The sequence below is a fragment of the Sinohyriopsis cumingii genome, chromosome 12, assembly GCF_028554795.1.
Source record: "Sinohyriopsis cumingii isolate HCF-2022 chromosome 12, ASM2855479v2, whole genome shotgun sequence".
Taxonomy (NCBI): domain Eukaryota; kingdom Metazoa; phylum Mollusca; class Bivalvia; order Unionida; family Unionidae; genus Sinohyriopsis; species Sinohyriopsis cumingii.
Window position 1 is genome coordinate 7,511,248 of NC_142972.1, and position 72,089 is coordinate 7,583,336.

Genomic DNA, 72,089 nt, shown 5'->3' on the forward strand with positions numbered 1-72,089 from the left:
TGCTGGCTAAGACTTTGTCCATTTTTTTGTGTGGATTGGTGTGTTAATAAGGCACCCACTCTTGGAAGAGGCTACTCTTTTTCTCTTGGGGTATTTTCTTGGATTGCAAGGCTTTGCGTGTGCGGCCAGCAATAGGTGTCGAAGAGGAGGATGTCTGAGCGGGGGATATCGGTTCTTGTTTCACTTCTGTCTTCACTTCTGTCTTCACTTTCTTTTTCTCTTGTGAGGAAGAAGGGGTGGCCATCATCTTTTTAATCCATCCAATTCTGGAGGTAGGTGGTGTAGTTAACTTGCGTACTTTTTCTGGTGGAGTTTGAAACCCTTCTTCTTCTTCTTCTTTTCCTTTTTCTGTCTTGGTCACGGGTACTGGTGGTACTGGTACTGGTACTGGTGATGGTGCTGGACTTTTCATCAAGGTCTTAAAATCTTTCAAAGTGGGTAGAGCTGTTTCGTCTAAAGCTTTCTGGTGAAAGAGTTGCAGTCGTTGCAAGAGTTGACCGTACTTTTGCGATTTTTCTGTTTCGGACAAATCTTGGCGATCCATCAAGGACTGCAATTCGTGTTGTAACTGGGACATCTCGCTCAAATTGGGATTGGGAGGTAAATGCGGGGTGCGTTGTTCTTGCCACCGATGGTATTCCATCCATCGTTTGTAAGGCACTAAAGCTAGTTTTCGTCCTTCCATGGGGTTGTCAGGGGTGAATTCTGAGATCTTGGGACTTCCGAAGGCCTTTTTATCTTGCTCCCATCAGTCCTCCCAACATGGTTCCCAATACTCCTTTCAGTATGGGGCCTAACAAGAGAGGTAAAATGCCTCCACGTTGGACCAACATCTTCTTTTTTTGACGAATGGGAATTTTCTTTTGAACCATTTTCCGAAGAACGTGACGATGTTTGCCTAAGCATTGTTTCTGGTGTTTGGACAAAGGGATCGTGCCTTTCAAAACGTTCAAACAACATTCGCACACGGTATCGATGACCTCTTTGGAGGCCGTTTGAATGAGTTTTTTTCGTAGGGGTGGAGAAGCTTTGGACAGGACAGATAACAGGTCCCCATGTTTGGCTAAACGTGGTGGTAGTCCTTTTCTTTTCTTTCCTTGGGGTTTTCTGGAGGGTGACATCTTTGAGTCTTTAGGAGCACCTAAAAACACTGATACCCTACTCGGTCACAGGCCTTTTTTATACTGGAACGCGTCGCCACTGATTGTCTTTACGTTTTATCAGTTTGAGGACAGGCATGACACGTCGTGCAGGGGTACGTAACGGACTAAATCGAGCCAGTTCTTGTTTGGACAAATCCAGTAAACTTTGTAACATGCCCGATCTTTCTTGGACTTTGATTTTGGGAGAAGGTACTTTGTGAGCAGCAGCCACTGCCGCTAAATTGGAAGGTCCTGCCACTGGGGAAATTCTTTTGGGGGTCATCAACGGAGAAGTTCTTGGTGTGATCAACGTCTCCAAGTACTCTTCAGTTCCTGGTGACATCAACGGAGAAGTGGACAAACGTGAGGCTACCGGAGACGCTGTGGCAGGTCGTGGCTTGCGAGTGTAAGGTTGCGTCCTGGCCGAAGTGCCTCTCTTGCGACTAGTTTTCTTCTTCTTCTGTGGTCTTTTCTTTTTCTGGGGACTTTTTCTCTGTTTCTTTTTCTGGGGGCTTCTTTTCTTTTTCCGGGGTGATGGTGGTGGTGTCTGGTAAGAGGAGGGTCCTGCCACTGGAGAAGTTCTTCTTGGGGACCTGGTCTTTTTCTTTTTCTTCTTGGGGCTTCGTTGAACTTTTGTCTTAGGGATAACTTTGGGGGCATTAGGATCCCATCTTAAGAGTGAGCGAATGATGACCCCTCCTAGAGTACCGCTCCCTCCAGGTTTCAAAATGATTTGTTTTTTGGTTTGAGTGTCGATGCGGGGATCGGCCAGTTGGACCAAAGCGACTTTGTTTCGATCGAAAAAGCGTTGGGTTTGATGAGGAATCTGAATGATTCCTTGGAGTAATTGACGTGCCGTCACCGTGAACCATCGTAAGACTTCTTTGAGACTAGCTTCTAAGACACGAGCTCGTGTTTGTGGATCTTTTTCTCGACTGATGCCATACAAGGCACGAATCAATTTGACGGGAAGATGCGACTGAAGGGACGTCATGTTCACACTGTGTGAGACAGACGAAAAAGGGTGTGAGGTTTTTATAGATTTTTTTCATGGGGAGTGAAATGAAGTCGAGGACGGAGATGTGTACAGGACAGGCCCTCCGTCTTGGCACCAGTGGTGAAACAAGTGGGTACGAAATCGCAAATCCTCGGGAGTCGTAGGTTTCAAATCGACGAGTAAATAGGCGTGTGAAGTTTGAGTGGCATCGTCGTACGCCTGAGTCAGCCAAGGCGTTCCTAACTGTTTGGCTAAGACTTGCACTTGCGATTTATCTCGAGGGCTTTTAAACAAGACCACGTAATGCGCATTGAGACTGATGGTGCGATGGGCTTTACTTTGTTGAAACAAATTTTGGGTGATGTAAACGACACTGGCATTACGGTGATGCCCTTTGCGCGTGAACCACAGTTTAATTTCTTCTTCGTCTTCTCCTAACATGTCGTCGAAAATGACCAAATGGGTTAGACGGGAGTCAGAGACGATGCCATCGTCTTCTTTAGGAATGCCTTCCACAAACACGATGGAATCGCCTTGACTTTCTCGCAAGAGGTTGTACGCCGATTGCCACTCTTTGTAACACCACACGATCCTTTGAGGGGGCCGATCGATGAAATGATGTTTATGTTCGATCAAACGTTTGACGAATTCGGTTTTGCCAGAACCGCTAGGTCCAGCAATGAGCATGTTAAAGGGATGGCGAAGATACAAAGCCTCCCAACTGGCACGATCTAAGTGTTCGTCGATGACTTTGACAGTAGAGGAAGAGGGAGCAGAGACAGTAGAGGTAGCCATGGTGTGAGAAATGTCACTTGTGACACGAAAAACAAACAAGACAAGAGTTTATATACTTTTTTCAGAACACGTTTATTGAATGTTGTTTTTCAAACATGAATACGAAAGACAAAAATACATAAAAGCCAAAGGCTTAAGTACAAGAATAAAAGGCACATGATAACGATGAATGTGGAATAAACACAAGTGTCTGTACAACAACCACATGTTTTGGGTAATGTTCTAACCAGTTCAACAGGGGGTAAGGTCACACAAGTGTCCTCCCGAAAGGGTCTTTCAGGCCTGTCCACGACAGTCCTGTCCTGGGTGACGGGTTCTTCTGGCACCGTCACTAACACGGAATGAAAAGTAACTTTTTTCCTTGAACAACTCTCGTGCATACTGGGCCACTTCTTGGGTCCAAGCCTCAAAACCCCATTCTTTCCAGGCACGGACATCTGTCCAATGGGGATGTAAGTCACAAGCTACACACACATCGTCATACACGTCTTGGGTAGCTAAAAGTTGACGAATCTTTTTTTCCTGTTGAGGTCGAGAAGTATCCAGATGAAATCGCAAGGCTTTGAGCAAAAGGAGTTTTTCGTGACCATTTAAGGCCATGGAGGTGGTAAGTACTGATCGTAAAGAGTCCACAAAGAATCGGCTGGTAAACGAAATCCCAGAAAACAAGTCACTAAGACACACACCACTTGTCGTCCCAAATTGAATGGATAAAGTTCTTGTAATAATCGATGGTAATGATCCACGGTTTGAATATGGTCATTGAGTTCCTTCCACGGAATCTGTTGGATGACATACGACATAAGTCGTGGCATAACTGCCTGTTTTTATAGTCTCTTTGTTTCGAAAAGAATACACGTACTTTCTAGCCAGTGATCTTCGTTCTCCAGTGGGGAATGTAAATCTTGCATACTGTAACCGAAACGTCAAAGTTCGATTAGAAGTTTCCTCTTCCGCTAAGTAGATTCCACGTAAAATATGTTGGTAATCCTTTACCTCGTCTTCCTCAATGGGTTGCTCTAGGTGAATCTCGAAGTAACCAAAATGATCAACACGTGAATCATCGGGGGCCTGGAAGTATTGAACAAGGTCTGACCACTGAAACAATTTCTGACGAATCAGTTCTCTTATACCCTTCAGGTACCAGTGGTTAAAGATCTGGTGACGTAACGGATGCAATTGTTCTTTACGTTTCACTTGTATTTTGACCAGCTCTCGGTAAATGCGTTCTCTCAACTCCACAGGCAAAGCACGAATGTTCTCTTGTAAAGTATCCATGAATAGGTCATACTAAATCCTCTTTGGTCTGACACAAGAAATGTACTCTTTGCACAAACATGGTTTCACTTCAGTGTCGAATTTAAATCGTTGAGTCACTAATCTACACATTACAATTCGTTCAGAAGTTTCCTCTTTCACCAAGTTGACATTGTTTTTAAGATGTTGGTAATTCGTTAACTCTTCCTCTGGAATTCGATGCAGTACGTTTACAATGATGTAACTACAATCGTCCATACCAAACCAATCCTTTTTAAAACTAGAGGATCGTTGATCAATGTCTGTCCGATGGAACACTTTCAATTGAATCAATCCTTGTATAGCCTTCAGGTACCAGTGGTTCAAACACCGGTGACGTAACGGATGCAATTGTTCTTTACGTTTCACTTGTATTTTGACCAGCTCTCGATAAATACGTTCTCTCAACTCCACAGGCAAAGCACGAATGTTCTCTTGTAAAGTATCCATGAACAGATTATTATGGTAAGAAGTTACTTCAATGTCTCGGTCCCACTAAAGGTAAGTAATGACAATTCGGTGACCATCGAGCATGTTCTACGTAGGCCGAATCTTGCGGTTCCCAGTGGTGAAGTGACACACCGCAACTGAAGCACTTGACTTTATCTCCTTCGCCCAAGTAGAAAAATCCGGCTCTGGCTAATTCTTCGGGGGTCGGTCCTCCCAGATACTTTGGCCATTTTCCTTTGAACGATTGAAGACGATTTTCAAAGTCGCAGTATTCGGACAAACGCACAGGAAACGAATATTCGTTTTTCACAGGTTCGTTTCGATGAGGGTTGGGTGACAGGAACAGGAGTTTGCTCAGGGCTGGATGACATCCGTAGGGGGGTAGACGTGAAGGTCGACATTCCCCTTTAAACCCGGTAAAATGTCTAAGAGGACGAGCGGCATCGCTTTCGCATCCCTCAGGTTTGACACGCACAGCATCACTTTCCATGACAGGGGTAGTGAGAACAAAGTTCCCATGATGCTTTACGGCATCGCTCAGGTCACAACGTACAGCATCGGTCCCATCGCAAGGCTCACAATCGCACTCGTCTGCAAACTCCGTTACGCAATTACAATGGTAACCACATGGACAATCGCAGTTTCCTTCCGGACATTTTCCGTCGCAATGCATGGGTCTTATCCATCCAGTATTAGTCACACTAGAGGAAGATACAACTTTTTTACAATCCCCAAACTGGAACGATGTCTTTTTCAAAGTATTCATCTTGTTCGCTCGGTCTTGGTAGTCACAATGAACTATCGATCTTGACCATAGCCCCCTTTTTATACTAGTCGCAATGCAGTCTCCAGCTTGTACATCTTTCCTTTTTTACGCTTTTTATGTCTTGTTCTGGAAGGTACCGTCTCTAAGGTACCGTCAACATTGTACCGTAGTGTGATGGGTGGAAAGGCCATAGAAAGGTAAGGGCAGTGCGGAGACCATCGAGTATGTTCCAGAATAGCTGAATCTTTATAGATACATAGATCCATTCGTAACTTCAGTCCGCAAGCAAAACACTGTACCTCGTATCCCAATCCTGACTCAGGTCCCAAGTAGACAAATCCTGTTCTAGCTAAAACATGCGAAGAAGGTAATCCTTCCCTATCCGTAGGCCATTTCTGAAACGTGTCCAATCGACGGGCACAATCGCAATAGTCAGGTAAGAAGAATGGAAAATGGTAGGGTTTGAACTTGGAGTTCTCATCGGGTTTCTCACTCGATTCTTGCTGTGGCGAAGTCATCTTTCTGGTGGGGTAACTATCCTCTTACAACCAATGTTTTATACCAACGTGTCCATACGGTAAGGTGAAATGATTGGGAAATCGAACTCGCTTCTGGTACACGATTTGATAGACTTTTTCCAAGGGTCGACTGACGATGTGGTGAGTGGGTAAACGTACAATCTTGTTCGGTTGATAGGTGGTCACTTTAAAGTTTCCATCCTCTCCCGATTGCAAGGCTTCTTTCAATACCCCAAAATTGACCACTCGACTGGTACGATAATTCAGAGTTAGTCCTTTCACTTTGCACATCGTGTGCACTTCTCCTTGTTTGTCCCGGTATTCGTAGCCGTAATTTTTGGGACCGCCACTGACGAAACTTAGAATCTTGTCGTCGGGATGCTCGTCTGTCCAGGCTCCTAAACAGTCTCCTTCGATGTTAGGGTGATGTTGAATCGGGTGATGGATGTAAATGCAACTGTCCGTGTCAAAGTACAGGACGCGTTCTTCTAACAGTTCTAAAGCTTCGTACAATTTTAAGCGAGCATGGGCTGTCACGTAAGCCGCAATGATGACATTTCCAAAAGGGTCGTCTTGCACAAAGTCCAGATCTTCTTCGTAATTGACCAAGATCAAATTCTCTCGAACGACGTCCACGTGTTTCATGTATTTGGTTTTGTCGTGAATCATCTGGAAGTAGCGGGAAGGTTCTGTCAAATATTCCGTCTTGGGTAAACACGGTCGTTGTGCCATTTTACCCCACAAGCAATTTAACATCACTTTGGCAAACGATCTCCTGCCTTCGTTTTTCTCGATGTGGTCTAAAGTGATGCCTTCTTGTTCGTAGTATTTCTCTTTGAATTGTATTTGGTCTTCGGGAGTGTGACACCAGGAAGGATAGCCGCTGGCTTCTTGCTTCAGTTTCAAAAAGGCATCCACGTAGTCTGCGAAAATGCCTTTCTGAGTAGGGTCGCCCTTGTGGTATTGTTGTGTCTTGGGAAAGTGGCAAATTTCGTACACTTCTAACAGTTGGTATCCCATGTCCAAAGCTTTGAACAATTCTACGCTGACCCAGGTTCCCGTCAAGGCCCGTTCTTCCTGGCTGTGCTGACAAGGTTGATCTTGGTTGCACGTTTCGGCACAAGTACGGCACAAGGGAAACATCAATTTGCCTTGACAATGGTGAGGTAAGACGGGATGGTATAGGTTCGTGGGAGGCAAAACTTTACACTTGATCAAGCCTTCGTATTGTCGAATGTTTTTCAGGTCGATGTGTTCCGTGAACAATTGCGGGTGCCCTACAGGAAAGCGACAATATTTGCACACGTAGGGATACAGCGAACACACGTCCAAGTATTTGATTTCTTCTCCTTTCTCTTCGTCGGCTTGGTACAGCAAACAGGTGGCATTGGTCCTTCCTCCGTACAAACTATCCCTCGGGTTCAGCGGGTCCATGAACTGGTAACTTTCCACGAGGCGTTTAAACTCGGGATCGGTTTTCATACGGTGATCGTACTCGTGTTCCCACATTTCCACCACTTGGTATCCTTGCTGTTCTAACTTTAGGCGTCGCTGACAAGTGTCCTGGTACAAGTCTTCCATGGTTCGTTGCAAAAACTGATTTTTAGTGCTACGATCAGGGTAACAGACGGGACATCCGTGAAATAAGCAACCGTTAAACTCGTACACGATCTTGGGGTTTTCTAAGTCCCAGCCATCGACCGAATACGTTCCGATGGTCTTTTCGCCCCCTCCGTTGCGGGCATGCTGAATCCACTTGTCTTCCTTGTCGCACAAGTAATGTAACCAACGTAGGGCTTTGACCGAGTATTGACGTTTGACAAAGTGGGTCGTTTGAGGGCTGATGACAGCCACGGTGTTTTCAGGCATGAATCGTTGTCGATACACTAAGGAACACGCTTTGGCAATGGTGCAAGCTTCTTTCAAAGGATCGACCCCTCCGTGTTCCATGAACAGTTCTCGAAATTTTCCACAGCAACGCCGTAAAATGTCCACGTCGGAACGACAATACTTTAGCATTTCTTCCTGAAAGTCGAAAGGGTCCGAGGCGTGAGCCTGGTACCAAGCGTAGAAAGCTTCTCGTTGTTCGGTACGCATGTTGTCGGGGTCGTAATAGTGAGCCTCTGGTAAATGGGGTAGAACGGCGTGTTGATTGGCTTCCGTATTGAAAAAGTGTGGAAAGTACCCTTTAGCCATTTCTGTCATTCCAAACGTTTTAGGCATTCGACTCAAAGGCATGGCCAAATAGCTCATCGAATCTTTAAACTGCACTTGTCCCACTTGCATGAAAATGATTTTGGCTCCGTTCAAAGTCACTTTAGGACGCTCGGTGCCTTGTTCCGTATAGTATCTGAGAAGAAACTGTCCATCGTATCCGGAGAAATTGTGAGCCATCACCGTGGCATGACGATGACAATCTCCGTAACGTTCGATGTCCTCTTGGCTCCACGTCTTGTCGACGGGGTCTAAGACCCATTGGGCAAAATCGGCTAACGTGTTCGGTCCCCGAAAGATTTTTTCACGCCCTCCAGGAATTTTGCTGCGGTGAGGGCAATAACTGAAGATAGGTTCTTGAATACACTTCTCGCACGCTCGATGAGCCACGCAGAAATTAGGAATGTGAATGCCAGTCTCCTGCATGCATTCGAAATCGAAAAAGATGAAATTGCCTTTCTTCTTGTGACCGTCCTCTTTCTCTGGTGGGGGTTGGTATTTTTGCACGTAACATTGGTGTTCCAAGTCCACGATGTGGTGACAAATGAGACATTTTTTCTTTCCTGAACATACGTGTGCCTTGACACTATTGGTACGTATGCCTTGTCCACACGCGGGGCACAATCTCAGCAGTTGACAAGCGCATTTCTTCTGTGAACCTTGCGTCTTCAAATGTTGTTGGTAACAGGTAGGGCTGACAAACGTGCGCAGACAAGTTGAACAAGGCACTGGTCCTTCGCTCAGACAGGGTGAAGAGGCCAAACATCCTGTGCATTTCGATCCACAATGCTTGTGTTGCTCTCGATTGTTATAACCATGGTCACATTTCTCACAGTAATAACTGTATCCCAGGAATCCAGTGATAGTGGTAATGGTATCGAAATGGTCATCGTGATAATAGACATGAATGTATTTTCCGTCCTTAAAGTCTTGCCCTCGAAACAATAGAGGTCCGCGCACTTCTTGAGGGTGCACTTTCAAGGTGTATCGTGGAGCTAGGACATCTTGCAATTTTTGCATCTCAGGAATGCCGCAGGGTGTGTCTTTGGGCAGTCCGGCTTGTTGTAACAGGAGTTCTGCTTCATTTCGTTGTTTGGCTCGGTCGGAACGTTGAATAGTATCCCAGGTTCTTTTCCATTCTACCGTGTCGTTCTTGTTGGCATAGGTTCGTCCCACCACGATGGCACGGGCTAAGCACATCTGGTCATGAAGGTTGTCAATTCGGACGAGACTTGTTTTGGTGTTGCGAAGGTAGTCCACCAATAACATCTTTTTGCGTCCTGTCCCTTGAGGAGGAGAGACGTGGGTCATGTCCAGTGTGGCTTTACCATCGGTGATGTCAAACTGATCATTAGATTGTTGTACGTGTTGAATCTTGTCCATGACTTTGGAAGCAGTCAATTCTGCAGGGGTGCTAAACTCGATCCAAACAGGGGATTTCAAACCGTCGTGTTGTATGGAAAGTCTCAAGCGATCGTCTTCTTTGGGTTGACATTGTCGCTTGAGTGCGGTGAGCAAAGAATCCCACACCTCGGTGATGAACACTTCTGCTTTCTCTAACGGTACTTCAGCCTTGAAATCTTTAAACTTCACCGTGTATTTGTAAGCCGTGGTTCTAAATTTTCTAGAGGAGCGCTTTTCGGTCTCTCGAATGGAATAGTACTTTTCAGGGTTGACAAAGGGTGATGGACTTGGTTTAGAGGTTTCAAATTCTGGTTCACTCATGTCCTCTTCAAAATCACTGGCATGAATTTGTGCCAAGATTTCAGCCCTGGTACGAGGCGATAGATCACGTTTCTGCCTCTTACTTCTTTCTTCTTCTTTCTTCTCGAATGAATGGGATCGTTTCATCTTGAAAGCAAAAAGTCAAATGACTCAAGTTCAAACACCATAAGCTACTTTATAGTCATAGCAGACCAGCGTATATAAAAGGGTGTGTGTCTTGTCCTTTCACTATTCATTTCACTCTCAAGCCGAGCACAACGATGGAAGAGACTAACCAGATGGAACGTTTCGTCAGAGCTTTGCGAGGGGTCATTAGAAAATTCTCTTCAGACCAGCCTACGGACTACTCTCCTTCCTTTAGAGATAAAAGTCAAGATACTTGCTATATCTGTCAGAAGAAAGGGCATTGGTCTTCAGAGTGTCCAGACCGTCAAAAACGAACAAAAACAGGGACTAAAAAAGACAAAAGTCAAGATACCTGTTATTATTGTCAAGAAAAAGGACATTGGTCTCCAGATTGCCCAAAAAAGAAACAAGAGGAGTCAGAAGAAAAGAGGGATTCTTCAGAAGAAGAGAGGGATTCTTCAGAGAAAGAAGAGGAAGAAAAAAGACAATTCTGTTTACAAGAGGCAAAGAAAGAGGAGAAGAAAAAAAGAAGAAGGGAAGAAAATGAGGAAAAGACGGTGAAAAAATTCAAAAAGCAGAGAGACTAAACAAGGAGAAAAGAAGAAGTGAATGAACTTTTTTATTAAAGTGTTGTGTTATAAATTGTGAATTGGATTGTAAAAAATGGAGAAAAGAATAAATGAATGATATAAGGTAAGTGTCTTTGAGTTGTGATTTTAAAATAAGAAGCTACACTCACGCACTCATACACAGACACGTACTAAAAGGGTAACATGGGTGAGTTTTTTTGAGTTATTGGCAAATTGAAATTGTATTTCTTTTCGAGAAATGTGGGTGGCCCTGAAAAGGGCCTTTTTTTCATGGTGTAGGGGTGAGTTTAAGCAATCAATTTTAACTGCCTTATGCCTTTGCCACGGCCAAGGCCTACTTCTGGACTGCGTAATGTTGATGATGATAATGATTGGGTTGAAATCACTAAGGGTGGTACGGTAGGCTTAGTCACAGGGTTGACATGTTTGGCTCGGGAAGGTCGTATTCTCTTCGGTCGTGATAAAGAAGTCTGATACATTTGTTTCAGACTTCTTAACTCCGCTAAAATGTCCAACAGTACCGTGACCGTTTGATTTTCACCCTCTTGTTTCTTTGCTGCTACTTCTTCTTGCTGTTGTTGCTGTTGTTTTTTTCTTACCTCTTCTTCTTGTTGCTGTTGCTGTAGGAGAAAAGCCTGTTCCGCTTCCTTTTGTCGTTGTATAAATTTCTCCAATTCTTCTTTCTGTCTCTGTCTAAAATTCTCCACTTGCGGTAATGAAGAAAGTAACGAAGGTTCCGGAACAAATTCTTGCGAGGAGAGAAAATCTACAAAATCCCAATTCACCTCTTCTGAAAGTAAGTCCGGGTTCCCTTGGGCAGTCTCCCCTGCTGGTGCACCCCACTGGATCGTTTTCTGAGTTTCCGTCATGTTGAATCACTGTCGCATAGATTGACTGCACACAAGCGCTAGCGAATCTATATTGACTACGTGACGTCACAGACTGCTCTCTTCGGATTGGATGCGAGCTGACTGAATTCTGTAACGCGTGTTAGGATTGGTAAATGAACTCAATCCGTTTCAATCCTTCCTCCGCCTATAAATAAGCGCCGTTCAATGCATTGATTCACCTGTTCTCGTCGCTTCAAGATGTGGACTACAGTTGAGTCATCCACCCTTGTGTCTTCCATGATGTTTCGGACAGACTTGCTCATGTATGTCCGATCGAAGTGGACCGTTGTCCACAGGACAAACACCAGCCTGTGGATACGTAGGATCTACGTCGAAAGACAAGGATGCCTGAAAAGAGTGCTGATGTACGGACCAACAGTAAGACGCAGCCTAAGGACAAGAAGAAGACCAATGCGGTGCCATTTATGTTAATGAATACATTAACATAAAACCCAAAGGCCCTTTTCAGGGCCAGCCATATTTCTCGAAAAGAGATAGTCTTTGAATTGCCTACCCCTTTTTTTTTAAAAAAATTTTTAAAAAAAAAATCCCATGTTAAATTCCCCTTGTCCGTAGAGTGACCCACGATTTATCACCATGTTAAATTCCCCTTGTCCGTAAAGTGGCCCACGATTTATTCCCATGTTAATTCCCCTTGTCCGTAGATTTGCCCAAGGGGTTTTGTAATGCTAATTCCCATTGTCCGTAGGGTGCCCCCATTCACTACTTACAGCAGTGGAATCTTCTGGAAGGTGATATTAGGGTTTCCATGTTCTGTGACTGTCAAAAGGATCTTGTCCCATTATTCTTTATGGAAGGGGATCTTGTAGCTTGCAACAAGATCGATGATGGTGTGATGATAGCCCTCAATATCGTTCAGGATCCAGATAAGTAGAGACTGTTTATCAATTCATCGAAGACAGTCTTAAATCTGTTTTGCTGCATAATGGCAATGTTTTGCCGTTCCAGTTGGTCATGCAGTCCAAATGAAGGAAAGCGATGAAAATATGAAACAACTTTTAAGGAGCATAAACTATGACCAACATCAGTGACATCTTTGTGGCGATTTGAAGGTTCATGCTCTCTTGCTTGGTCTGTAGACTGGATATTCAAAGTACTGCTGTTTTCTCTGCGAGAGATTCCTACTACATCAAAAGAATTGGGCCACTCTTACAGTCATTGTATCCTGGGAGAAAAAGTGTTCAGGATCCACCACTTGTTAAATCAAGGAAGATCGTGTTACCACCCTTGCACATCAGACTGGGTCTAATGAAGAACTTTGTCAAGACCATGGACAAAATACAAGAAGCTTTCAAGTACCTCAGTGGAAAATGTCCATGGTCAAGTGAAGCTAAGATAAAGGAAGGTGTTGAGATGATGCATTTGACCATATATCGCGTGAAAAGACGGCATGGAAAGCCTTCCAGTTATGGGCGACAAATTTTCTCGGAAACAACAAGGCAGACTACTACAGGGATTTGGTAGAAAACTTCCTCCAGGCATACAAAAGCCTTGGTTGCAACATGTCACTAAAGATACATTTTTTGCACTCTCATCTAGAATTTTTTCACTTTTCTGCGGGGCAGTGAACGATGAGCACGGCGAACGATTTCACCAGGACACTGCAACAATGGAGAAACGCTATCAAGGCCAATGGATCCCATCAATGCTTGCAGACTATTGATGGACAGGGACAAGAGATGCTCCATTTAATTAATACAAGAGACAATCCATGAAGTGCAGGGTAGAGATTGTATAAGGACTAAACTATGTATATATATATATATATATATATATATATATATATATATATATATATATATATATATATATATATATATATATATATATAGCTTGTTGCCTTTTGTATCATAATAATTTTTATTTTGTACCTTTGTTGCTGTTTTTAAAATGTTACATAAACAGAACAGCTAAAATATTATCATGTAAAGCAACCATAAACACAGTAAAAGACCTAGGTTTACAATTTATGATTAACACTCTACTGTCTACTCAAGAGACAGATTTAAAATCTAACTTGAATATCATGGAAAAATAATCCGTTATTTTAATTATCATATTTTAATTCAGCACATCAAAATCAATAATAAATAACACATTTTATCTCTGAAGCAGACGACTTCTAAAAAACTGTTGACCAGTGTTAGTATTGCTGTTTAAGTAACTGTTAAAGGTTTTACCTAATGTTGTCTCTTTTCATCTGTCTCAATATTTAAAGTACTATGTAACAGAAAGAAGCAAAACCAACAAATTTTGTAATATTTAACAAATAATTTATTTCCCTAAGTTATAAAAATAAATTTAAGAGTAACATACAGTGTTGTGGATTAAATGTAAACTAATCCTAAAATAGTTACGTCATAGGTCAAAAAAATAGAGTGTTCAGAATGAATTCCATTTTCCTGAACGTGCTGATGTACTAAAGTATTGATGTACCAGAATGGCACTGTCCAGAACTCCTTTAAATAAATTCACAATAATCCAAGAAATGTTGCCTTAGTTCAATCCATTGGGCACTTTGTAATTACAATGGATAATTTAAATAAATGCTTTATTTCAAATTAAATCTGAACACAATACAAAATGCATCTGCAGACTGATTTTAAAATACTCTCATAGATAATAAATAGGAATTAATTTCCCTCTTCTTTGCCGTTAAGGCTCTACATCATAATATTTTCCTACTCGATCTATGTTGCAATACCTCCCACGTAACATATTTCAAACTACATACCAACGTTACAATAGAACCACCTGACTTAATGATCCAAAGGGAATTTACCCCAAACTTATAAACAGGTTCATTAACAAGATTGACAACAACCAGTTATGCACAAAAAGTAAAGACACGAAATGGATATACATAACAAATGGTAAGAACTAAGTGGAACCTCCAAGAGCTATCTCCGAAATCAATGTATTTACATGATTTGAAACAATACTTTACTTTACAGGGATACTGCGAAAATTTCTTTGCCGTTTTCATTTCTAATACTGAAAACAGCTGTTATATGTACCCTTTTGTAGTTATCTATAATATGAATATGGAAGAAAGCCTCCTTGACAAAACATTTCCAAACAGCGATTACTCTAATAAAAGCCGTTGAAATAATATCTGATATTACGCATCTGGTCTTGGAAAATATGTAATTGTTTGGATTCCACCAAACGTTCAAACTGTTATCTAATTAAATAGATCCACGAACAGATGACATGTTGTAACGATTTTAACATAAGTTATTTGTGGAATTGTTAGAGTGATTTAAACTTTAGTGTTATGTGTGAATAATTATAACGAAAAGCAAATTCTAAAGGTGTTAGCTATCACTGTTAGTCCTGCGAGTTCGAAGGTGACCATTACATTACTAACGAATTTGGTTACTGTGACGAGGTGATTAACTGATCACATCAATTTGTACTCTAAACTGTCATTGACACGATGGACGGGATATGCCGTTCAAGGACTTTGGGCAATAAGGAACGTGCTACAGTGCAGAGATTTATTCTGCTCACTCTTCTGCAATTCTTCTCAGCTTATATTATTACGACTATGTGGTCTTAAATTAAGTAACAGAAAGAGCGAAAACCAACAAGTTTAGTCAAATTTGACAAATAAATTATTTCCAAAAAACACAAAGTGAACATTTAAAAAGAACGTAAGGTATTGTGAATTAAATCACAAAAGTTCTGAGTAAATTCCAGTATTAAATGTGTTGATGTACATGTAGTCTCAGATGTGCTTATATGCTAATGGCCTAGAACTCGGTTATGTGTTAACACATCTTTGATGTATCACAATAATATAATTCAAAATGTCCTTGTCTGAATTTACTGTAATTCCAAATTAATGATTTAGTCCAAGAATATTATTGAGCACTTTTACGAAGAGCTTTACAAGTGTGGGTTGTTGCATCACTTCTGTCTAACTGATACTACTTGTGACATTAAAAATTATCACGAGCTGAAGGGAAATCGCCCATAATCTGTCAGTCATATCTAACATCCAGGAAATAGTCGTCGGCGAATAGGAGATCACTAATAATCATTTCAGGCAAATGGTCTTTGCCCATAGACTTCTCACATTGAAGAGCTTTCCTTCTGTCGATTCCAGTGTCATAATCACGGAAAGCACATGTAATCATAGCAGAGAGCACCATACTGATGGGGGTTGGAGTCAACGCGCAAAGATGCTTTTCTCCATGGGTGGTTCACATGACTCACCATCATTCACAGTGCTATTAGACATGGCACTATATAACTGAACAACCATTATGAAAAATTTCCACTAAGCAATGCAACTTTGCCATGATCTTCCAGGGACCCACGAGACTGACTGCGTCAAAGGTTTCGTGTCAGGTTGACGAATTTCGTTTACAGGCTGGGGTTCTCTTCCTATCAATTCTGCTGGTTTTGACTAGCTACAATCGCCATGCCCATGTCTCAACCTTTACTAAAGTCACACCGGCTGTCAGGCTGGTGTATTTGATAAATGTAATCTACCCGGCGATTCAACACAATTCTGGCGAGGATTTTGCCGGTTAGTGACAGCAGGGAGATGCCCCGATGGCTGTCGTACGATGGTCTGTTGCCTTTCCGCTTGTACAAGTGGATCATTGATGCATCATAAAAATTAAAAATAAATTCATTCTTGTGGAAAGCTGAATAAATTGTTTAAGGAAAAGAGTATAGCAATAGCTGCCATAGCTTCAGCAATTGCATTGACTACATCAGTCGTTCCAACTACTGCAATCGCTATAGCAGTTGCTCTATTGCAATGACTGTATAAATTGCCCTAATTATTTCAAGGTCTATATCAATTGCCCTAATTATTTCAAGAAATATATCAATTCCACCAACTATTGTAATAACTACATCAATTGTACCAACTATTGCAATCACTGTATCAGTTGCTTTAACTATTGCAATGATTATATTAATTGCCCTATTTCAAGGACTATATCAATTGCTCCAGTTATTGCAATGGCAATATCAATTGTCCTAACTATTGCAATGACTATATCAACTGCCCCATTTATTGCAATGATTATATCAACTGCTTTAACTACTGTAATGACTATATCAATCGCCTTAACTACTGTAAAGACTATATCAATCGCCTTAACTACTGTAAAGACTATCAATTGCCCCAACTAATGCAATGAATATACCAATTGGCCCATTTATTGCAATGACTATATCAACTGCTTTAACTACTGCAATGATTATATCAATCGCCTTAACCACTGTGAAGACTATATCAATTGCCTTAACTACTATAAAGACTATCAATTGCCTTAACTACTGCAATGACTATATCAATTGTCCCATTTATTGCAATGATTATATCAACTGCTTTAACTACTGTAATGACTATATCAATCGCCTTAACTACTGTAAAGACTATATCAATCGCCTTAACTACTGTAAAGACTATCAATTGCCCCAACTAATGCAATGAATATACCAATTGGCCCATTTATTGCAATGACTATATCAACTGCTTTAACTACTGTAATGACTGTATCAATTGCCTTAACTACTGTAAAGACTATATCATTTGCCTTAACTGCTATAAAGACTATATCAATTGCCTTAACTGCTGTAAAGACTATATCAATTTCCCCAACTAATGCAATGAATATATAAAATTGCCCCATTTATTGCAATGACTATGCTGGTTGCCACAACTAATGCAATAACTATATCAGTTGCCCCATTTATTGCAATGACTATGTTGGTTGCCACAACTAATGCAATGACTATATCAGTTGCCCCATTTATTGCAATGACTATGTTAGTTGCCACAACTAATGCAATAACTATATCAGTTGCCCCATTTATTGCAATGGCTATGTTAATTGCCCAAACTATTGCAAATTTAAACTATATGCTCTTTTCTCAGCTCCATTTAGTCTTCCTATTCATATCAATCATAATCTGACACAATGAAAATTGGCTTGAAAAATTTAGCCGAGTTTTGTTTAGCTAAGACAATATATGCCGATACAGCATTACCTGAAGTTGTAGGTAGTGTGATAGGTTGATTAGTCAGGACTGCTGGACAAGTTTTTCTTTCCTTGCTAAACATGTTATTTCTTCTTATTGTGGCATTAGAAGGTTTTCTACTGGCATGTTTGGCTAAGGGTGTGAACAAAAGCGACCGCCAGAGTTAGAGATAGGGAAACTATTTCAACCAATAAAGAAATACAGCTCCGTAACCATGAAAATCAAACTGAATCATTGCTTGATTATTTCCTGGTAGATATGTTTGTTTATTCGTTTATAAACTGATATGTGTTCTTTGAATGTCCAAAAATCTGATAGAATCAGACGACGTGAGAGTAAGAACGGTGGAGCTCATATGAACCACAACATTTTCGTCGAAGGTGAGGTAAATCATCATAACGCTTATACTCTGACTTATAGTGTTTATCAGCTTTCGGGATGCTACTTTAAAGTAGTTAAGTATTGATGGTCGGGTTTATAGGAGTCCCTAGATTCTGTAAGCCGTGGTTTGTGTATCCCACCTCATTATCTAATTTGATCGCCATGTCGCCAGGTATCCAAAAATACACATAGAATGACAATATGATTGTCCAGTTTCACTTTTGAATCCGTAACTTCGTATTACTGAAATTTTACCATGATGTTTATATCTATGTTAAAAACGTGCCATCCCAATATAAAGAGATCCACTATCTTTTTAACAGTGTCTGTTACCATAGAAACAGATTTAGAAATAATTATATTTTGTACATGTGCACCTGAACATAGATTACATATGAGATGATACTTTGTTTGAATCGTGAAGTGCCTTCGTCTGTCACATCGAAGCTTGATAAATAGACGTATATTCATTGTGCTATTTCCATCAATTATGTTCCCCTTTTTCAGAGATATTATGTAATAATGTGATGGAATTCTATCATTTCTGCATATGAAATTAAATGGTTTAAAACTAATGTTCTTATTTGATTTGAAAGCATCAGGTAAAGGTATATTTGTATTTATACAGAATGTTTCTCAATTTGACATGCACATGAAATTTTGTATATTGATTTCCCGGAACCTGGAAACATTTCTGTCCATCAAATACGATCATTCCTACTACCCAGTTTTGTTGAGTCTGCCATAATTTCACTGAGTCATCACTATTAAAGTTCAGGATGTAGTTTTCAAAATTCTTGAATGACTTGTAATTGAACAGTTTTGTTTTATGTATTAAAATGTTATCTCGTTCAAGTCATTTTCTAGAGCAAAGTTCACTGGAGGGTTATACAAGTGCATGACAAGGGTAGTGCTCTGTACTAGTTTTCATATCGGAGTCCATCGACTGTGGTGTTATTCCCCATCTTTCTTCTCAGTAGGTGACGAGAAAACATTATTAGTAGAGTATATTAATTTGGACTGTAGTGTAATGAAGTTTTTGTTTCCTTTTTAGCGTATACAAAAGTAATTTAGTTTCTGCCTATGTGATTTAACCTAGCTGAATTCATTTATCTTTTCTCAACCAAAATTTGGTACTTATCATAACATGTGGCTTGTTTTACTTTGTGAGAACGATGCCCAAATGCCATTTTTGTGCCAGGATGGGAAATGTGTCAAAACTCCTAACAACAGTAGTTAGATTAGCTTCTAATTTCATCATTTTTAAAGCGACTCTGCGATAGTTACATTAAAAAATTTAGGTCATGTCAAACTACAGTATATCGAATATTTTCATGTCAACAATCCCCTAATCAGTACGTAGACCCCAAGGTTCTTGATAGAATAGATAAATATCATTCCTTATCTCTTTGTAGTTCATTGGACTCAGAATGGACAGCGTGACGGGCATTACACTAAGTTTTTCTTTAGTCCTGGCGAAATTCCTTTCAGGTACATGATTAATGTGTTTGAGTCAAAGAATAACAAAGTCGCTTGCAAAATCTGCTATGCTATACAAATTAAACATTAATTTAAATTCCTTTACCTGGAATAAATCACTTTCTTAAATGATGAGTGGAATATAAGAATGATTGTCGTCTGATATTTGTGGTCAGTTCTCTTTTGCATAATCTTGAAATGATCGTAGCTTCAAAAGAAATCTTTTAATTTATGTTGATTCATTATATTCGGCGATGAGTTTCTTTATGGTGAGTTATCAGATCAAATAATGATCTCCACGTTACAGTAAGTTATCTGCAGGTAACAACTAACGAGACATATACAATGCATAGATAAACTCTCTCTCTCTCTCTCTCTCTCTCCCGCACTTTGAGGAAAGACAAAATAAAAGTGATGAATGTTAATCCTCTTTCCAGAACACGTCTGTTTCGATTAGAATAAGAACGAAAAAAACAAAAGTATTTAAAAAATATCATAAAAATAAAAATGACTTTGCCACTTTAATTTACGATCATGAAGTAAAGATTAACTTCTGAAACAGAGGATTGAAGAATGGAAACAAGGAAATTCATGTTTCTCGTTCTTATTTTATTGAGAGTCTTTGTCTGGCTTGTCGCAAATATTAACTACATTGTCTGGCTTGTCGCTAATATTAACTACATTGTCTGGCTTGTCGCAAATATTAACTACATTGTCTGGCTTGTCGCTAATATTAACTACATTGTCTGGCTTGTCGTAAATATTAACTACATTGTCTGGCTTGTCGCTAATATTAACTACATTGTCTGGCTTGCTAATATTAACTACATTGTCAGGCTTGTTGTAAATATTAACTACATTGTCTGGCTTGTCGCAAATATTAACTACATTGTCTGGCTTGTCGCTAATATTAACTACATTGTCTGGCTTGTCGTAAATATTAACTACATTGTCTGGCTTGTCGCTAATATTAACTACATTGTCTGGCTTACTAATATTAACTACATTGTCAGGCTTGTTGCCAATATCAACTACATTGTTTGGCTTGTTGCCAATATTAACTGCATTGTATGGCTTCTTGATAATATTAATTACATTATCTGTTTTGTTGCTAAGATTAACTACATTGCCTGGTTTATCGCTAGTATTAACTACATTGTCTAACTTGTTGCCAATAAAAACTGTATTGTATTGCTTGTTGCTAATATTAACTACATTGTCTGGTTTGTTGCCAATATTAACTGTATTCTATGGCTTGTTGCTAATATTAACTACATTGTCTGGCTTGTCAATATTAACTGTATTGTATGGCTTGTTACCAATATTAGCTGTATTGTATGGCTTGTTGCTGATATTAACTATATTGTCTGGCGTGTAGCCAATATTAGCTACATTGTCTGGATCGTTGCCAACATTAATTACATTGTCTGGCTTGTTGATAATATTAACTGTATTGTATGGCTTGTTGCCAATATTAACTACATTGTCTGGATCGTTGCCAGTATTAATTGCATCGTGCGCGCATTATTCTTTACTTTATCACCAATCGAGTTTCGAAGTTTAATTATTTGGTGTGTGATTTCTTTGCCTTCTGTATTCAAATGGTCCCCTTATGACGTTTTATTTCACATTATTGTCGATAGCTTCTTCGATAATAATCGTATGATATCACTGAAAATTTTGCAAATACATATACAAGAAACATAATGCTACTATCTGAGCTCTTCTATATAAACCCATATTTTTTCTGTCTTAAACCAAGACTCATTGTACAGTCTTTGAATGTTATACATACACTGTAAATTCCTTGTGTGCAATAGATAGTGTACATTCCTTCTGTAATATAGATACAGTGTACAGTCCTTCTGTAATATAGATACAGTGTACAGTCCTTCTGTAATATAGATACAGTGTGCAGTCCTTATGTGCTATAGATACAGTGTACAGTCCTTGTGTGTCATAGATACAGTGTACATTCCTTGTGTGCTATAGATACCGTGTACAGTACTTATGTGCTGTAGATACAGTGTACAGACCTTCCGTGCTATAGATACAGTGTACAGTCCTTGTGTGCTATAGATACAGTGTACAGTCCTTCTGTAATATAGATACAGTGTGCAGTCCTTGTGTGCTGCAGATACAGTGCACAGTCATTATGTGCTATAAATACAGTGCACAGTCCTTATGTGCTGTATATACCGTGTACAGTCCTTCTGTACTTTAGATAGTGTACAGACCTTCCGTGCTATAGATAAGTGTACAGTCCTTGTGTGCTATATATATACAGTGTACAGTCCTTGTGTGCTATAGATACAGTGTACAGTTCTTTTGTGCTATAGATACAGTGTACAGACCTTTTCTGATATAGATACCGTGTACAGACCTTCCGTGCTATAGATACAGTGTACAGTCCTTGTGTGCTATAGATATAGTGTACAGTCCTTGTGTGTTATAGATATAGTGTACAGTCATTCTGTGCTATAGATATAGTGTACAGTCCTTCTTTACTTTATATATAGTGTACAGTCCTTCTGCGCTATATATACAGTGTACAGTCCTTGTGTGCTATAGATATAGTGTACAGTCCTTGTGTGCTATAGATATAGTGTACAGTCCTTGTGTGCTATATATACAGACGATACGTCCAAGTCCTAATGAATATTACAACAAATTTATCGGAAATGGATGGTGCACCAGTACGCAATAATTTTCAGAAAAATCATAAATTTTGTTCGCGAGATAGTTCTCAGCAAACGAAATTGCAATCTATTCGAACCATCTCGACTATTTCTACGATTGGATTGACCTTATGATTGGCAGAGAAATTAAAAATATTTAAATAAACGTTCAATAAATTTGCATCTTCTAGTTCGCTGGTTCTTAACCTTTTAGGGCGGCGACCCAGACTAGGTTTGTGGTGTTAGCCTTGCGACCCATCAAATGCACACACAAAATTATTGGGTAATAAATGTCAATTTATTCAGGTTGATCTCGGCGACCCACTAAAAACAGCACAGCGACCGAGAATTGGTCGCGACTCATGGGTTAAGAACCATAGCCCATTTCATGCAGACTTCGGTGAACTTCGGAATTTGCTCGGAATTTTGATCACGTGGCGGGTGGTCAGCTGACCGTAATAGGTGGTGGGTAAAATATGGCAGACGCTTCAGCATCAGCATCAAGTTCTGTAACTACTTCAACATCGTTTATCGAGTTGAAAAATGCATATTCAACAGCGATGCTGCCGCAGATATTGACGAAATTTAATATTGGAACCATCCTGTCTTATTTTCTGGAAACCAGGGCGGATTTCAAACCCATACGCGAGAGTAGCTTTGAGCTGTTTACATCTGGACATGTACATGTAAGTAAGGAAACGGTGTCGAAGTAAATTTAATCCTGACAATCAAAGGGCAAGTTGTTCAAACTATTTCTCTGCATCCGAAACGTCACTATAATAAAATGCGTTTCATATGAGTTTATCAGATTTGTTTTTGAAAGTATGTGGATAATTTACATATAAATTTCAATCATTTAATTAATTTTATTTCTGAAATATTTCTAAATAACAATGGACGACATTTTGTTATGTACATGTGCCCACCAGCGTTTGATTGGCTGGAGTATAAAGTAACTCGGGAGGTTATTCGGATAATTACGGAGCAACTCGGTCAAATTCGGTATGAAATGGGCTATTGTTCTAGGCCAATCCCTGTTTTGTAAACAGCTGCAGTGGTCCTAAAAGCAGCTATTGACTTACAACTGAGGTATGATCCATAGGACTGACCTCAAAGCTGCAAATGTTATTTCATTCAGCACTCTTGGATGGTGTGGGAAAATTAATGCATTTGCCATGAAGATATTACCTTTTCCACTCGAAATCGTCAATGATGAAACACGTATGTATACATGCCAATAGTGTGCCAGACTTATTTCTATGTAGAAATAGACAGATATTCTATTTTGCAAATAAATACAAACGATTAAAGAAAGCCGCGTTTTCTTTATTACTATTATTATGAATCAATGGCGAGACGAACAAACCTCTTTCTTACAACAGTACACTGCCAATCACAGCATCCCCAAGGAAAGGACTGTGGTGATGGTTGGTTTGAGGCGGGAGGGAAGTGTTACATATTTGTGCCTATGCCCAAGACATGGCCAGAGGCCAAGGTAAACGTAATTCCACCATGTTCGAAGCAGCGTAATTTTATCTATGGTACCACAGTTTTTCTTATCTATGTGACAAGGATTTCTTAGCTGTCACTTTTGCGTTATAAGCCTCTGTGTTGAAAGGGGGAGCAATTCCCAATCTTAGTAGACAGCCTGCGATAGGAATGACTTTTTATTCCACGTGGGTAGATTTAGAACTGTAGGGTAAAGCATTGTTGTTGCTTTTATCATTTGAGGCTCATATTTCAAACAAACAACCATGACATGTATCAAAACATGATATAATGTTTTGATTTTTCTAAAAGTAAAACTTTTAGATTATTTTGACTTAATAATTATGCTATACTAAAAGAAATAGAAAATAGATAAAATTTTAATTAAGTTACGTAAAAAGAATCGTATATAAGATCCTATTTAAACTGTCCAATTTAGCAATGTACATCCCAAATATTAACCAGATTTTTTTTCTTATACCCCTTATTCTACTTTCATTTTCCGTTGTACCACCATCCTGAACAATTTTGAAATTTCTTTATTATCGGGAGTCGTGTAGGTCCTCAGTTTTTCTCCACTCCGTGTATGACAAGAACGAAATACATCAATAATCTTTATCAGACCAATATGCAAATTTTAGACATAATCTTTGTCGGACATATCCAGTCTGGTAAAATGCTGATGAATTATGTAACACAAATTTTAGACATAATCTTTGTCGGACATATCCAGTCTGGTAATATGCTGATGAATTATGTAACACAAATTTTAGACAATCTTTGTCGGACATATTCAGTCTAGTAAAATACTGATGAATTACACATTCGTAGTTAACATCACCTCTCTTTGATCGGATTCGTGTTTAGCGTTATCTTTTTGACCAGATTCATATTTAGCATACCTTCTCTAACAAGATTACTCTAAGTGTATTTTCGAATTAGATGGCGGCCACTTAATACCTTTCTTTTTTGTTTTAATAGACAGATGTTAATAGACAGATGTTTTTCAGAAAATGTTATTTTGATATCCTTGTTTTCCACGATTATGACTCAAGATTCTGTGTGAGACAACCTACTTCAACGCCAGCATGGTACAACTGGAGACGATGGAGGAGAAACAGCACGTAGTCAATCATCTCCAGGTCACTTACGAAAGTTAGTTTAGAATCCAGTCAATTTAAATCTGTATTTTTATATGGATACACATGCCTACGGAGTAAGTAGATACCATAGAAAGTTTTTACATTGTATGACAGAATATTTTTGACAAGATATAAGTTAATATTTTTACAGGGTAAAGAGTACCAGTCAATCTTTATTATAAAAAAAAAAACCCTCTGTTTTACTTGAATTTGTCATTAAAGATGAATAATGATGACAAAGAATCGGATGTTACCATATTATCGTATACATACTAAAGCAGAGGTGGGCAAACTTTCCAGTGCAAGTGCCGCATACACAAATTTACACCTAGTCGCGGGCCGCATAGTTCATTAAGTAAAATAATTAATATTTGAAATAGCAAAAACTAAAGGTTTTTCTATATAACATTTAATTAATTTTCAGTTGTTAATATGTTGTTAATATTTAAAAACTTAAACTTCAAAAGAAGCACATATATTTGATAAACAGAGTAACATAAACAGAGTCAGTGCGAATGATGTCTTGTTCCTAGGCCGCATGAAAACCCTTGGCGGGCCGCATGAAAGCCCTCGGCGGACCGCATGCGACCCGCAGGCCGTAGTTTGTCCACCCCTGTATTAAAGTATGTAAGATCATACAGATGTTACCAATGTTGTCGTATACCTTGTCACCGTATGTATGCAAATTTATGCATGAAAATAATTAAAAGAAGCGTTTAAACGAGTCCAGAAGAAACTATACCACGAGATTACCACTGGCAGATATTTATTACCTATTTCATAATGATATATTAAAATATATCAGTGGGAGAACAATAAAATGGCAACAGAGGCGTAGCAAATTTTATTATGTCGATATCACTTATGGAAATTATTTCCTTTCGCATTACGAAAATATATTTCATTTTGTTATGCTATTCAGATTTATATTTACGTGTTTAGGCCTAGTTAGTTCTCTCTCTCTCTCTCTCTCTCTCTCTTTCTCTCTTTCTCTCTCTCTCTCTCTCCACACAAACACACACACACACACTCAGGATGGTGTTTATGTGCAAAACAACAAAAAGTAGATTTCAGGTATTAAGTAATTAAAATAGTTTTCCACATGACGTGCAAATTGTCAGTGTCGCCCGTGCAGTATATAGCTCTTTCTGTTTGACATTCAGTGTAACTTGTGTAGTGTACAGTTATTTCTCTTTGATAGTCGGTGTTGCTCATACAGTGAGCAGTTGTTTTTATTTGATATTCAGTGTAATCGATACGGTACAGAGCTAAATGGTACACTCTACGACAATAGGTACAGGTTTTCTAGGGAAAACTCTTGATTAAGTACAATACCATCGTTTTAATTATCTAGTTTAGCTTCCATCACACTCATAATCAATCAGTTGGGAATAGACTAGTGATGATTCGCTTTCATCACACTCATAATCGATCAATTGGGAATAGAGTAGTGTTGATTGGCTCTCATCACACTCATAATTGATCACATTTGGGAATAGGCTAGTGTTTATTAGCTTTCATCACACTCATAATCGATCAATTGGGAATAGACTAGTGATGATTGGCTCTCGTCCCACTCATCATCGATCAATTGGGAAAAGACTAGGAATTTGATATTTTCCAGAAAATTCAGTTTGACATGACTCTTTTCATAAACACCTAATAATAGAAACACTGTTTCTATTTTTGACTTCGATCCCGACCTTGATTCAGAAATCACTGAGACAAGTAAACAACTTTCTATTTTTTTTTTTATTCTCGGAGTAAAATGATTGGTTTTATCAAGGTCGTACTGGGAGTACGTAATTTTATATGCAAACAGCCTCTATTTTGAAATTCTTGGTTTTCCGAAATCGCGCATTAGTTAGATTTAATAGTGATATTTCGATAGATATTTCTCGGTCTGGCTTCAAAACATTGGGAAGTAATGTGTTCGTTTCGTTGTAACCAGTCTGGAGTTACATTTTAATTTTTATTCAAATTATTTGGATTCTAAAAGATTAATTCTTTTTCCTGGAAATATTTGAGTGCTCATACAGAATTCTTGGACAAAGACATTTCTTTAAATTGTATTCGGAAATTCAAACACCGGAATATTGTTTGTGCATCAGCAAAGAACTGTAGACACATCTGTACTATAAAGGCTATAGTATACGTCATCGCCTTCCATTTTGGATTTTTCGTCGGGACTCGAACTTGAATTCATTAGAACATTTCATTACTAGGACTTCTAAAATTTAATTCGCGGATTATTCGTGGATTATTTTTTTATTTGATTCTTAAAACTGTAAGTTCTTATTTTTATTTTTCATTTTTTACATTGTTTTTCCAGGAAAATAACTTATTTGTTACATTTTCAAAGCTTGTTTTTTTCCACTATTTCTTTTTTTTTTTTTTACTGTTTATTAGAGTCTAAACACGTAATAGAGTTAAATTTGCAAAAGTCACTGTAATATCTTATTGTTCAATTTTGGAAGTTCCATGTATCTCAGCTTTCAAAGCGTTATTTCAGATCAAATGTAAATTAAGAAGATCAAGAATTGTGATATGGGATTATAAATGGGATTACAAGAGATTATGAATGGGATTATAAGAGATTATGAATGTGATTGTAAGAGATTATGGATAAGATCAAGAATCCTGTTATGGAATTATGGTTGAGATCAAGAGTTCTCATATGGGATTTTAGATGAGATCAAGAGTTCTCATATGGAATTATAGATGAGATCAAGAGTTCTCATATGGGATTATCTGTCTTTCTTTGCTCCCAAGTCAGGAAGTGAAAATAATCATGCAGAGCTAGCAATTTTGTATGAGCTGCACATAAAAGGTTAGTCCTAACTGTGTACCCTCAAACCCAAATCAACACAGTCATTCGGACATGAAAAGAAAACTGTATGTTCTTTGAGTTTACCATACTGTAATAAACCTAGAGTATGTGCCATTTGTGTTTACATTTCCGATTATTGCTTTGGTCGATTTTAGTGATTGTTGTTTGATTATGGGAAGTCTATGTTGGGGAAATATTTCTCAAAACGAGTACTTAGCCAATTACAAGGAGCAGACGTCATAGTTTACGGAATTCATGAGATTATATGAACGGCATGGCTTAGTTTCGTAGTTTGAGATCCGGTCAGAGCCGCATACATGGCCAAGTAGTCCCTATCTTAATTTAAATGTGTTAATTGGTTGTGCCTTTTTGTAAAATATTCGTGACAGAGACTAATATTTTGTTCCAAGGAATCACTGAGATGGGGTTATTTCTTTATTTGGAGATGCCTTCTATTGTTTCTGTGAAAACAGTTTGGTGAGAGGTCACGTGTGATTTGGTGAGAGGTCACGTGTGAAATATGCTTCATACTTATTTTTCTGCTGACCTGGGGATGGAGTCGGAAATAGTTCCCTGTACTCAGTGTTTGAGCTGTGATTTCTAATATCATGGTGTGAGGTGCTGACGTTACGCTACGGAATCCTAGCAAGGAGAAGCGTACAATTGTGAAGTTGTGATATTTGTGGTCATTGATTGATTAGAGACAGATTTTTTTTTTGTAGTTTTGGCGCGTTAAGAGAACTTCCAGTTCACAAAGAGTGTCGTCTATAAGTCCTTGTAAATAGGTGAAAACAAGTGATTTCCAGCACAAATTCTCGCAAGGTGTTTGATTAGCTCAGTGGAAGGACCCCTTGCGTACAACAATACAATGATCACCTGTGGGGAATATCGGGGTGGGTGAGTGGGGTAACTATTTGTTTTAATTATTAGCCATGTACAAAACTGAGAAATTTAGGAGCGGAACGTAGAGTTATGAATAATATTTACGTACAGAGATCGTCCCCATGAGTTTCTTCTGGGTAGGAGCAATGGGTGCTGACTCGGCCTGGCTGTGGATCAGCGGTATGCCTCTGATCTATGTGGACTTTGCAGAAGGGATTAAAACTGCCCCAGGGTGCCTGGCCTTTGGAGTACCAAGCCTACAGAAATACCAGGGGATGGCATGCACACAGCAGAACCTCGTACTCTGTGAAAGAGGGTAATGATGGAAACGCGATAAGGATACTTTTAGAAATATAATAAGACGCTGATTCCTAACAGTTAAATCTGTCGTTCCTTTCAAACTTTTAATTGATTCGATGATTTCATACTTGGAAATTACTCATACACTGAACTATTTCACAGAACAAATTATTAAACTTTAGAAGTAATGCTGAATTTTATCCGTAACACGAACAGATTTCTAACTTGTGAAATGACTTTCGTGACTATTACCTTTCATTTAGATTAAATTCACATGAAAACTTGCTTATAATTAACATTTGTACTTTCCGGTCTCATTCTGCAGCAACAAAAAGAAAAAGAAAACAAACTACAAAAGAATAAAGTGCTTTCCCCTACTGATAAGGTGCTGCAGCTGCCTAAATAAAACTGATCAAAGCTTATGAATTTACTAGTTTTGTCTACCTTTTACTTCAGTTTTCGACAGCTGCTGATATCAGTGTAGGCGTAACGGCTTTATCAATGTATTGTACTTCTTTTGCAGGGCTGATATTTAATTATTTAATTGTTCCTGATTTTATAATCTGAATACTTAGTCCCATTTGTTCATATTACATTCTAGGCAACCAGAATCCTTGTTAAAATAAAGCTAATCTCTGCGACTGTCTTTTAACTGAATGATTATCTCCATTTACAGAGCACCAACCATTAGCAACGTCGGACATACAAATGGCAGTACAAGAGGCACCACGGGAAGTGTACCCATTGTCGGTTAAAAAAGAAAGCATGTCAGCAATATGAAATATCAACTTGAAATATGTGCTGTATTGATTTTACGGTCATTAAAACATGTACAATAATGCTCTCTCTCACCCCACCCCCACCCCCGTGTAATCTGGCATACAGTATTCTGTTCAAAATGTACAATGAACTGTTAGTGTGGCCTTTGTCAAACCAGAAGAGAGTCACTCTGCACGTTTACAGACAGACAGAAAAACAGGCAGACAAAAACATACATGTTGTAACACAATGACTCACTGACTACGGAAGAAATAAATCTGCCTTATAAAAGCATTAACTAACTTCGGTCCCTATATTTATCAAGCAAGCAAATAGGGCAGCCTTTGTTAAAGAAATAAAACCTACTGCTGCATACAAAAAAACTTACAGTGTTCAGTCATTGGTGGGAGTCTTTTTCTTTCTTTTATGTCTATAATGCTAACAATGAATTCTTTTAGGACTGCAGTAGTCTGATCGCGTCCAAATCTAGCTTTCTAAATTTTTATCGTTTCTCTCCTAAACTATATTTTAAAAATCTGAATAAAATGTCACAACATGACCATCAATCGTAGCTTCACGCTACATTCTGACAAAACACTGTCTCTAGGTAAGGAAAATCATTGTTACGAATGAACTCTCTAACAAGTGAATTGACCGGCTTTTTATCGAAGGTCTGTGTGTTTATCAAGCTATAGTGGCTTCTCCTAATTTTATATCGAAACTGAGGAATTACCATTTGACATGACAATGGATTTCTGTTTTCAAAAACACAATTAGCTGGTAGCAAGATTTAAAAATTTACTGTCTGTAGTATGCTTAATATTTTTAGTGAGTACATTCATTACAATTCCTGTAACCTATTACATTTCCCGTCAAATAGACCTAACATATTACAATGCTACATTTCTAACCAGACAGACTGGTCTGTATATTTAATTTATTTTGTGTGACCTTTGTCCATGATTGAGGATAGAGTGTTGGCGTGTGCTGTTGTTTGTCAAGTTTGAAAGTTATAATTTTCTTTTTTTCTGACATTTCAGTTAATGGTCTGGTTTATTTTAGAAACTTAGAATGTCTTGGAAACAAATCAAATACTCGCTGGATTATTTCATTGCGATACATCGACACTATTGGTACATCAGCACATTTATGATTCTTGGAATTTATTCGGAACATTATTGTAACGACTCCTTCTTAGTAGGAGGTGTGGTTAATTTGATTTGGTTGGCGTTTTCTAGAGGATGACCTTCCTCTATTATAGCCTTGCTGGAGTAAATTTCAACAGAGAACTGAACGAGAATACTGGGAAGAAATAAAGTAATACGAGCCCCCTTTGACGAAAAAACAAAAAACAAATTTAATCAGAACAAATTAATAACGGCAATTCCAATTCAAGTTAGATTATATCAATAGAATTAAACAGGAGTATCCAATTTGGATTTATTTCATCATCATAACGAGAGGTGAAAAGAGCGCAATGTCCACGATTGATTTGCATCACCTTCCTCTCTTGACCGTACATCAACGTCGCCTAGTTCATCCTTCCTAAGGTCTATGTTTTTGCCCTTCATGGACTTCCTGGTCCTTTTATTCTGACCTCGTACTTATTTTCCTCGGACTTCTCTCTTTAGATTAATCCGTCTCTCTCCCAGAAAGCTTATTGCTGTTCTCTTTCAGAACCTGTGCGTCCTAGCACTAAAACCTGTCTTTCTTTTCACAAGACGGTCACCTGGTCCCTTTCTTGTTTAACGAGGAAAGAACTATTCTCTTTAGGCTTCCCATGGAGTCAAGACTCTCTTCCCCTTTCAGGAAATTTCAGACTAAATAATTTCGACTAAGTTCGTCACTTTAAAGTCTGATTGCTTCTAAAGTGTACGCCTTAATTTACTCTCCTCAATCGTAGCCAGTTTATTTCATTAGTTTTAGACAGCTCGGAATCTTTAAACAACGGTGCGTAACTGTTTCCCTTTGAAAAAAATGATAAGTGGACATAGGTTCCTACCAAACGGTTAGGGTTGGTAGCTCAAATGTTTACTTTCTAAGGACCTTGTTAAGATACCCCGGTCAATTTCACTGCTGCCCCTTTGAAGTTTACACTGACATGGAGGAGATGAACGAAGAAAGGTAGAAGTGACCTTTCACAAAGACTTTCTGGCTTAAATGCGATACAATTTTAATGCTCAATGTATTGAACTTAAACGTTCACTGCAATTCAAAATTCGGCACTTCACAATTTTATTATTTTGGACTTGTGATATAACATTTATGATTATTTGGGATTTATTTCACAATACTATATGTTCCTTTTAAATTTTGACTTTGCATTAAAGGAAATAAATTATTTGTTGAATTTGACAAACCTTGTTGGTTTCATTTCTTTCTGTTACTTATTTTAAGACCATACAGTCGTAACAGAATGGTGGGTTATTGTGGGATATTAAATTTCAGAGATATTAAAAATTGTCTTTTCAAATTTAAATTGACTTTGTTTCGGAATGTTGCTGTCCCTGGTATAGATTTTAAGTTTACATATATGTGAGAAATCTCTAGTGAAACCAGAGAGCTTTAACAAGGTTATCTAATGTAGTGAACTTTATGTCAAATCCTACCCAGAAGGGGCAGAGTCTACGAAACATTATTAGTTTCTTGAGCTTGCCAGACATTTTGATATTTTGGAAGTAAAAGCATCGTTAACAAAGCAAGAAATAAAAGATATATTCGTCCAATATTTTTTGGAAAAGGAAATTTTCGATAAAAGTGCTTTGGGTTTGATTAGTAAGTCTGTCTCTGTTTTTGATTGAAAATTAAAGAAATTACAGTTTTGAACAAATCCCAGATGGAATTGGAAGTATTAAAACTTTAGCTTCAGAAAGAAATGATGGCATTGCAAATTCAGAAAAAGGAAAAGTCAAATGCAAAGAGAGAGAGAAAATAATACAAACGCAGAGAGTATAAAAATAGAGGGAAATAGAACTTAAGAGAAAGCAGCACAAAGGTGGTGGAACGGCAGAGAGAGACAGAGAGACCATCCAACCCAAGCTCAATTTACACACAATCTCCATTTACACACAATCTCCATTTACACACAAGTTCTGTTTTTTATGTTGACAGAAATATCAGGTTAGTAACCTCTTTAAAACAAATAGGAATGAATAAATACTTTCCTTACTTTGTGAAATTTGCTAACAACTTGAAATGGCCAGGAGAGCATTAGACTTGATTATTACAAAGTGTACTTTCAGACAAAGTTCGTTTGGTCTACACTTCACTATATATAGAAGAACCCGCTAATTATTATATTTTTAAGCAAGTGGGCTTGTGAGCGGGTACCTGAGGCATATCGACAAAGGTTTAAGAATAGTAGCAATGAAACTGGATATGTTGAAATTTTTGTATTGAAAGCAACACATTGGTTGGGTCAAGAAAAATCTGATCTGATTTTATTATGCAGAATTATGAACCATTCATGTCGACAGGTCCTATATAACTTATTGGTGATTCTGCCTGGTATATCTCTATTAAAATATAATGGGACACAAGAGATTCTCCGGGTCTTTTGTTATCAGGTACTTTGCCTTTGAGAAATAATTTTTCCATTGAAAGTGTTCTTATTCAGGGATAGAGTACTGCTTTCTTAAGGAGGCATTTGATAAAGTAAAGGTCATACTTAAGGATTATCATCTTCTTTAATCTCCAGATTACAGTCAGTCATTTAAAATGTCTTACTTTCATTAACAAATAAAAACAAATGTCAGAAATTGTTGAAGTAGAGTTTGATGTTGCAAGAATGCAGTATTGACATTAGGTATATCAAGGGAGAGGATACTTTGATTACAGATGCACTTTCACATGTACAGAAGTACTATATTACTTTGCTTTGTATATTTTGTTCATAACACACCTTTCGATGTATAAAATACACCTTCCAATGTAATTGTAATTATAATAGTATCATGTGCATGTAAGTATTGTACAAATCTTTATTTTACTTAATTATGGGAGGTATGCATCTTATGTGCTTAACTTTAATATATGATTGTAGTTTGTAGTCTAAGCTAATGTTCATTATAAGCAAATGTTTATATAGCTAACATTTATCAATGATTGTGGTTTGTATTTTCGACTAAAACACTACTTTCGGACTATTGTGAATTATGACACATCAAGAATATTGGTACATAAGCAGATTCAAGATGTTGGAATTCATTCGGAATATTCTATACTTCTGGACTTGTGACTGAACACTTATGATTATTGATAATTTCATTCACAGTTCTGCAAATTCCTTTACAATTTTCACGTTATATTCTAGGGAATGTATTCGCTAAGTTTAAAAACTATGACTTTGCTACTTTATTTGACTAAGTTTGAGATCGTAGATTCGGTAGAGTACTTATGTATAAACATACTGGGCCTCCATAAGACTTACAATAATCTTACCTTATTTCAGTTTATTTTTATGTGCAAATATTTTTTATATATTATTTATATGTTATATGGTTAAATCTATTTATTTCGATTATTGGGACGTGGATGTTAATAGATGAATATTCTTGAATTTTACAAACGAATTATGTGATTACTGTTGTTATATAATACAAGTTGTTGAGACTTGATTATTATGTGTGTGATTTGGATTTTTAAAGTAGCTTTTAATAAAATTCATTCATATTGCTATGGTGTCTGTAGTGTGGTAGTTTATAGTGATGTCTAGCACTAGGGCATCATGCCGCAGACATGTAGCATGATGTCCCACCCAGTCACATTATCCTGATGCCAGGCCAGCCAGTCCTAACACTAAGATCTTAATGCTGAGCGCCAAGCGAAGCTTTTGCTAGTACCATTTTTATAAGTCTTTGGTATGAATCGGCCGGGGTTCGAACCCTCGACCTCCCGCATCCGATGCGGACGATCTAACCACGTAGGCCACTATAGCGGTTGTGGATTATTATAGCAAGTCATAAAATGAAAAGGGAGCGCCGTACGAGAACGTGTATATTTGATTGTATTAATTTATTTATTGACAAATAATACATCTTAAGGCTTGAATAAGTCCTTTATTTGTCTCATTAAGAGTTTTTGACACCAAGGGCCACCGAAAAATGTTTTTCTTGAAGCCGAGGGCCGCAGCAGAAAACTGAAAAGCAGCGACTATATAGCTGCTCCAGCTCTGGCGGACCATTTAAAATCGTCCTCGAGCCGCGGGTTGGACAGCACTGATATAGGGCTTTGACAAAAGCATTACAAAAGAAATATGAAATACTTCCCGAGTTGACACAGAAAATGAAAAGGTTAGTCTGATTGGCATATCCCTGTACACAGATGAACATTCGACAACAGTTATGCATAGATTGTTACGGTGATGCGTAAAACAACTCTGAAATGGAATTATTCGTACATCATGGGAAGACAAGAACTGATGAGGCTTATTAATGATAATTCTGTAATATGAAGCGTTTCAAACAGAAGAAGGTGGCATGGACTCAGAAACAGTATCAGGGAACATAGAGATGATTACGCTGAGTAAGTAGTTATGGATGCTGTGATAAAGTTTATATGGTACCAGCTCAAGCAAATGAACAAGTTTTATCAAATTCGTGGGATAATCTAGGAGAGGCTTCTGCAATAGAACTCATGGAAAGTGTTGTAATAAACCAGGACACAGGAAAAGATTTAACAGATTGCAGAATGAACTTGCAAACAGCACTAAGTAACTCTTGACAAGACAAAAACAGAGATAGGAAAACTTGAATTGGTTGGTGTAGTGGACCTTACTTCGGCCTTCTCAGCCAAGAATTTAGAAGACGTTATATCAGAGTCGTTATAATATGGATTGTAAATTAATACAGAAATATTTGGTGTAGATACTGGATCTACCATTACAGTTTTCTATCCAGATAAATATATCATCATTCTAGAGCGCTAGAGACCTACAATAATCAAACATAGCAATAAAATTGGGGAAGACAGATGGATGTCCTATCATTCCTTCTGGATATGTTCAAGTCATCAAGTCAAAGAAAGCTTGCAAAACAAAAGATAACTGATGCACGTGTCGTTCTCGGGAATAGTTTTTGTATATATCCATGACTGTCAAATTGACATGGGACAGGGGAATCACACTTTTACCGGAGAAAATATTTTGTACCAAAAGTAATTGAGTTGCAGACTCTTTCAGGATAACACCCAGCAAAGCCTTGATACTTATCCCAGATAGCAAAAAAGATAATCTTAGCTGATGTAAAAGGAGACGCTTCAAACACTGATTGCATGTCTGGCGAAACATGGGTCAAGATTAGCAAAGAATAAAATTCTGATAGCACGAAATCCTATTGATCCTCGATGGGGGAAGATTCTCTTAGGAGTGTAAAACGTTACCATAGAAACAATGAAACTGTACAGAGGTACTTGTACAGCTGTCTGTGAGAAAGCTGAAGTTCCAGATGATAGCAGTTATGTTCAAAAAGGCCGTGTAGGTTCTATTAACGTTCCGTGTGGTTGCCTAGGGCATTTACAAAAATATTTTGGTGGAATGTCAAAAGCAATCATCAATAAAACAGTTGGTTAAAACATTCCTTCTATCATATTATGACATTTTTGCTGGGAGTAAAGAAGAGCTTCCAATTATAATTCATCATAAGACTGCATCTTAGTACGCGAGAGAAAGCCGGAGAGAAAATAAGCGGATGTTGGATATGGAATCGTCGAACATTCAAAATTAATGCCATTTGTTTCATACAACGCGTTAACTATTGTCGAGAGTCTGGAGGAATTCGGTGTCTGGTCTTCATTGGGAGACATGCCTCGTTTATTTGGATGGCATACTCGTGTTTGCCTCTGACTTAGACAACCAAATGAAAAGGCTTTCTGATGTTTCTCATGAAACTGCGATGAAAGGCTGAGGTGTCACCCAAAAAGAGCGAGACATTGTTTCCAGGGAGGGAATAAAGACAGATCCAGACAAAATGGAGACTCAACTCCAGAATTTGCATGGCATGAGAAGCTTTCTGGGAACCTGTTCCAATTACCCTCGCTTCATCAAAGTTGTGCGAAAATGGCAAGACAACTGCACAAACTGACTGAAAAATAGGTAAATATTCAGTGGACATCTCAGAGCCAAGAATCGTCGTTACGTCAAAAATGATCTCTTCGTCTCAGCCCCTATTCTTACATATCCAAGTGTAGAAAATATATTCAGGTGGACACTGAAGCTAGTGGATATTCTATCGAGGCCGTGTTATCAAGGATTCAAATAAAGTTATGCTGCCATCAGTGATAGTTATGAGAGTGGATATGACACTACTGTATCGTAGCTATTCGGGGTTACGTATTGTTTGGTTTTTCCCAAGAACTATGGAACCAGCTGATTTTATATCAATTACTCCTGCGTCGTTTATGTATCTTTCATGTCGTATTAGTTGGTTGACACATATTCGTTTAGTCACTGTAGATCAGCAAGGGCACATTGTAGATCCCTGTAGAGAAACATTAACACTACTACTGTACATTATAGACCGAAATGATATTTAATAAAATTAAAGTGGTTCGTGGACGTACAATACTAGGGGATGTTGTTAACTCGAAGAAAAAAAAACCCATTTAGATGACATACAAAACTGGTCATAGTGCCTTTGTTCAAGTATTGTTTGCAGGGGCTCGAAAGGTGCTCATCACGATGCACGCATCACTAAATAAGTTGCAATGCGAGTCGGTAATGGCATCTAAAACCTTTGCTGCGGATCGGTTAAAGTATTTAGGATTACGAATTTTTCAATCGATCCTGCTACAACGATTACTGGCTCCACAATGAGATGCAGTTACACTACCATCAATAGAAAAAATGCCGTCTTAGGTTGATAAAATTATTAATGAATCCTGTCCACAATGTCCGTCTGATTCGGTAATTGCAAATAAAGCCCCTCAAAAGCAAATAGCTGATTTTGCTATAATTAATATGGATATTGGGAAGTTACCTTGAAAAGTGCAGAAGGTATAAGACAAAACAAATAATATATAGTTTCACTGTAAAAGGCACCAACTCTTTGTAAAAGGCGAGGGTTGTTTGGCGGACTGTACCTTCTTTCAATGTGTCTGCTTTATTGGGTTCTCGTTATCTAGGAGATGATCGTCCTCGGTGTTATTGCCCGGATCGAGTAAACTTATAGGTAGAATAAACAGAGATCTGAGCAGATAAATAGAACAGAATGACTCAAGCCCCGTACATAGAAATCAAAATTTAATCAATTAGATGAACAACGGTAATAATACAATAAATTAAGAAGATACACTTATTTTGGAATAAATCTTTCACTGAATTTCAAAACACAAATATATTTATTTTAAAAAAGCTGATCTGTTTTACTGATAGAATTAGTTCATCATACAATCGATTGAACAATCGAAGTCGTTGCCTTGTACAATTACATAACCTGCTTATCTCTGGTTCACTCCAGTTTCACTGTAGCTGTTCTCTGTCTTTTCGACCTTTTCCTTTCTTTTTCTCTCCCAACCTCCCTACTGTCTCGCCTCCTTTCAGCCCTCAAACTTTGTGTGGGTAGGTGGATATGTAAACATGCAAATACACAGATACGTGGACACGTCAGTGCGTAGGTACATCTGAGGATACCTCTGGGAATACGCCTGAAGAGATATTTTCCACTTTGAAAACTAACAGAGAACAACCTAATTTTCCTGTATGTTATCCTACTGGGGATATAACATTACTCTCTTCTCGTTATCAGATCTTACTATCGGTATTGAAACAGATACCAACGGCTATTAGTCAGCCCAAGCATGTCAGGCCAAAACAAACCTAGTTTCATAAGATTATTGTACTTCCTAATGGCTAATTCATCACTTCGCATTAACACACGAGACTTAGAAGTTCCGCTGTCGTCTCAGTTACACAAATGAATGAATGAAATTCACTACCTGGCTTAAGTACCTTATGTTCGGCGAATACACACATTCAAGTCTTTAGCATACATGAAATTACCTAAGATCGGTGAATTCACATGGATTCTCATAACTCCTTTTAACTAAAGTAATACATGAAATTCTTAGAACCTAATTCCTATAAAAACAAGACGACTAATTCAAACAATTTTACAACCTTATATAAAGATGATTATTGTACGAATTAATATATATATATATATATATATATATATATATATATATATATATATATATATATATATATATATATATATATATATATATATATAAACACAGTTATACTTATCTCAAGAGAATTGAGCTACGAATTTAAACAACTAAATTCATGCACATATTATCAAATAATTCAAACAAAGTATTATATTGGCATCAACGAATCTCATAAATTTGACGCAAATACCTTTTGTGCTTTCGAGCGTTGTTCGTTTATACCGCCAAAATTGTGTCTGTCGACCTTCCAGATATCCGGTCCCTTGGACAAATGTTTTACGAGAGAATTTCTTCCACATTGACTCTCGGAGTCCCCTGTACCTTTACTCCTGCTGCAAAGCTTAGACAAATTCGATTTTTCGATGGGATGAATATTTACAGCTAGGAAAGTTCGTATGGGAAACACGCCCCTTATTTCGCGTAACCAATCAGGTTGAAATATATTTACCGCCTTTTATTTAGGCGCCAAAATTGGGGTCTACTTGATCTTCCAGGTTTTCCACTAACGGTTTCTGGAAAATTTTCAATTTCGACAGTTCCACTATGAAATCGAAGTTAGCCGTGTCCCTAATAGTCCGTCTCGAGGTTAAGTAAACGAATGCTTAATTTAAAAATCTCTACACTCCGACCAGACATTTGGAATCGTTGCAGTATAGCGATTTAACAAGCGCCTGCCCCCATAAATCTAATTAACTGTTCTCTGGCCCAAACTAATGTGCTTTCCGTGGATCGACAGAAATTGTCCATATCACATTCACCATAGCCCAATTCGAATATTCACCTGATTCCGCATTTGATATGGAATAGACTGTGTTGATAGATTGAAGCAAAAGTGATTTTCTGTATTATTCATACCTGGCTAGGGACATTAATCAGCACCAAAAAAAAGGATGATAAGTACAGGGCACATGTTTGTTTTTTCTTCTAAATGATGCTTTCTTGGAAATTTAGGGAAAACTAAAACAGGACGACGCTAATGATTACGTTACTGGTGGTCGAGTTGGATTTGTTAAAAATTATCATGGATTTGTTCAACAGCCTACGTTATTACAAGGACGGGAAGAAACTCGAAGATATTCCTGATGACCTTCACATTGCCAGATTCGCTAGATAAAGTGATTATTGTGCGAAATCAGTTGGGCCAGCTATGATGTTTATAAAAGTCTCAACCAATCAGTGAATCAATCGTATCGTAAAATGTATTGTATTGGAAACATGCCATCGTAGCGTTTCAAAATCCAAATAGAGATAATAACCAGTGGTCATAGCTAGATGATATTTTACTACATACCAGTGACTGAAGTTTCTCTACAGATAAGCGGTCATCAGGAACCACAGCATAACCAGCACCCCAAAATTCACCAAAAATGAAATAACCAATCCTAGAAACATGTAAACAAACCAACAACAGGAAATCAAGCAAAAAACAATAAATCAAAACATTAGGAAAGAAACTATACACTCAAGCCAAACTCCTGGACCATCTGGGATAATAAAACCAAGAGAACCACCAACCTATGGGAACAAATCCAGTGAATTAGACACTGCCAAACTACCCAGCAGCATCACTAATAAGGCAACCCAAAGACCCCAAACAACCCCAAACCCCCAAAACACATACCTAGGTAAAGGCAAGGGCCCGCTAAAACCCAAAAACAATCAAAACCCACCCACAAGTAAGGTTAACTCAAAACAGGAAATCAAACAACAGCAGAACCCCCAAAACAAAATTCACAATTATCATTCCATCGAACACACCATATACATAAGCAGCAGGTGCAACAGAATTATTAGTCAAAGTACCAATAGTAGTATGACAGCACTGGCCAAAATTCACACTGGACAATTCAAATTGATAAGACCAAGGCGAAACTACATGATTGTCCAATGCAGCACAATTCAACAGGTGGAAAAATTCATCCAAATTGAAACTATAGGCCCAATAAAGATCAAAGAAGAGAGACACCATAGCACTCAAAGGAAAACACGAGTCACTTCGAACTCCAAACACAGTGAAACCACAACTAATCTGGCTGAACCCACTAAAACAACTATCTTTAAAAAAAAGTAATAGCACTAAACGGATAGAACAAGGACATAAGGAATGAACTCCTACTTCATAAACTCACAGCAAATGGAACACAGACCACCAAAGTCTATCGTCTTAAAAATCACAAGGGACAAGGAACAAACAAAGCAGTTATAGAGGCTACCGAGCCAATACCCTCAATAATAAAACTAGGACAGTCAGGAGTGTACCACAAGCTGGAAAACTACATAAATAGGCCAAGATTTTGCACCAAATGCCTGCACTGGGGACACTATGCCCTCAGATGTAGATTCAAACCAAGATGTAAGTACTGCGGAGGTCCACACAAAAGAGAATGCCACACAACTAAACAAAAATGTGAGTAGTGAATAGGGATAGTATAGGGTCTATGGGACTTATCATTAAAAACACCCCTGGGACAATATAGGGTCTATGTAAATTTAACATGGACAAAAATCGTGGGACAATATAGGGTCTATGGGAATTAACATGGCCAAAAACCCCTGGGACTGTATAGGGTCTATGTAAATTTAACATGGCCAAAAAACCCTGGGGCTGTATAGGGTCTATGTAAAATTGAAAAAGGGAGGGTCTCTATTTTTAAAAAAAAATAAAAAACAAAATAAAAAAGGGGTAGGCAATGGAAAGGCTATCTCTTTTCGAGAAATATGGCTGGCCCTGAAAAGGGCCTTTGGGTTTTTCTTCTTCTTCTTTTAACTTCTTAACTTCTTCCACCATCCTCTTATTTTGTCCATCATTCCTTTCTTCTTTTTCTTTTCTGTTTCCGGCAGCCAGTCTGGGTGGCCCATGGCCCGGAACTTCTCTTGGATTTTCATCCAGTTTGTGTTCAGTTTTTCGAATTCATCCCTTTTTTCTATTTTCTTCTTCTTTTCTTTCCTTTGACCACTTTTCTTTGATCTTCTTGACCTCTTCGGTCAGCACATTCCTCATTAGTTCTTCAGCTTTCTTAAGTTTTTCTAACCCCCACTTCGCGAAACACCAATCTGTCCATTCTACAATGTCTTCTAGAAAGCACCTTGCACTCGTCACATGATCTATCGCTTTTTTTAACTTACCCACTTTGACATACGGTGGGTTAATTAAACCTCTGATTCTCTTCTCCTCATCCTCTATCATTTCTTTAACAATATTTACGGATAAGTGGAGGCTGGTTACTTGTCTTGAGACGAAGTCTTTTGTCACTGCATACCTCCATTCCTGTTCAACCCTTTCTACTACACTCAATCCATCTACCATCCAATACCAACTTCCCATAAGATCGTTGTATAAAGCTGAAACTGCTGGCATCTTCTTCTTTGCTTATTCCGTAGAATGGGTTCCAATGGCCAACACTGTTAGTTTTATAATAAAAGCGCGTACGTGAAGGAAAACATCCCCCTAAAACATAAAATTGATCTTACCTAGATCATGACCCAACAACGCGCGGACGTGAAGGAAAACATCCCCCTACTTTCTCATTTCATATAATATAACCACAACTATACTCTCTACATACGCTAAGAATCAATAAATAAACCCATAATCTACTATTCACACAAACTTACTTCAGCATTTACAAACACAAACACAAACCCACAAACTTACTTCAGCATTTACAAACACACAAACACATACACTTCCACTATTAATAAAGAGTTAGTGTTTATATTCACACTACTCTACCTACACATTGGCAAATCTATAGTTATTTCTTTTCTAGAGTATTGGGTAGCCCTTAAAAGGGCTGTTTTTTTAACTCCAGATGCACCTATCTAATGGTTGCACCTTCCAGGCCTGGCGCCGCACAGGCATCTTTGACTCCAGTCTCTTTTTACTTTTTGCCTTGAGAGTGCAGAGGCGGGATGATTCGCTTCAGCACCCCAATCCTCTGTCTCGGGAATATTGTATGACATCCTCTCTTCTAGTTTTTTTTCTACCTCTTCCCTCTGTCTTCTCTCCTCTTCGTTCTTTATTCTTGCTTCTTCTACGATAGCCTCCGCTGATAGTTCATTTACTATGCGCCTGGCATATTCCAGGTGCATCTGGAGTTCTAACAGTTTCACTAGTCTGCTATTCATTCTTCTGGCTGTGTTGATCAATCAACAAGGGTAGCTAGACTGCCCAGCGAGTTTCAATTTATAGTGAAAGCGCGGACGTGATGGAAAACATCCCCCTAATAACATAAAATTGATCTTACCTAGATCATGACCAAAAAACAACAACAACGCGCGGACCTAAAAGAAACACTCACTCACTTTTTTATGCTACCCATCACTACTTTAAAATTTTTTATAAATCACTTCAATTGACTATCCACATACTCAAATCAATCCAATCTAACCCAAAATATACACCTCTAACAGCCAAACAAAACAAACATCATTTTTAATCTACTACCCATACCAACTTACGTAAGCACTTACAAACACTAACACACAATCACATACCCTCACATTTTTTTAAAAAAAGAGTTAGTGTTTATTTTCACACTACTCTACCTACACACATTGGCAAATTAATAGCTATTTCTTTTCTAGAGTATTGGGTAGCCCTGAAAAGGGCTGTTTTTTTGTTTGCTATGGCATTCTTTTTTAGTTTCTAAGAATGCGATGTCCTCTGAGGATAGACTTTCTGGCGATAGGTCTGCTTCTTCGGAAAGAGAAGAAGAACTGTTTAGTGTCGATACGGCAATCGACAAAGCCTCTGTCAGCTTCAGGTTGTTGCTGCTGCTGTTGCTGCTGTTGCTGTTGTTGCTGATGTTGCTGCTGTCTCTGAAGTCTGTACTTCTCTGTCCATTCTTCTTTCTCCCTGTTCATTTCTTCTCTGAAGAGCTCTTCTATCAGGTCTTCAGTGACTTTTAACATTCTCACATTCTCTATTTCTTCTGGCTTCGGTATCAGACTGTGTCTGACCCTATGCAAATTCACGTAGGCTTCGTTGAGCTTAGCTAGTTTGGAACACATCTTCTTAGGAGGATGAGTCGACAATGGCTGGTTAGACTGGAAACAACCCCGGTTCTTAAAGTCAAAGCGCGGACGTGAAGGAAAACATCCCCCACACGGTTTTCTAGTCGCAACGTTCAGTGAGTGTCATGCGAGGGATAGTAAGAAATGAAAGAGCATAAATCCAACATTCTTGTAGCTAAACAAACCACAAAGGCATTTTTTTCAAAACACAACATTTTTTATTCAAAAATCACTTAACACTAAACAACAACTCTAACATTTTTTAACAATAATCCAACATGATAACATCAAACAATTTTTTTTCAAATCACAAACATTTTTTTCTCAATGGGCAATCTACTTTAAACAGGGCTGACAACGTTGTGAATGAAATTGTGATTTCCACTGTTGGAAATCATTAGGCCATTGATGGACACTACGTTTCCTAGCTTGAGACAAAAGATAAGCATAATGGTCACAAAACCATCGATCTACTTTCACATCGTTTCTAGCAGAAGAACGAGGATCGAAATGAGTCACTAAATGTTCTAAGGAATAGCCCAGGCTGCGATGATGTAGAAAATACACACAGTACTGTCCACACACCAAGGAATCTGTGCCTTGTAATTTCACATTATTGAATCGGGTGGTTTGAGCATTTCTTCTCATAAAGTCGATGATATCGTCTTCCAAAGGGGGCAATCCGTACGAATCGAAATATTCCACACATCCTTCTTGAGGAAAGTAGACGGCTACCCAGTGGGTTCCTGGGAGATGACTGTCGTCCGTGTTGATCACGTAAGCTTGATGGTCTTTAGGTTTGCGATGAGGGAGTTCATCTTTAGCACAGACGACAGGATTCCAAGAAGCCGTATACAAACTGTGGTTCAAAAGGTAATAAAGTTCCCAGGTATCCATTGTTTTGTGGGTTTTTTTCTTCTTCTTCTTCTTCTTCTTCTTCACAGGTAATAATAAGTCGTCAATTCGATCCTGACTTTTTGCTTGAAAATGTCTGACGAATAAACGGTTATTCGTTCTGTTTCCTCACTCTGATTCAGGAGAGCTTCGATACGATGGATCTCTTGAGTGGTTAATGGTGGACAAGAATGTTCACGCAAGTCTTTATACCACTGGTGCAACACGTCTTTGTTCGAGATGAGACTCCAAGCTTCGTCCAGATACTCGTCCAATTTTTCTTCTTGACTCAACATCAGGCATTTATCGTGTTGAATTTGACTGGGATGATCGTTTTGACATCCATAGCAATTTTTCTTGATCAATTCCGTCATTTTGTCGACCAAGTGTTTGGCAAAACAGGAGACTAAATGGGCTTCTTGTTCTGGCCATCTTGACTTCATCATGATCACTTCTTCTTTTGCCACAGTTTCCTCACATTCTATCTCCAAAGTTTCTCCACTTGGTAAAGAGGGTTTCTAGTAATCTAGAATGACTTCTCTCAAACTGTTGATTTCTATGGTATTGTCAAATTCTGCATACAGGATGACGTTCACTGTGTTCTCTGCGGGTAGTGGACTCGCAAACTGAATTTCCACACGAATCTGACCAGATTTTATAGGGTGGAAATGTCCCACGTCGCTGCCTTGGTCTGGAGTGAAATCGAAAGCCCACAAAGCGTAGCCTCCTGCGTAATCGTCGTACGTAATGCCGTGACTGGTGTAGGTTCCTAACTGGCCGGTGGCTTCGTACAGGGACAAGTACGATCTCAAGTAATTCGACTTAGTATTGTCGTTATTAAAGACAGGTTCGAAAGGTCGGGTACACAAGGTCTTGCCATCGCGACTGACTTCAATCTTGGACACTTTGTAATGATGAAAGTTGAAAGGATTTTCTTTGTAGGCTCCGTTGAAAGCTGAATTCTTGACGATACCAACAATCAAACGTTTGGGTAACTGTCCTTGGAACAGATGATCTTCGATCATGGATCGCTGTCCAGCAGGAATGGTGAACGTTTTCACTTCTACGCGTCGGATCGGATACTTGGCTGTTGTTCTGCTCAATGTCTGACTGATGTCGTTACCTATTTTAGGTAACACTTCCACACGACGCACGTAGAGTCTGGCTTCTTGGATGATGGTTTTGTAAGTGGCATCATCAGCAGCCATCAAATGGAAAGCGGCACTACTTCGATTCAGTCTCAGACGGATATCCACCCCGTTCAGCAAATACTTTTCTTGTAACCACATGTCCAAATGCAAACGATCCATTAGTTCTAAAACACGACTTCCAGCAATTTTCTTTTGTCGTTCTACAAATCCTGTTGTGTTTGGATTATCCGCCGCAGTAAGAGTACTTTTGTTGAACCTAGTCGCTTGGTCAGGTTTCCATACCACGCAAGCATCCAGATGAGTGTTCTTGGCTTCTTTTCCGTACGTCAAGAGATTTTCCAGGTACGCTCGATAAGGGTAAGTATCCATGCTGCTGCTGACCAGTTTGTTATTCAAGTACAAGTCCACTTCACTGAACAAGGAATGCATGAAATTATTGACGGGAGCTAATACTTCATCAGCGTCTATGTTAGCGGGGGGTGATCCTTCCTTCACTTGCACTTTCAAGTACAAGTAACTGCTATTCAGATCGATGTAATCTTCGGGCTGTCCTTTGATTTCAAACTCGATGGGAGCGGAATCGGTCAATGAGGAGACGGGATGAAATTCCACCCACTGGGATTCTTGCATGGTCATCATGGTGGGGGGCATGGCAAACATATCCAGTTCCGTGTTGGAACAGGCGCAAGACTCTCGGTGCATCATTTTGTTCTGTTCTTTCTCAATAATCGAAAACGTCTAAGTCTCGAACGGTTCTTCTTTTCTTGGTTTTTCTCGCTTGAAGTCTGGTGAAAGGGTGTTTTCTTCGTCGTCTCTTTCTGCCTTGTCCTTGCTGAATGCCTGACTCGGTAGCGTGCAGGGCATTTATAGGTGTCTCTCGTCGGCCCAAAATGTCTTTGCCCGTTTGCAGCAAGACATTTTTGCCAGCCCTCATGAAGGCTTCTTTAGGGTTTTGTTTGTCGATGATGACATTTTGAAGAAATTCTTTGCCTTGCGTCAGTGCCGCATCTTTCAAGGCGTGCAATCCGCGTGTCACCATCGGTTTCAACACCGGGGCCACCGAACGAAAGGCCGATTTTAACATATCTCCTAAACCGTGTCCTCGCTGTCGAGCCACCCCTCGGTACACTGGATACATGACTTACTTACGAGTCGTGAGAGAACCGTTTTCGAAAATGGAGTTTCACCGTGACTTTTCCTTTGGTGAATGGAATATTTTGTCCCAAATCTCCTTTTATAGTAATGTTGACCGTGTCCAAATACGACTTGCTGACCGGCAAATAGTGAGGATGGACAAATTCGCGGTGAACGTGGTAAGTGTTTCCACCTTCCTCGTCAGCGTTTGCGGCAGAATCCACTTTGAAAGGAATGACACGCAGTAACGGTACGGAGGTGTGTCCCACCACGTTGTATTCCACCACATCGGAATACACGAACATCAAATTCAGTCCTTGGTTCAGTTCTACCGGGGTACGAAAATACTGGCCAAAAGACTCGTTGTTGTAAATGACGGTTTTTTGTTGTTGTTCTACTTTCTTCCTCATCTTTATGTCACCGCCCAACATGTCAAACAATTCATCATAAAAATAGAAACCCATGATTTTATCCCCCTCAGGAAATTTCATCAGGAAGCGACGAGCTGTTTTGTGGTATTCCAGGGTGACAGTTTTGTTCCTGACATTCTTAAAAGCTTCCCCAAACACGCCATTAAACTTGGTGGCTATGGTGCTGACCAAATGTTGACCACTAAAATAATAACCTGGGGGAATGAACAACTGATAGGTGGTCCACTTTGGATTTTCTTTGTTAGGGGTTTTCTTTTCATATTTGCTATGGGTATCCATCCACTGTTGTATTTGTTCGTCATAAACTTCCACCTCAAATTTATTTTGATTGGCAACGACATTGAGGACTTGGGTCGGGTGAATCATTTCCACTAAAGCCACTTCCCAATGGGCTTCGTGATCTAAGGGGATGGCCTGAGGTAATTTGGCCGTGTAACAGCACAACGTGTTATTGGGAAACACCTCCATGGAACTGTCACTGGGTAAGGTTAAGTAAAATTGGTTTTCGTGACTCATAATTCCAGAGTTCTGTGGCTGTCCGAGGGGTTAGTGGATGTCAGAGGAGTGTCTCCGCCCAAAATGGGGTTCTGGTTGTGGTTGTTGTTGTTGGAGTGGTGACTGGCACTGGCACTGGACACAACGTTCCCGTTCGAGGAGAATTTCAGGGAGGGATTGGGAAGCAGGTAACCGATGCAACTGCTCAATAAAATGGTCCACAATTGTTTGTCTCCTTGTTGCAAACTCAAATTGGCAATGGCTGCCCCGATGACACAATACACCACGAAGATTTGGCAGAAAAAGACGATTTGCGTTTTAGGCACATGTTCTCCACACCACACCCACAAGGGTTGTTTTTGTAAATCTTGCACAGAAGAACTAGGGGAAGAAGGACTGGTCGACGTAGCTGCGTCTGCTGTGTGAAAGGGCATGATGGTCACTTCTTCTTTTTATAGTCGATGACTTGCGAAGCGTCGATCCAAGAATCAAAACTGGGTGGATATCCTTTCCAACGTACTTTGACTTCTTTGACACGTCGTTTGCCCACTTTACGGGTTCTGCGTTCGAGAATGCTTTCGATGTCGTACACGTCGTCTTCTTTTTTGGTGACACGTTGTAACTCGGGCAAATAAAACGTTCCTTTGAGTACTTCTCCGTTCATGTCTTCCAATTTATAGACGGCAGGATGACGGCCATGCACTCGTCCAGTGACGCGAAACAATTCGGTCGTCCAGTTAGGTAAGTAACCTTTGTCGAAAGTGCGTTTGGTTTTGCCAATGCGCACCCAATCTCCTACGGCCAACTCTCCACTTTTCTTGGGGACAGCCCTCGTCGGGGACGTACCGAACAGACGCTCAAACACCAGCACTTCGTTGTCGGGAGTCACGTCTTGCGGGGCACGTCCGATGCTTCGATGGTAAGATTGGTTGTACGCTTGCACCAGGTGCGGTAAGATGTCGATGTACTTCAGAGTGTGGTGATGCGTAAAATATTTCCACATGCGTTCTTTCAAAGTGCGTTGAAAACGTTCCACGATGCTGGCTTTGGTTTCGGGATTCTCGGTGGTAAAAAAATGAATGTCACGTTTCTTTAATTCTTTTTGGAAAGCTTGGTTCAGAAATTCGGTGCCTTTGTCCGTTTGCCATCGAAGAGGGTGACGACCACTTTGTTTCAACACCCGTTGCAGGGCTCGCACTAACTCGTTGCTCGATTTGGAAGTCAAGGGCACGACCCAAGCAAATTTGGAAAAGACGTCGATGACACAAAACAAATATTTGTAGCCACGATTGTAGCTGGCCAAATGAGAGACATCGGCTAAATCGGCTTGCCATTGATGATCGATGCCTTCCACTCGGGTGCGACTTCTGGCAAACTTGCGACGAATGGGTTTGTGTAAAGTGTAGGTAGCTTGTTCTTGTAACCATCGTTGCACTTGAGGTAAACGGAGACTTTTCAGTCGCGTTTTGGCAGCACGATACAATTTTTGAACTCCTGCGTAACCTGCAGGATGCGAGGGATCGTAGTAAATGCTGGCTAAGACTTTTTGCATTTTTTATTTTTTGTGTTGGTGTGTTAATAAGTCACCCACTCTTCGGTGATGCTACTTTGGGTGGGTCGAAAGGGTGGTTTGGAAACGGATTTACGTGTCCGATGGGCTACGGGAGTAGAAGTCGAAGGTAGTGGTGGTGGAGGTGGAGGTGGCAATGGAATGGCTTTGGTTTTCTTTTCTTTTTTTGCTTCTGGTTTCCCTTCTTTCTTTTTCACTTCTGTCGAAGGAGACGTGGACATCATCTTTTTAACCCAAGCTTTCATTTCTTCTCGTTGGGGTGTGGGGGACGGGGTCAACAAGGATGCTGCAATCTTACTCGAAATGGGAGCTGCTGACGGTGTCTGAAACACTTCGCGCATCTCTTCTTCCTCAGGTCTTTGTGGGGTAGCATCTCTGGTGACCCTTGGGGATGGTAGTGGTGGTGGTGGTAATGATGATGGTGCTGGACTTTTCATCAAGGTCTTAAAATCTTTCAGAGTGGGTAAAGCTGTTTCGTCTAAAGCTTTCTGGTGAAAGAGTTGCAGTCTTTGCAAGAGTTGACCGTACTTTTGCGATTTTTCTGTTTCGGACAAATCTTGGCGATCCATCAAGGACTGTAATTCGTGTTGTAACTGGGACATCTCGCTCAAATTGGGATTGGGAGGTAAATGCGGGGTGCGTTGTTCTTGCCACCGATGGTATTCCATCCATCGTTTGTAAGGCACTAAAGCTAGTTTTCGTCCTTCCATGGGGTTGTCAGGGGTCGATTCTGAGATCTTGGAACTTCCGAGGCCTTTTTATCTTGCTCCCACCAGTCCTCCCAACATGGTTCCCAAGACTCCTTTCAGTATGGGGCCTAACAAGAGAGGTAAAATGCCTAAACGTTGGACCAACATCCTCTTTTTTTGACGAATGGGAATTTTCTTTTGAACCATTTTCCGAAGAACGTGACGATGTTTGCCTAAGCATTGTTTCTGGTGTTTGGACAAAGGGATCGTGCCTTTCAAAACGTTCAAACAACATTCGCACACGGTATCGATGACCTCTTTGGAGGCCGTTTGAATGAGTTTTTTTCGTAGGGGTGGAGAAGCTTTGGACAGGACAGATAACATGTCCCCATGTTTGGCTAAACCCGGTGGTAGTCCTTTCCTTTTCTTTCCTTGGGGTTTTCTGGAGGGTGACATCTTTGCTTGTGGGTTTCGGGACATTCACCAAACAGACACTAACGTCGATGACTTAACACACACCCTTTTATCTTTTTTTTGGGACTATCGCTTTGTCATAAAGTTGACAATATTTTTCCCAAAATCGCCAAGGAATCCTCCCCTTTGTTGACGCCTCTTTTTCTTGGAACGACTGTGCCTTTTCTTAGGGTAACGTCGATGCTTGGCTAAGCACTTTGTCGGATGACGCGTCTGCCTTTGTCTCTTTCTTTTGTGGCTTCCTGGAGGTGACATCTTTTACAAGTTCACTGATACCCCGAGTTGGTCACAGGTCTTTTTATACTGGAACGCGTCGCCACTGATTGTCCTTACGTCGTATCAGTTTGAGGACAGGCATGACACGTCGTGCAGGGGTACGTAACGGACTAAATCGAGCCAGTTCTTGCTTGGACAAATCCAGTAAACTTTGTAACATACCCGATCTTTCATGGACTTTGATTTTGGGAGAAGGTACTTTGTGAGCAGCAGCCACTGCCGCTAAATTGGAGGGTCCAGCCACTGGGGAAGTTCTTTTGGGGGTCATCAACGGAGAAGTTCTTGGTGTGATCAACGTCTCCAAGTACTCTTCAGTTCCTGGTGACATCAACGGAGAAGTGGACAAACGTGAGGATGTCGGAGACGTAGTCACCGCTGTGGCAGGTCGTGGTTTGCGAGTGTAAGGTTGCGTCCTGGCCGAAGTGCCTCTCTTGCGACTAGTTTTCTTCTGTGGACTTTTCTTTTTCTGAGGACTTTTTCTCTGTTTCTTTTTCTGGGGTGCTTCTTTTCTTTTTTCGGGGTGGTGTCTGGTAAGAGGAGGGTCCTACCACTGGAGAAGTTATTCTTCTTGGGGACCTGGTCTTTTTCTTTTTCTTCTTGGGGCTTCGTTGGATTTTTGTCTTGGGGATAACTTTGGGGGCATTAGGATCCTATCTTAAGAGTGAGCGAATGATGACCCCTCCTAGAGTACCGCTCCCTCCAGGTTTCAAAATGATTTGTTTTTTGGTTTGAGTGTCGATGCGGGGATCGGCCAGTTGGACCAAAGCAACTTTGTTTCGATCGAAAAAGCGTTGGGTTTGATGAGGAATCTGAATGATTCCTTGGAGTATTTGACGTGCTGTCACCGTGAACCATCGTAAGACTTCTTTGAGACTAGCTTCTAAGACACGAGCTCGTGTTTGTGGATTTTTTTCTCGACTGATGCCATACAAGGCACGAATCAATTTGACGGGAAGATGCGACTGAAGGGACGTCATGTTCACACTGTGTGAGACAGACGAAAAAGGGTCTGAGGTTTTTATAGATTTTTTTATGGGGAGTGAAATGAAGTCGAGGACGGAGACGTGTACAGGACAGGCCCTCCGTCTTGGCACCAGTGGTGAAACAAGTGGGTACGAAATCGCAAATCCTCGGGAGTCGTAGGTTTCAAATCGACGAGTAAATAGGCGTGTGGCGTTTGAGTGTCATCGTCGTACGCCTGAGTCAGCCAAGGCGTTCCTAACTGTTTGGCTAAGACTTGCACTTGCGATTTATCTCGAGGGCTTTTAAACAAGACCACGTAATGCGCATTGAGACTGATGGTGCGATGGGCTTTACTTTGTTGAAACAAATTTTGGGTGATGTAAACGACACTGGCATTACGGTGATGCCCTTTGCGCGTAAACCACAATTTAATTTCTTCTTCGTCTTCTCCTAACATGTCGTCGAAAATGACCAAATGGGTTTGACGGGAGTCAGAGACGATGCCGTCGTCTTCTTTAGGAATGCCTTCCACAAACACGATGGAATCGCCTTGACTTTCTCGCAAGAGGCTGTACGCCGATTGCCACTCTTTGTAACACCACACGATCCGTTGAGGGGGCCGATCGATCAAATGATGTTTATGTTCGATCAAACGTTTGACGAATTCGGTTTTGCCAGAACCGCTAGGTCCAGCAATGAGCATGTTAAAGGGATGGCGAAGATATAAAGAGTCCCAACTGGCACGATCTAAGTGTTCGTCGATGACTTTGACAGTAGAGGAAGAGGGAGCAGAGACAGTAGAGGTAGCCATGGTGTGAGAAATGTCACTTGTGACACGAAAACAAACAAGACAAGAGTTTATATACTTTTTCAGAACACGTTTATTGAATGCTTTTTTTTTCAAACATGAATACGAAAGACAAAAATACATAAAAGCCAAAGGCTTAAGTACAAGGATAAAAGGCACATGATAACGATGAACGTGGAATAAACACAAGTGTCTGTACAACAACCACATGTTTTGGGTAATGTTCTAACCAGTTCTATAGTAGGGGGTAAGGTCACACAAGTGTCCTCCCGAAAGGGTCTTTCAGGTCTGCCCACGACAGTCCTGTCCTGGGTGACGGGTTCTTCTGGCACCGTCACTAACACGGGTTGAAAAGTAACTTTTTTCCTTGAACAACTCTCGTGCATACTGGGCCACTTCTTGGGTCCAAGCCTCAAAACCCCATTCTTTCCAGGCACGGACATCTGTCCAATGGGGATGTAAGTCACAAGCTACACACACATCGTCATACACGTCTTGGGTAGCTAAAAGTTGACGAATCTTTTTTTCCTGTTGAGGTCGAGAAGTATCCAGATGAAAACGCAAGGCTTTGAGCAAAAGGAGTTTTTCGTGACCATTTAAGGCCATTGAGGTGGTAAGTACTGATCGTAAAGAGTCCACAAAGAATCGGCTGGTAAACGAAATCCCAAAAAACAAGTCACTAAGACACACACCACTTGTCGTCCCAAATTGAATGGATATAGTTCTTGTAATAATCGATGGTAATGATCCACGGTTTGAATATGGTCATTGAGTTCCTTCCACGGAATCTGTTGGATGACATGTGACATAAACGGTGGCATGGCAGCCTGTTTTTATATTCTCTTTTTTTTGGATGCAATACACGTACTTTCTAGCCAGAGATCTTCGTTCTCCAGTAGGGAATCTAAATCTTGCATACTGTAACCGAAACGTCAGAGTTCGTTTAGAAGTTTCCTCTTCCGCTAAGTAGATTCCACGTAACAAATGTTGGTAATCCTTTACCTTGTCTTCCTCAATGTATTGCTGTAGGTGAATCTCGAAGTAACCATAATTATGAACATGTCGATCATTAGCGACCTCAAAGTGTTGAACAATGTCTGACCATTGAAAGAATTTCTGACGAATCAGTTCTCTTATACCATTCAGGTACCAGTGGTTAAAGATCTGGTGACGTATCGGATGCAATTGTTCTTTACGTTTCACTTGTATTTTCACCAGCTCTCGGTAAATCCTTTCTCTCAACTCCACAGGCAAAGCACGAATGTTCTCTAGCAAAGTATCCATGAATAGGTCATACTAAATCCTCTTTGGTCTGACACAAGAAATGTACTGTTTGCACAAACATGGTTTTACTTCAGTGTCGAATTTAAATCGTTGAGTCACTAATCTACACATTACAATTCGTTCAGAAGTTTCCTCTTTCACCAAGTTGACATTGTGTTCAAGATGTTGGTAATTCGTTAACTCTTCCTCTGAAATTCGATGCAGTACGTTTACAATGATGTAGGTAGAATCGTCCATACCAAACCAATCCTTTTTAAACCTAGACGATCGTTCATCAATGTCTGTCCGATGAAACACTTTCAATTGAATCAATCCTTGTATAGCCTTCAGGTACCAGTGGTTCAAACACCGGTGACGTAACGGATGCAATTGTTCTTTACGTTTCACTTGTATTTTGACCAGCTCTCGATAAATGCGTTCTCTCAACTCCACAGGCAAAGCACGAATGTTCTCTTGTAAAGTATCCATGAACAGATTATTATGGTAAAAAGTTACTTCAATGTCTCGGTCCCACTAAGGGTAAGTAATGACAATTCGGTGACCATCGAGCATGTTCAACGTAGGCCGAATCTTGCGGTTCCCAGTGGTGAAGTGACACACCGCAACTGAAGCACTTGACTTTATCTCCTTCACCCAAGTAGAAAAATCCGGCTCTGGCTAATTCTTCAGGGGTCGGTCCTCCCAGATACTTTGGCCATTTTCCTTTGAACGATTGAAGACGATTTTCAAAGTCGCAGTATTCCGACAAACGCACAGGAAACGAATATTCGTCTTTCACAGGTTCGTTTCGATGAGGGTTGAGTGACATGGGTAGGAGTTTGCTCAGGGCTGGATGACATCCGTAGGGGGGTAGACGTGAAGGTGAACATTCCCCTTTAAAACGAAACCCAGTAAAATGTCCAAGAGGACGAGCAGCATCGCTTTCGCATCCCACAGGTTTGACACGCACAGCATCACTTTCCATGATAGGGGTAGGGGCACTAAAGTTCCCATGATGCTTTACGGCATCGCTCAGGTCACAAGGTACAGCATCGTATCCATCGCAAGGCTCACAATCGCACTCGTCTGCAAACTCCGTTACGCAATTACAATGGTAACCACATGGACAATCGCAGTTTCCTTCCGGACATTTTCCGTCGCAATGTCTGGGTCTTATCCATCCAATATTAGTCACACTAGAGGAAGATACAACTTTTTTACAATCCCCAAACTGGAACGATGTCTCTTTCAAAGTATTCATCTTGTTCGCTCGGTCTTGGTAGTCACAATGAACTATCGATCTTGCCTAGGGTTCCTTTTTTACATTCAGACCAATACCGACGTGACCGTACGGTAAGGTGAAATGATTGGGAAGTCGAACTCGCTTCTGGTATACAATTTGATAGACTTTTTCCAAGGGTCGACTGACGATGTGGTGAGTGGGTAAACGTACAATTTTGTTCGGTTGGTAGGTGGTCACTTTAAAGTTTTCATCCTCTCCCGATTGCAAGGCTTCTTTCAATACCCCAAAGTTGACCACTCGACTGGTACGATAATTCAGAGTCAGTCCTTTCACTTTGCACGTCGTGTGCACTTCTCCTTGTTTGTCACGGTATTCGTAGCCGTAATTTTTGGGACCGCCACTGACGAAACTTAGAATCTTGTCGTCGGGATGCTCGTCTGTCCAGGCCCCTAAACGGTCTCCTTCGATGTCAGGGTGATGTTGAATCGGGTGATGGATGTAAATGCAACTGTCCGTGTCAAAGTACAGGACGCGTTCCCCTAACAGTTCTAAAGCTTCGTACAATTTTAAGCGAGCATGGGCTGTCACGTAAGCCGCAATGATGACATTTCCAAAAGGGTCGTCTTGTACAAAGTCCAGATCTTCTTCGTAATTGACCAAGATTAAATTCTCTCGAACGACGTCCACGTGTTTCATGTATTTGGTTTTGTCGTGAATCATCTGGAAGTAGCGGGAAGGTTCTGTCAAATATTCCGTCTTGGGTAAACACGGTCGTTGTGCCATTTTACCCCACAAGCAATTTAACATCACTTTGGCAAACGATCGCCTGCCTTCGTTTTTCTCGATGTGGTCTAAAGTGATGCCTTCTTGTTCGTAGTATTTCTCTTTCAATTTTATTTGGTCTTCGGGAGTGTGACACCAGGAAGGATAGCCGCTGGCTTCTTGCTTCAGTTTCAAAAAGGCATCCACGTAGTCGGCGAAAATGCCTTTCTGAGTAGGGCCACCCTTGCGGTATTGTTGTGTCTTGGGAAAGTGGCAAATTTCGTACACTTCTAACAGTTGGTATCCCATGTCCAGAGCTTTGAACAATTCTACGCTGACCCAGGTTCCCGTCAAGGCCCGTTCTTCCTGGCTGTGCTGACAAGGATGATCTTGGTTGCACGTTTCGGCACAAGTACGGCACAAGGGAAACATCAGTTTGCCTTGACAATGGTGAGGTAAGACGGGATGGTATAGGTTCGTGGGAGGCAAAACTTTGCACTTGATCAAGCCTTCGTATTGTCGAATGTTGACCAGGTCGATGTGTTCCGTTAACAATTGCGGGTGCCCTACAGGAAAGCGACAATATTTGCACACGTAGGGATACAACGAACACACGTCCAAGTATTTGATTTCTTCTCCTTTCTCTTCGTCGGCTTGGTACAGCAAACAGGTGGCATTGGTCCTTCCTCCGTACAAACTATCCCTCGGGTTCAGCGGGTCCATGAACTGGTAACTTTCCACGAGGCGTTTAAACTCGGGATCGGTTTTCAAACGGTGATCGTACTCGTGTTCCCACATTTCCACCACTTGGTATCCTTGCTGTTCTAATTTTAGGCGCTGCTGACAAGTGTCCTGGTACAAATCTTCCATGGTTCGTTGTAAAAACTGATTTTTAGTGTCACGGTCAGGGTAACAGACCGGACATCCGTGAAATAAGCAACCGTTAAACTCGTACACGATCTTGGGGTTTTCTAAGTCCCAGCCATCGACCGAATACGTTCCGATGGTCTTTTCGCCCCCTCCGTTGCGAGCATGCTGAATCCACCTGTCTTCCTTGTCGCACAAGTAATGTAACCAGCGTAGGGCTTTGACCGAGTATTGACGCTTGACAAAGTGGGTCGTTTGAGGGCTGATGACAGCCACGGTGTTTTCAGGCATGAATCGTTGTCGATACACTAAGGAACACGCTTTGGCAATGGTGCAAGCTTCTTTCAAAGGATCGACCCCTCCGTGTTCCATGAACAGTTCTCGAAATTTTCCACAGCAATGTCGTAAAATGTCCACGTCGGAACGGCAATACTTTAACATTTCTTCCTGAAAGTCGAAAGGGTCCGAGGCGTGAGCCTGGTACCAAGCGTAGAAAGCTTCTCGTTGTTCGGTACGCATGTTGTCGGGGTCGTAATAGTGAGCCTCAGGCAAACGGGGTAGAACGGCGTGTTGATTGGCTTCCGTATTGAAAAAGTGTGGAAAGTACCCTTTAGCCATTTCTGTCATTCCAAACGTTTTAGGCATTCGACTCAAAGGCGTGGCCAAATAGCTCATCGAATCTTTAAACTGTACTTGTCCCACTTGCACGAAAATGATTTTGGCTCCGTTCAAAGTCACTTTAGGACGCTCGGTGCCTTGTTCCGTATAGTACTTCAAAAGAAACTGTCCATCGTATCCGGAGAAATTGTGAGCCATCACCGTGGCATGACGGTGACAATCTCCGTAACGTTCGATGTCCTCTTGGCTCCACGTCTTGTCGACGGGGTCTAAGACCCATTGGGCAAAATCGGCTAACGTGTTCGGTCCCCGAAAGATTTTTTCACGCCCTCCAGGAATCTTGCTGCAGTGAGGGCAATGACTGAAGATAGGTTCTTGAATGCACTTCTCGCACGCTCGATGAGCCACGCAGAAATTAGGAATGTGAATGCCGGTTTCTTGCATGCATTCGAAATCGAAAAAGATGAAATTGCCTTTCTTCTTGTGACCGTCCTCTTTCTCTGGTGGGGGTTGGTATTTTTGCACGTAACATTGGTGTTCCAAGTCCACGATGTGGTGACAAATGTGACATTTTTTCTTTCCTCGACATACGTGTGCCTTGGCAGCATTGGTACATATGACTTGTTCACACGTAAGGCACAATCTCAGGAGTTGACAAGCACATTTCTTCTGTGAACCTTGCGTTTTCAGATGTTGTTGGTAACAGGTAGGGCTGACAAACGTGCGCAGACAAGTTGAACAAGGCACTGGTTCTTCGCTCAGACAGGGTGAAGAGGCCAAACATCCTGAGCATTTCAATCCACAATGCTTGTGTTGCTCTCGATTATTATAACCATGGTCACATTTCTCACAGTAATAACCGTATCCCAGGAATCCGGTGATACTGGTAATGGTATCGAAATGGTCATCGTGATGATAAACATGAATGTATTTTCCGTCCTTAAAATCTTGCCCTCGAAACAACAAAGACCCGCGCACTTCTTGAGGGTGCACTTTCAAGGTGTATCGTGGAGCTAGGGCATCTTGCAATTTTTGCATCTCAGGAATGCCACAGAGTGTGTCTTTGGACATGCCAGCTTGTCGTAACAGGAGTTCTGCTTCACTTCGTTGTTTGGCTCGGTCCGATTGTCGAATGTTCTCCCAGTCTCTTTTCCATTCTACCGTGTCGTTCTTGTTGGCATAGGTTCGTCCCGCCACTATGGCACGGGCTAAACACATCTGGTCATGAGGATTGTGAATTTGGACAAGGCTACGCTTAATGCTGCGAAGGTCGTTCACCAATAACATCTTTTTGCGTCCGGTCCCTTGAGGAGGAGAGACGTGGGTCATGTCCAATGTGGCTTTTCCATCGGTGATGTCAAACTGGTCATTAGATTGTTGCACGTGTTGAATCTTGTCCATGACTTTGGAAGCGGTCAATTCTGCAGGGGTGCTAACCTCGATCCAAACAGGAGATTTCAAACCGTCGTGTTGTATGGAAAGTCTCAAGCGATCGTCTTCTTTGGGTTGACATTGTCGCTTGAGTGCAGTGAGCAGAGAATCCCACACCCCAGTGATAAACACTTCTGCTTTCTCTAACGGTACTTCGGACTTGAAATCTTTAAACTTCACCGTGTATTTGTAAGCCGTGGTTCTAAATTTTCTAGAGGAGCGCTTTTCCGTCTCTCGAATGGAATAGTATTTTTCAGGGTTGACTAAAGGTGGTGAACCTGGTTTAGAGGTTTCAAATTCTGGTTCACTCATGTCCTCTTCAAAATCACTGGCATGAATTTGTGCCAAGATTTCAGCCCTGGTTCGAGGCGATAGATCACGTTTCTGCCTCTTACTTTCTTCTTCTTCTTTCTTCTCGAATGAATTAGATCGTTTCATCTTGAAAGCAAAAAGTCAAATGACTCAAGTTCAAACACCATGAGCTACTTTATAGTCATAGCAGACCAGCGTATATAAAAGGGTGTGTGTCTTGTCCTTTCACTATTCATTTCACTCTCAAGCCGAGCACAACGATGGAAGAGACTAACCAGATGGAACGTTTCGTCAGAGCTTTGCGAGGGGTCATTAGAAAATTCTCTTCAGACCAGCCTACGGACTACTCTCCTTCCTTTCGAGATAAAAGTCAAGATACTTGCTATATCTGTCAGAAGAAAGGGCATTGGTCTTCAGAGTGTCCAGACCGTCAAAAAAGAACAAAAACAGGGACTAAAAAAGACAAAAGTCAAGATACCTGTTATTATTGTAAAGAAAAAGGACATTGGTCTCCAGATTGCCCAAAAAAGAAACAAGAGGAGTCAGAAGAAAAGAAGGATTCTTCAGAAGAAGAGAGGGATTCTTCGGAAGAAGAGAGGGATTCTTCAGAGGAAGAAGGGGAAGAAAAAAGACAATTCTATTTACAAGAGGCAAAGAAACAGGAGAAGAAGAAAAGAAGAAGGGAAGAAAATGAGGAAAAGACGGTGAAGAAATTCAAAAAACAGAGAGACTAAACAAGGAGAAAGAAGAAGTCAATGAACTTTTTATTAAAGTGTTGTGTTGTGAATTGTGAATTGGATTGTAAAAAATGGATAAAAGAATAAATTAATGATATAAGGTAAGAGTCTTTTAGTTCTGATTTTAAAATAAGAACGTACACTCACGCACTCATACACAGACACGTACTATAAGGGTAAAATGGGTGGGGTTTTTTTTGAGTTATTGGCAAATTGAAATTGTATTTCTTTTCGAGAAATGTGGGTGGCCCTGAAAAGGGCCTTTTTCTCTTTATGATGTAGGGGTGAGTTTAAGCAATCAACTTTAACTGCCTTATGCCTTTGCCACGGCCAAGGCCTACTTCTGGACTGCGTAATGATGATGATGATGATAATGATTGGGTTGAAATCACTAAGGGTGGTACGGTAGGCTTAGTCACAGGGTTGACGTGTTTAGCTCGGGAAGGTCGTATTCTCTTCGGTCGTGATAAAGAAGTCTGATACATTTGTTTCAGACTTCTTAACTCCGCTAAAATGTCCAACAGTACCGTGACCGTTTGATTTTCACCCTCTTGTTTCTTTGCTGCTACTTCTTCTTGCTGTTGTTGCTGTTGTTTTTTTCTTACCTCTTCTTCTTGTTGCTGTTGCTGTAGGAGAAAAGCCTGTTCCGCTTCCTTTTGTCGTTGTATAAATTTCTCCAATTCTTCTTTCTGTCTCTGTCTAAAATTCTCCACTTGCGGTAATGAAGAAGGTAACGAAGGTTCCGGAACAAATTCTTGCGAGGAGAGAAAATCCACAAAATCCCAATTCACCTCTTCTGAAAGTAAGTCCGGGTTCCCTTGGGCGGTCTCCCCTGCTGGTGCACCCCATTGGATCGTTTTCTGAGTTTCCGTCATGTTGAATCACTGTCGCATAGATTGACTGCACACAAGCGCTAGCGAATCTATATAGACTACGTGACGTCACAGACTGCTCTCTTCGGATTGGATGCGGGCTGACTGAATTCTGTAACGCGTGTTCGGATTGGTGAATGAACTCAATCCATTTCAATCCTACCTCTGCCTATAAATAAGCGCAGTTCAGTGCATTGATTCACCTGTTCTCGTCGCTTCAAGATGTGGACCACAGTTGAGTCATCCACCCTTGTGTCTTCCATGATGTTTAGGACAGACATGCTCATGTATGTCCGATCCAAGTGGACCGTTGTCCACAGGACAAACACCAGCCTGTGGATACGTAGGATCTACGTTGAATGACAAGGATGCCTGAAAAGAGTGCTAATTTACGGGCCAACAGTGAGACGCAGCCTAAGGACAAGAAGAAGACCAATGCGGTGCCCTTTATGTTAATGAATACATTAACATAAACCCAAAGGCCCTTTTCAGGGCCAGCCATATTTCTCGAAAAGAGATAGCCTTTCCATTGCCTACCCCTTTTTTATTTTGTTTTTTATTTTTTTTTAAAAAATAGAGACCCTCCCTGTTTCAATTTTACATAGACCCTATACAGTCCCAGGGGTTTTTGGCCATGTTAAATTTACATAGACCCTATACAGTCCCAGGGGTTTTTGGCCATGTTAATTCCCATAGACCCTATATTGTCCCACGATTTTTGTCCATGTTAAATTTACATAGACCCTATATTGTCCCAGGGGTGTTTTTAATGATAAGTCCCATAGACCCTATACTATCCCTATTCACTACTAATGTGTTAACTGTAAAGAAAAAGATTATCCTAGATCGGCAGAATGCAGATTTGCAATAAAAGAGAAACAAATAGTGGACTTAATGAACGAAAAACACCTCACCTACCATTCTGCCAAAAACATTATCTGTAAAAACAACCCCAACACACCAAAATCTACCTCTGAAACAATCAATGAGCACAAAACTCTCCACACAGAATCAGAAGGGAAAACATTGCACCACAAAACATATCCTCGAATCAGGAAACAAAAGAACCAGAAACTACAACCTACATTGTAACAAACCAAGACCACCCTGATAACACTCCAGATACAAACAAAAATGGCGTTAAACCCCACAACAACAACAATATGTGTCTATTTCTATATCTATTTTGTATATGTGTTTGTTTGCTTGTCTGTTTTTTGGATATGTGTTTGTTTGTTTGACTTTTTCTATGTCTGTTGTTTGCTTGTCTGTTTTGGATATGTGTTTGCTTGTTTGTCTGTCTGTTTTTGTCTATGTGTTTGTTAACATTACCATACCCGTTTTTGTCTATGTGTTTGTTAACATTACCATACCCGTTTGTGTCTATGTGTTTGTTAACATTACCATACCCGTTTGACCCTAGAAACAATTTTGACACTATAAGCAAATTTAGACCCATGATACCATCCTTATGTTAAACCTATGGACAAGTTTAACGTAGGATTTTCCTTATGACCCTCAAGTGTTTCCCGCATGTTAACCTAGGGGCTAATGTTGATACCAGTTTGACCTCCAGTAGCATCATACAAATTACTCTAAGGGGGATTACAGTAAACACTGACCTCCAATGAGTTTGGTGATGGCGGGAAATTTAGAACATACATGATGCGAACATGTTATCTTTGCAGGAAATATTAAGTGAATTGTTTATGGTGAAGGAGAGTTTATTTTACGTAAAAACTCGTTATATATACTGTTTTTTCCAATGTTCAATTAGGCTTGAATATACCGCCTCCAGGTGCCCCAAATACATGCATTGCCACCATAAGAAAGATGGCAGACACTGTAAAACTGTTACGACTCTATGGTCTTATATTAAGTAGGAGAAAAGAGCAAAAACCAACGAGTTCAGTACAAATTAAACAAATAATTTATATCCCCAGAATACAAAGTGAAATTTAAAAAGACCATCCAGTATTGTGATTAAATTCCAAATAGTTCTAAATTTCCATCACAAGTAAAAAAAAAGTATAGAGTATTCCGAATTAATTATCATGGTGTTCCGAACGAATTCCAATATTGAATGTCCTGATGTACCGATAACACGGAATATTGTTGATGTGTTAACCGTATTGATGTATCACAATGATATAATCCAGAATGTCTCTAAATAAATTCACAATAATCCCAAAATAGGGATTTAGTCTTAAATGATTAATTAGTACTTTGTAGTTCCAATAAATAGTTTAAATAAATAAATCCTCTTAAACAGTAACTGAACTCAATTAAAAGATTGATTCCACCACAGATCTTACGACGATAATGAATAATTCTGGTGTAAACAGCCTTTATATAGAAACCTAAGACACAACAAGAGGACCAGGATAATGGTCCAACGTTCATTGCCAGAACATTCGAAGTTGCAAACAAGGTCAGATCTTTTACTAAACTTTGAGTAAATAATACGGCAAACATCAGGTAGACAATGAATTTCATAGGGGAATACAGTGTCTTAAACTCAGATCCAAGTAAGCATGTTTATTTACAAGTAATAACAATCTTGGATTAAAATCTACAATCTTATATAAAAATTACGTATGTAATATGTTGTTAACAAAATTACCCCTGCAATCTACAAGCATGGACAACAGCCAGCACGCAATACAAATTAAATATTCACAATAAAATACGTCTACGAACATAAGCCAGAATATTCTTAAATCTATAATTATTTGTGATCAATATTGCTATTTAATAGAAGCTGTTGCCGCTGTTGGTTATTATGACATGTCATATGAGAGAGAGAGAGAGAGAGAGAGAGAGAGAGTAATATAGAACATGTACAATGTATTACATTAATTTATTAACTGACCATTTTTTAAAACAATATATAAAAAGCTTATTATCTTTTATTTGATGAATGTTCTGTTTTTGTAATATTTTTTAGAAACAAAATAGGTTTACAATTTACATTCGTTTCACGCGGTCAGCGTTTTCTGAACAGATTTCCTGAACAGGCATGGAATTCCTTTCTAATATAATAATAGTTTACAAATATCTTTGACGGTTGGTTGGTTGGTTGGTTGGTTAGGGTGTTGTTTGTTAACGTATTGGCTATCAACGTGTTCATGACATGGAACCTAGAGCCTTTCCAAAGACACGCTGAAACGACCGACCCAGACTGCCCTCAGTGGGTCTCAAAACCGCGACCCTTGGATTACAAGTTCTGCACTTTGCGGCAAATTGATATGGACATCCACTGTAAAGCCTAAATAGCTAAATTCTGTACTTTTAGTTTTTTAAAAAAAGTGTCTGTAATTAAATTAAGTTAACGTCTATTGAAAATGGTCAGCATTCTAACATTTTGCAAGGAGGTTTAAGAGTTACTGCTTAACAAGCGTGATTTTATTACACAAATGTGTAACGAGCAGCAGCAGAGAGGGTGAACAGACCACTTAGGGGAATGGTCACCCTTGTGTTTGACCAAAAAAAAATAGTGACCACTCATAGAGGTCAATTACCACGTCTACGATTATTGTTTGTCCCAAACAGAACCGTAGACGCCCCTCTCTGCTGCTATCAATATTGGGAATCATCATCTGAATCATGGGAATCTTCATCTGTTTCATCTTCATCTGAATCTTCGGAATTTGTTCTATGTTTCAAGTAATATTCAAGTTCTGATGGTGGTTTTTCTATTTTGGGATTTATGTTTTTTCTGTGTTTATAATATATCATCAAACTTCTGTATTCCTCTTCTGCTGATATTAATTAAATTATTATGTTATAATAAAATGGTACATCCAGAATCTCATACTGCAAGAACAGCACGAGAACGATTAGAAACAATTAAAAAATTTCTTCCTGTCAGAGACTCATTTAGAAAAAATCTGCAAGCGCAGCAAGAATCAAAAGTTGAGTACGAAGAAGACACTAAAAAACTATTTAAACCCGTCACTGCAGCTACTAAGAAAGCTGCAGCGGCTGTTGAAAAAACTATATGGGGAGATATTGCGGAGGAAGATGAGAAGAGGAAAAAGGGTATTTTTCCGGTATTAGAACAAACTGCAGTGCAGGCTGAAAAAACAGCAAGAAGAACCAAACAAACAAAGAAGATTTTACGAGACCTTCCAACTGACATAGCTGCAGCTCAGCCTCCACCTGTTGGTGAGGAAATACTTGAAGGTATTGGAGAACTTCGTGCTGAGGTCGCCGATGTAAGAAAAAAACTTGCATCTGAACCCAAAACAGCAGAAGAGAGTTTAAGATTAATTGCAAGATTTAACGAAGGAGTTGTTGAGGAAATTAGAAAAACTGAAAGAGAGAAATTACCTGAGATGATATCAAAAAATATATCTAATAAATCTAATTTTTTAAAACCTTTTATGAAAATACAAGTGATGATATGTTCATTAAATGGATATATCGCGTATATTACAATAAAAAACAAGCTAGAGGTCAAGAATTTAAAAGACTTAAAGAAGAAGTAGAAAGATTTAGAGGGGGACGGGAACAACCAAAACAAGGAGAGTCCTTTCAGTATCAGCTTCCTCCACCTCTGCAACAAATAGAACAACAACAACAATCTTCTTCGCAGCAAGGGTTGATGTCGAAAATTAAAAAGGCTAAAAAGTCACTTAAATCACCCTTCTCGAAGAAAATTTCTGCACCGAAAATGACATTTACACCGACAGGTTCACCACATGGATTTCGAGAAGGTGACTCACCCCCGGCCACCACTGAAGTACTTGCTCCGGTAATGCAACCACCAGTATTTAAAACACCTCAAGATGAACCTAAAACAGGACGTGGTTTATGTCCTGATAATATCATCAATGACGTGTCACGGTTAGAAGTTCTCATAGGAGGAAAACGAGCTGGAAATAATTCACCAGAAATAACCAATGAAGCAGCTGATATTTGTCGGCGACTATTTCAAGGTGGCATCATGGATATCGGCGTTTACCGAGAACTTATTGATGAGCTCGTTGATGACTAGTTGTTAGATAAATGGTAAATAAAATAAGATGATTGTGCATGATAATCATCGTAAACCCACACAGGTTAGAGCGGTAAACTCAAGATTACCAATCTATAGTGTTATTTACGGAAATGGACTTGGTGATGTCATTCGGGGATTATTTACAAGGATAGCTCCAAAAGTAGCACCTGTAGCAAAACAATTATCGATGAAGGCTATTGATATTGTTCGTGATAAAGCTCCTGGTGCAATTGTCAATGTTGCTGGTAAGGCGTTCTCGGCGATCAAAGAAAGACTAGCACGATTATTGCGACGAAAACAACAATCACCGGTGAAACTGGCAAGTACTGAGGTGATGCCCGCAGATGTCAGTAAAATAATAAATCAGGCTGCAAATCAAAAACTAGCGGCGATATCTGAAGAAGCAGAAAAAAATATAACAGCAAATTTAATAGCAGGAAGTGGTCTTCGTCGACGATGATCATCATTTGGAAAAATGGTAACTATAATAAAAATGTTCAGGCGCGAATCAGACCCAGCATTTGATATGGAGGCACCTGTCCTTAAGTACGAGTCGGTACGTGATTATCAGTTTTATTCTTATGACGCAAGACAACCAAATCATCAGGGGAGAATCGAATTACAGGTTCATGATACAAGTAGATATTTCTTGCCCGCTGAAGCGTTTATTGAAGTAGAAGGTAGACTTGTAACGAATGTTGTAGCTAATACGGCATATGCTGCTAATTTGCGTGTTGGTTTTGTCAACAACGGGATCATGGCGTTGTTTGATAGCGCCACATACATGATTGATGGAAAAAATATTGAATCAGTTCAGAAGGATGTTGATGTTGCTACAACAATAATTGGTCTGGCGAGATATTCTGACGACTTTACAAGATCAGCTGGTCCAACAATGATGTTTGCTAAGGATATTACCAACAACGCTGATCATGTTCAGTATACCAAAGTACTAGTAACACGAGCTACTGCAGTTGATCCACAAACGGCTGATTTTGAGCACGCAGACAGACCAGGTGCTGATTATGATATTATAAAAAGCGTTAATGCGACTTACAACCTAGGATTTGCAACACGCCGGGCGGCGCTGTCGGGAAATGATAGAAATTTTTCGTGTGCAATTCCATTATCTCACATCTTTGGATTCTGCAGAAATGTTAGAAAAGTCATCTTTGGAGCTAAACACACAATTGTGCTCGTAAGAAAAGGTAATGATAATGATGCAATCTGGCGAGGTGCTGGTGTTGCCGAGGGTAAAGTAAATATATCAAAACTTTCATTGTGGATGCCAGTAATGACTCCATCTATTACTGAGGAACAAAAATTACTATCTTTTATGGATCAAGGCGGTAAATCATTGCTATCATGGTTAACAGTAACCACAGATGCTGCTCAAAGCAATATTAATGGTTTATTTACATGGCATATAGCATCACAACAGGGTGTTTCTGCACCACGACATATTTTTATTGCATTACAAGATAATGCTCGGACGAATAATCAAGAACGTTCACATATGATATTTGACAACCTTGGAGTTAATGAAGTTTCCTTACGGATAAATGGACATCAAGAACCAGCCGAGGATATACAACTAAATTTTGTTCAAAATCATGTAGCGCGCGCATATCATCGTTTAATGTCATTCATGGGACGTGATCAAAATATAAATACCGGGTTGCAAATATCACAACTAGATTTTACAGGTCTATATCCGATTTATTATTTTTCACTAGAACATCTTGATTTATCCAAACAATCTGTTGTTGATATACACTTTCGAGCTCATGTTACTAACCCTCCTCCTGATATAGCTGGTCCACCAGTTGTTCCCGGCTTCTACAGAGCGATCGCGGTCATACTTAGCGACAAGGCCATGTTACTTGAAGGTGGCAGTGGTCGAATGAGGGTCGTTGATGCACCGGTGGAAAATCTTTAATCGTGTTATTTAGAAAAATATATTTTATATAAAAATGTCGTATAGTCATGTTAATGTTACTCTGACCCCGGGTCAGGTAAAAAAGCTTCAATCAAAAACCGCCAACAAATGCGGAACTAAAATATCACTAAAACGAGATCATATTAGTGGTGGTCCAAACAAATTATCGTTGACAAATAATCAGATTAAACATTTCAATAAAGCCCTAGAATCAAAAACTGGAGTTCAATTCCATCTCTCCCCGAGCGCCATCAAAGACATGGTTAAAACGGGTGGTATATTTCCACTACTTGCGGCCATTCCGGCATTAATAGCTGCAGCTGCTCCAGCCGTAGCAAAAGCGGCCGCGTTAGGTGCTGTTGGAACAGCCGCTGAAATGGCACTAAAGAAAGCAACAGGGCAGGGATACAAAAAAAAGGGACGCGGTCTAAGATTACCGGGATCTCGTTGGGGGAGAGGCCTAAGGCTTCCAGGATCATTTCGTTAGACGTTCCATCATCAAATTTTGATTTACTTGATGCTGCTAAAAAATTTAAAATATCTGCCTTTAGAGGTGTTTTTATGCGAGATCAATTACCGAAACAACCAAACAAACTAGAAACAGGTATTATTAATCTTGACAAACGTTCCGGACCTGGTACTCATTGGGTATCATACGCGGTTGATCCGCGTGGAATTGTTTATTTTGATTCGTACGGGTTAGCTCCACCTGTTGAATTTATCAAGTATGTCGCACCACTCCACGCAACAACCTCTGGTTCCAAAGTTTGGTATTCAACGCTACCCACACAAACAATGACAGATCCGCCAATATGCGGCCGTGAAGTAATTAATGTACTCGACGCTATATCAAAATCATCCAGGCCGCCACATAAAGTCGTGCACGATTATACAAGCAACCGATATGTTGCGCGTAAGGCGTTTTAAACAACGGATCTTATTATAATGGTTGACATTTACGGAAGATCTTCTACTAGTAAGAAAATAAAATCCGACGTTGATCTGTCAAAGTATGCGACTAAAGATGACCTCGCTGATATTATGAACCTTGCTGGAGTTGATCCAGATGAGGTTGTTATTTTTCAAGATCGATATGGTAAACTAAAAACCAGCAATATCAAATGGAATGATATAGTTCGACGAGTACTTGGTGCAGTTACGGATAATATTCCCGTGTTTACTGATAGCGGCAAAATCAGAGATTCAAGTATGTCACTTAAAACCATCAGAGATGAAATTGCAAAAAGTGTTGCTAATCGTATGAAAAACACCGGTGACACAATGACAGGTGAACTTAGCATGAACGGGAACAAAATAGTAGTTTTAAAAGATCCAACATCTGACGAAGACGCAGCAACAAAAAAATATGTCGACACCGTAGACGGTAAATTATCCACGTTACGGGCTGAGTATGACGTTCACGCAGGAGCTTTTGGAAGATTTCGAAGAAATTTTCAAAAAACCGATGATACCATAGATAAATTCTTCGGTACTCCACGCGCCATTGACATGAAACTCGTTGATATCAAAAATAACCTAGACACGATCAAACAAACACAGCAAGACGTCGTAGCGGGAATTCCTGAGATTGTCAGCAAAACCAATTTGATTAAAATTTCAGCTGAAATAACTCCCGGGCATATCACAAACATCGTATGCACGGTATCATCGGGATTTGCAACATGGTCAAAACAAAATAATACTATCAAATATACCGCAACAGTCACTGGCGTGTACAGGTTGTCCGTGTTCAGTGCTGCAAAATTTGAAATATTTACAAAGTTTCCATGGCGTCATTCCACCGACAGGTTTTCCGGGGTTGTATCTGTTGTATTAAATAGCGGAACCGAAGAAGTATTTATGCTGGAAGCAGCTGATAGGACATTAACCGCAACATCCTTCTGGTGGTGTTTGGAATTTGTAGCTGAAACACCTCAATTGGTTACTGCATAAAAATATATGGACGGTGCACAATACAGATACAATCAAGCGCGTGAATGGCAGGCTGCGCTAAAAGATCAAGTTGATCAATATACAGTAAAAGTAAAAAAATATCGACGACGATTGGTTATCGTTGATGTGATTGTTTATTCAGTATCCGCTGTTGTTGCTGGAACCGGTGTAATATTATCAGCGTTGACAACGATGGCACCAGTAGCTGTAACTATCTGCATTTCAGCAGCAACAACTATTGCAGGTGTGCTTGGTATCATCACAAAAAAAATATGTACTTGTACGAACGAAAAATTATCCGATTACACAATAAAATTACATACAGCGACGGTAGCATACTCGAAATTATCCTCGTTGTTATCAGCGAGTCTCAGTGATGGAATTATATCTGATTTCGAATTTTCAATGATGACCAAAATATACGATGAAGGTATTAAAGATACAAGTATCAATAATGACAGAATTACTCCGGCAGATCGTGACCAACACAACTCCGCCAAAGATAACGATGATCTCGGTAAGTTCAACTAATCCTGAATTTAGTGTTAATTTTCCTATTGCAATTCCAGTAAAAGAAATAGCACTAGCACAATTACGAGTATATTACAGCTGGCCAAATATCAGATCAAAATCATTTAATGGTACACCAGCAAATAATTCGCTTGTATTTACTAACAAGAACAAATCCGATGGAACACCTGACTGGGTTGTTGTTGGAATACCAACTGGCAGTTACGAGATTGAAGAGATCAGTGAGGAATTTGCGCGTAGAATAAAATCAATAACAGGAAAGGAATCAAAAATATCAATTAATGTTCATGAGCCGACGTTGTCCTCGACGAGTGAAATAAACTCGCCTGATTATGCCGTTGATATTTATCAATCTTCAATCAGATCCGTACTAGGTTGGCCTGAAATATCACCACCGATAACACCGATACCACCAGAACCGAAAAAGTCTGATTATGTCACGGATAGACAATCATATCATCAAATTTATCCATCATACGGGGGGACACTAAGTATTTTAAAAAGTAAATCGATGCTTGACAAGTTTATCTTTCGCGAAGATATTGAGGCATGGTCTTTTATAAATCAGGGGGAAGGGGGATATGATGTGATTTTTGATCGGAGTGATATTATTAGATTTTTTCAGGAAATCAATCAAGAATGTAAAAAACAACTAGATCAACTAAATCAATATTTTAACGAACATATTTTTGACATATCAGCGTCATCGCGTGAAAAAATCATCACGCGTGTGGAAAGATTAAATCAGCTTATATCAGACATGGAATATTTTAATAACCGAATAGTTCAGGCGATGGTTAGTCTTTTAAAATCACCTAAAAATTCTGATGCAAAAGCATGGTTAGAAAAATATAAAATAACAGAAGCCGATGTACCAGATTATAAATTTCCCGGGTATAGTGTAACCGAGTTGAGAAAATCTGTCAGTGATGTCATTGATGAGTTTTTTCCTAAAATACTCGATGCGTGGAAAAAACTAGCACAACCAGCAGCTGTTCTTAGACATGATAATGATCCACACGGCGGCGGAAGACACGTATCTCCGCGGATCGTTAATATAACACCGACGGTCGCGGTCAATCTGGTTTGTGACGTAATCGATGGCAGCTATCAAATAGATCTCGGAAGATCAAATCAAGCTCAACAAGGATACATCCTATACACGTTCACACCACAGGTTCCCCCTGGAAATTTAATCGTGCAAGAACCAACTAATCCCGTGTATTTACGGTGTCACAATAATATGTTAACACGAATCAATTTTAAACTCACAGACCACCTTAATCGCTTGATTGACATACGTGAAGAAGAGCTTGTAATAAATCTGTATGTAAAGTCGTAAGGATTTCTGTCTAAGGACTTCCGTCGTAAGGATTTCTGTCTAAGGACTTTTGTCGTAGATCTTCAGAATCAAATTCGATCAACTTAAAAAAATATTTTATTATTACTGGCACAAATTTGTGTTTGGTACAAATTAATCGGCCCAGGCAACTAAAAAAGCTAGTCGATGAAAGTAAAATTAAAATTTCTATCACAAAAAAAATAATATTTATTAATTTTCCTGATTTTTACTGAAATTGTACAAATTACTTGATTTTGACTACCAACTACCCCCTCAGAAACATAAAAATGCACGAACTACTTGATTTTGACTACCAACTACCCCCTCGGAAACATAAAAATGCACGAACTACTTGAGTTTGACTACCAACTACCCCGTCAAAATCAAGAAAGTTCTAACCTTGTCAAATTGTTCCTAACAAATTTTATTTATTATAAATTAATTTTATTTATTAATAATATTATTTTTACTGAGATTTTTATTTTTTTTTTACTAAAATACAACGAAATTGCTCAATTTTCCTGATTTTGACTACCAACTACCCCGTCAGAAATCAAGTAGTTCGTGCATTTTTCTTTGATTTTGACTACCAACTACCCCGTCAGAATCAAGTAATTTGTGCATTTTTCTTGATTTTAGTAAAAAAAAATAAATCCTCAGTAAAAATAAAATT

General features: G+C 39.7%; 2 protein-coding genes across 4 annotated transcripts; both read left to right on the forward strand.

Moving 5' to 3' along the window:
• The first annotated feature begins 19,313 nt into the window (after positions 1 to 19,313).
• LOC149785967 (snaclec agkicetin-C subunit beta-like) lies at positions 19,314 to 29,555 on the forward strand. 3 transcript variants are annotated; one of them, XM_089978136.1, is made up of 5 exons: positions 19,314 to 19,408; positions 23,457 to 23,569; positions 24,618 to 24,717; positions 28,528 to 28,732; positions 29,393 to 29,555. In XM_089978136.1, exons 1-5 carry the CDS (start codon positions 19,348 to 19,350, stop codon positions 29,469 to 29,471), a joined length of 558 nt encoding a protein of 185 aa, XP_089834262.1. In that variant the 5' UTR covers positions 19,314 to 19,347; the 3' UTR covers positions 29,472 to 29,555. The 3 variants fall into 3 exon arrangements, with proteins under 3 accessions (XP_089834262.1, XP_089834265.1, XP_089834264.1); XM_089978138.1 differs by lacking the exon at positions 19,314 to 19,408 and adding an exon at positions 23,134 to 23,295; XM_089978139.1 differs by lacking the exons at positions 19,314 to 19,408; positions 23,457 to 23,569 and adding an exon at positions 22,543 to 22,760.
• Positions 19,970 to 21,330, forward strand: LOC149785968 (uncharacterized). The gene is made up of 3 exons (XM_089978068.1): positions 19,970 to 20,464; positions 20,666 to 20,897; positions 21,302 to 21,330. The coding sequence occupies exons 1-3, from the start codon at positions 19,970 to 19,972 to the stop codon at positions 21,328 to 21,330; spliced, it is 756 nt and encodes a 251-aa protein (XP_089834194.1).
• Positions 29,556 to 72,089: the final 42,534 nt, after the last annotated feature.

Excerpts from the sequence above, each read along its gene's own strand:
- LOC149785968 (XM_089978068.1), top strand. The coding sequence starts at position 19,970 with ATGGAAACAAGGAAATTCATGTTTCTCGTTCTTATTTTATTGAGAGTC. Across the intron at positions 20,465-20,665 it reads TTGCCAATATTAACTGCATT|AACTACATTGTCTGGCTTGT; the intron begins GTATGGCTTCTT and ends GTTGCTAATATT. Across the intron at positions 20,898-21,301 it reads CATTGTCTGGATCGTTGCCA|ATACAGTGTGCAGTCCTTAT; the intron begins GTATTAATTGCA and ends TCTGTAATATAG.
- LOC149785967 (XM_089978138.1), top strand. The coding sequence starts at position 23,166 with ATGATCCATAGGACTGACCTCAAAGCTGCAAATGTTATTTCATTCAGC. Across the intron at positions 23,570-24,617 it reads AGACATGGCCAGAGGCCAAG|ATTCTGTGTGAGACAACCTA; the intron begins GTAAACGTAATT and ends TTATGACTCAAG. Across the intron at positions 28,733-29,392 it reads CTCGTACTCTGTGAAAGAGG|AGCACCAACCATTAGCAACG; the intron begins GTAATGATGGAA and ends CTCCATTTACAG.